General features: G+C 30.6%; 1 protein-coding gene across 1 annotated transcript; it reads right to left on the bottom strand.

Moving 5' to 3' along the window:
* Nucleotides 1–46008: 46008 nt before the first annotated feature.
* Nucleotides 46009–50828, bottom strand: LOC132731376 (uncharacterized). Its single transcript, XM_060717550.1, has 2 exons — nucleotides 50022–50828; nucleotides 46009–46854 (listed from the first exon to the last, which is right to left on the bottom strand). Exons 1-2 carry the CDS (start codon nucleotides 50826–50828, stop codon nucleotides 46009–46011), a joined length of 1653 nt encoding a protein of 550 aa, XP_060573533.1.
* Between the last annotated feature and the right edge of the window lie 21261 nt (nucleotides 50829–72089).

Raw genomic sequence — 72089 nt, 5'->3', positions numbered from 1 at the left:
TTATGATTTTCAAAAAAAAATCGGCGTTATGTCAACAAAAACATGCATTAAAAAGTTCAACACATTTAAATGTAGCAAAGTAGTTTGTCAGCTGGCTGTCTTTAGTCTATGTATCAGTATTTAAATGCTAAATTCTTGAATGCAAGTGTGAGAATATTGTGATGTCAAATTGGTATTATTACGGAACAGCTTTTCTAATTCTTAAGTTAAATTATTGAAAATTTCAATGTTGTAGCTTTTTTTTAAACAGCATGACATTAAACATATATTCGTGATATATACAAAAAATAATACAAAGCAAATAGTTTGTCTCTAAAATACGTTCTTTCTGTTTCAAAGGAATCTCAGAACTTGTTCGTACCAGACAATTTGTTACATTTGGTAACGATTTATCTTGCTTTATTTACTTTATGAAAGAAGCCAGTCTCTATGTGTATCCAAGCCACAAATGGAAGATATATTACTCTGTTACAAATAAATAATCAGCATTAAAGGCCTTGTAAAGAAGTATTTGGAATGGTATAATGGAGAATAGGCTAATTAAAAGGCATTAGGCAAGTGAATCTTCATTGTTTAAATTCACTAACCTGTTACTTTAATTTTGAGATATATATGGTACTTACACTATGTTGTGATGAATACATGATACTGACACTCTGTTGTGATCAATACATGATATCTACACTCTGTTGTGATCAATACATGATACTAACACTCAATTGTGATCAATACATGATACTTGTGATCAATTCCCTTTATACTAGAAAATCAAATTTGGTATGTATTATTGAAACAAATTGCATCACTAATTTGTTTATATTCATAAACATTACTATTAAGTAATAAATGCCCAAATATGCACGCTGTCGATATCATTGCATTTCACACTTGAATTATAAATTGAGAAAAAATATTTAAGAAATATTTGTTAAGAACCTTACCAAAAATTGTCATTTGCTTACCATTGAAAAAACCTACTTTGTTTAGAAAGCAATTTAGAAGCTGTCTTTTAATGGAATTTCAAGTCTTGTTTTTAAAACAACATGTTCGGCTCGATTTGAGACAATGCGTGTCTAAAATACTTATCTTTGCATCTTGGCTGTCTGAGTGTGATAGATGAAATTGTGGTGTAATTTAATTTATTTGACAAGGTTAGTTAGATCAGCTTAGAGCAATCTCAATCTTGACAACATTGTATTAGTTTCCCTATAAGATTTAAGTTTGTTACATTTAAATTGATTTAATCAAGGAAAAAATATATTGCTAAGAAAATGTAGATTTATCTGTATTGATAAACAAGGAAATAAAAGCAATGGATAGCTTTGATGATATTGCTTGGCCAAAGTGGTGAAATGTGTTAGTAATAATGTTATTGCTAACTCGAGCATTGATACGTATACTTTCAACTTTCAAACTTCAAATAAAAAATTATTTCGAGCAATTAATGAAATCTTCTATTAATAATCAAGCATTCAAGCATTTTGATATCTTATTTTTTATGTTTTTAATGTTTAAGTGTGATAAATTGTCGCATACAATTTATTATATTAAAAATGACAAACGGTCTCTATCGTACAATACTCGTATTTTAATACAAAAGGTATAAAAAGAAACCTTCTCGAATATAGATTATACGACAATTTACCACTGTGATCTAATCAATCAATCGCTGTTTGCCCTTTAAATGAAATGATTTCCATTTGCATTCCGAAGACACAACATTAATATTATAACGCCGATAACAGGACGACATAGCTGTCAGTCACAACTTGTCTGTGTAAATAATTTTTTTTAAGCATCAAATAAAAGTCGGGCACTAGGATCAAAGTATATACAAATATATTGGATTCTTTTTGCAGTGTTGTGTTTCTCTACCGATGAAAATTAGAACTAGATATTGTATTTAATTTTGATTTTTTCTACATATGACGTTAATGCTGTAATATCTATATCGCCTCACCAATTTACTGATAAAAGATTGATTTCATTGTTGTCGTTTAATCGTTTTAGCTTCAGTGTTATCGCCTCAATATTTTAAAGGCCTTTGTATATTGCGTTTCAGAAGCATGGGCCATCATTGGTACTGTTCTGGCTGTAGTGTGCCAGGTCCTGCGTTCTGTGACTATTGCCTTTGCCTTGTTGATCAATGTTCTTTTGTTCCTTTCTGCTTTTCCCCTTTAATGTTTGTTACATCAGTACCAAAAGCATGTAGCAATAATTAAAATTAACTAATGATAAATAACTAACATCCTTACACACGTGATATTTGGGATTTATTGAGCTGCTTTTAAATAAAATTATTCTGAAAGTACTTTGATATATATATAAAAAATATTATGTTGATTTTCTGGATATACAATTTATTAAAACATAGGCCCTTAACCTTATTTTAATGTACACGAAATCGACTATTTGTAAACCTGATTATACTATATAAAATATTTTGTATTGTTTATAAAATAGCTCTATATTGAAAAAGACACATTACATATATCAAGAATCATTCTGAAATTGTTTTTAAATGGACTGGTAAGTAAGCAAATAAGACAAGTAAATGACTTCTGCTCTTTAAAGATACGAGACACATTTGTTTCTTGGTAATAGCTGTGAGATTTAATATCAGATTGAAGATTTATTCAATATCTATAACGAAAAGCGTCAAAATCTCCTCGAAAAATTGTTACAAAATTGTAAATTAGGCACCCATAATTATCAGAAAACCTGGGGAAAAAGAAATTTTTAAAGAAATTACCATTCATTTAAATAAGTCCGAAGTTGTTATTCTTTCCGGAGTAGGAAAAGTAAATTCTATTATTTAAAAAAATGTTTGATTAACTGCTTTCAGACATATGCCCCTCTTGTACAAGTTGAAACATGTTGCATAAGGTATGCGCAAGTATGCGTACTTTCATGTTTTCGAGTATTTAAAAAGACCGAGTCTTTGTTGGTGTAAATGTATTTAGTTGTTTATCTTTTTTATTTTCTTGCATTAAAAGTCAGTTCCGGTTGTTCGTCAACTCATAAGTATCATCTGAAAACAGCTATAATAACAAAAGCAACGAAAATATATAATTAAATGTTGGCAGTTTATTTGTTCGGATTTTTTTTATTTTAAAAATAATTAATATTTCTTTCTGTGATTTAAATCTTTAATGCAAGAAATTATTACTTAATCAAAAACTAAACAATCAAGAAATATTTACTTTTCCCCGCAACATTTACAAAGCAGCGTGTCTTAATATCCTTTCAGAGATACTACAGGAAATAAGAAAGGCTGGTACTGCATACAAATATCGCATTATCGTGATACAAAATGCTCCAAAAAGTAGAATTATCACAAAGGAAGATATGCTGACATTTCGTTTATTTTGCAAAAAATCATTATATTTATGTTAGTGGTAAGTGTCTTTTCTGATTGAAAATGTGAAGCCATTTTTACACAACATAAAATTTAAATTGCATTTCGCTATTGTTAAATCATCAGAACCTTAATTTCACCAATCATTAAGTTTTCGCTTCAGCCAAATATACATTATTGTCATGCAATATACTCGAAAGTGTTTAGCACAATGCAATCAACAAATTAATAATTTTTGTATATAAACCATCAAATAAAAATAAACTGATGAAAACTGACTTTTTTCCAAACACTCTGGAAAGATGATCGAAATATGACAAACGTTTTCAGATTGTTAATATGAATTACATCTGAAAATTATTTTATTTGAAAGTTATAAAATTGTAACACCGTTGCACAATAATGGTGCAGACAAATTCAATTATTTCAGAGTCTGATGTGACGCATCGTCAACTTAATATCCTCCCAACGAATTTAACAAGATAAGATAACCTTATAAACGTATTAATTATTTCCTATATATTTCATAATGAACGCAAAAGATTCAAAAAGCAATCAAACATGCGTTACAAAAAAGGAAATAAGCCATGTCTTGCGTCCGACGGTTAAAATGTAGCATAAAATCATGTGTTATGGTGAAATGTTCGGGTTTATAACTATTTAACAGAAATAAATGTCAGCATTTGAATAAATTATACGAATAGTCAAAAACTAAAAGAAAAGTTAAGCAACCCAAAATTAATGTCAACTGGTATATAAATTTATATATTTTATTTTACTAAGATACAAAAATTACGTTTAAGTGTGTTTTTACCAATTTGATATACAAATTGCATATTAAGATCTTAATACAATGTAACTACGTATACATACACTGATTAATTTCAGAAAAATTAAATTGTTTGCTTACTTTACCTTGACTCATTTCTGAATTAGCATATGGCACCTCGGCATAAAGATTTACCTGAAATGTTCAAAATCTTCTCTAAACAGAAACTTAATTGAAATGATAGCACACATTTCACATCAGGCAGTTCATGATTTAATTTAATGATTCAGTGAGCGGATATAGAGTTATTGGTGCCTTCTGGGTGCCCTACTTGAGTGTGTATGGGGGCCGCGTCCTGTGAACGTTGCCTTTGCCTTGTTGATCTTTATTCTTGTTTTTTTTTTATTTCACAATCATATTTTATCCTATAGATGTGTGGTATTCCTTGTTATATATATATTTGCTTAAAATTTGTTTACTCCAGGATATCATCACCGTATCCATTATTTATTTAGAAATATTCATTTTTTTCAGCGAAATTTATTTAACATTCTCTTTCAATATCCTTAAGAAATAACAATAGGAAATGAGAGAGAATGATGCTGCATACAATAGTTGCAATATCGTCATAGGATACCTTCTTAAATGACATTGAATCAATTCTTTGAAATATGAGGGATGATTCAGAAACCCGAGAATTAAGCTATAAATTCAATTAAATTTAATGAAAAATCATGAAATTAAACATTATATATATTCTTTTCGAGGAAACAAGAATTTCAACAGTTATGTTAAACTCATCATGACCATGCGTATGCTTCGTTAAACGAAGAATGATAACAATATGTAAGGATTATATTACATACATTGTAATTAATGTGATAATTATAACTATTCGGTTCCAGCAACTTGTTTCACATATTAGGCAACATAATGGATAACGAAAATGACCACAAAGTTAAAGCAAAACAACTATTTTCGTCAGTCCAATTCTCATCCTGGATCTGTATTACATCAGCTTTGTTGTCGTTCAAACTTTTACAATTTGAAAATGTTGCAAACATAAAATTTTTAAACAATATTTTACATTACATCGACTTTTGACTTAACCAAGTGAAAAATATGTTCTTTTGAAATTAAGAAAATGATTGATAAAAGTAACACTTCTAAAGCTGCCTCGCCGCAAGATTATATATACAATGAATATATTAAAAGTACAGCAGACCTAATGATTCCTATATATTGCGATTATTTTAATAAAATATTTGATTCTGGTGTTTTACCGGACTGCTGGTTAGTTGGTACCATTATCCAGATAAACAAAAAGAAAGGCTCTCCTCGAGACCCAATAAACTACAGAACAATTACATTACTTAGCTGTCTTGGCAAAATTTTTACTGCTGTTCTTAATGAAAGAATTACTGAATACTTAACTATAAACAATATTCTTAATGAAAATCAGGCAGGGTTTAGGTCTAAATATTCAACATCTGACCATATTTTTACACTGAAATTTTTAGTTGATAGAATTAAAGCACAAAAGAAAAAAATATTTTGCTCCTTTGTTGATTTTTCATCGGCATTTGACAAAATTTGGCGTGTAGGTCTTTGGGGTAAACTTCTACAAAATGGTGTTAATGGTAAACTTTTTCAAATTATTTTTAATATGTACCAAGACATTAAATCTTGTGTTTCTGTCAATAACAGTTCTTCCCCGTTTTTTGGCAGTTTCTGTGGGGTCCGTCAAGGGGAAAATTTGTCCCCCATTTTATTTTCTACTTATCTGAATGATTTGGACGACTATTTAGCCATAAATAACCGAGGTATCAATATTGAAAAAATTGATGACAATATTATAACATATTTAAAACTCTTTGTATTACTTTATGCGGATGACACGATTATAATTATAATAAGATGAGTTTCAAAATTTACTCTATGATTTTAATTGTTATTGTGAACAGTGGAAACTGTCCATAAACATGACTAAAACAAAAATAATTATATTTGGAACTAACAGACCCGATAATTATAATTTCCGTATTAACAATGTACAAGTAGAAATAGTAAAGGAATATAAATATCTTGGCATATTATTTTCATCTTCTGGTAGTTTTTTTAATGCTCGAAAATCGATTGCAAGTCAGGAAAATAAAGCCATGCACATACTTTATACAAGAATATTTAACTTAGACTTGCCGTTGGACATTCAATTAAAGCTTTTTGACCAAACCATCTTACCGATCCTTACGTATAATTGCCAAATTTGGGGATTTGAAAACTTAGATATGCTCGAAAAAATACATAATGATTTCTTAAGAAAAATTACAAAAAGCAGAAAAAGCACGCCACTTTATATGTTGTACGGAGAATTAGGTCGATATCCACTGGAAATTATTGTTAAAAACAAGAATGATAAAATTTTTGGTCTAAATTATTATCGGGTAGTACAACAAAAATTTCAAGAATATGTTATGAAAATATGCTTCATTCTACAGTTTGCTATAAATGGTTAGATTGTATTAGAAATATTTTAAACGAAACCGGAAATACACATATTTGGATATATCAAAAGTCAACAAATGTCAAAAAATATTGGTAAAAACATTAAGAGAATATTAATCGACCAATTCATTCAAAAATGGAATGGACAACTAGCTAATTCATCTAAGGGTACAAACTATAGAATATTTAAAAATGATATAATATTTGAACCATATTTTAAACATACTGCCTGACAATTTGCGTTGTTCACTTTTCCATTTTAGAACTGGTAATCACAGGCTTCCCGTTGAAACGGAAGGTGGCGTAATTCATTTCTCCCTTATGAAGATAGGAAGTGTAATTTATGCAGTTTGAATGAAATAGGCGACGAGTTTCACTATTTATTTACATGTCCATTTTTTATTTTGAATAGAAAACGTTATTTATCAAGTTACTTCTACAGACAACCAAATATATTAAAATTTAGGGAATTATTCACAAGTGGTCGCTTGCAAACCCTTAAAAAATTATCGTTATTTGTTCGTGATATTATAAGGCACTTTAAAGTATAAACATGTTAGGAACATTTTACTTTCCACAGTATTGTTATCCTCTAGAATTGCATCGTATTTTTAACATTAACCATTAATAACACACATTCCACTGCCTGTACTGACCGATACATATTTAGCGAATTTCTAACGACCTTGTCCCACATTCCAAACAATTGAAATCGTGCTATATACTACATTTGTAGTTTTCCAGATCTCGCGAGATTTCAATACTCATTCATAATATTTTACTATGACACGGGAAACTCGTGCAGACGGTCGTAGGCAGACAGTAATTGTTCGAGCGCTATCTATGTTTATTTTAACGCTATTTTTTTTATTTTTGTTTTTCTCTTTCTGTCTGTTATACTAAATACCGGTCACCATTGTTTTTTTGTTTTGTTTTTTTGTGTGTGTTTTTTGTTTGTTTTTTCGTGTGTTTTTTACAAAGAATTTTCTACTTATTTAAAAGAGTAGGTTATATCATGTACCTTATTTACATATGATTAAGGAAAAAGTATTATATAATGACCTGTGTTGATATATGCAACAATAAGTTATGTATTCTAGTGGTGAGAGAATAGCTGTCCCCATGTTGTTTAACAATTAAACGCTTGATTTTGATACTTTCAATAAAAAAATAAGAACCCACATTTATACCATTGTATTTAGTCATACTGTTCTATGTAACGTGACTCAAAAATAAAAGTATTTGTTGTTGTTGTTGTTGTTGAAAATGTTGCAAACATAAAATTTTTAAACAATTTTTTACATTACATCGACTTTTGACTTAACCAAGTGAAAAATATGTTCTTTTCATTTGAACAGGTGTTCTATATCTTTTTGTTTGTTCTGAAGATTGGAATTGAGAAATAGATTGAAGAAAACAAACGCAACGACTAAATTGATTGCTTTGATTGAGATTGTTTTCCTTTCGGATAATAAAGAAGCAATATTCTTTGAAACAACTCAAGTAAATCTTAAAATTTGGAAATGATTTATCTTGCTTTATTTATTTTATGAAAGAAGCCAGTCTCTATGTGTATCCAAGCCACAACTTGAAGATATATTACTCTGTTTCAAAAACATAACCATGCTCATCAGCATAACCACTTTAATTTTGAGATATCATTCATACCTACACTATGTTTTGATCAATACATTATACTAACACTCTATTGTGATAAATACATTATACTAACACTCTGTTGTGATCAATACATATTATGTACACTCTGTTGTGACCAATACTCTATACTAGCAAATCAAACTTGATCCGAGGGATCACTTTGTTTCTATATTTTTATACTTCACAGCAGCAGGTGTCAAGTGCTGTGTGGCAGCTGTAAAAAATTGCCCGTACTTCACTTCAGAGTTGTTATATTTTTCTGCTCCTTCGGGATCATTGATGCCAGCACTATAAGTGTTGAGAATTGAGTACCGCTCATGACGGTGCTAGGGGGCGTGAGAAATGTTGCACGTAATCATTATCCCTCATGTACAGACTCAATCAAACCGAGTCTGCAATTCTCTTGTAATTTTGTTGTTATTAATGCTTCCAAGGGATCACTTTGTTTCCAGATTGGTATGTATTATTGAGACAAATTGCATGATTAATTGGTTTATATTCAAAAGCAGTACTATTAACTGATAAATGCTTAACTATGCCACACTGTCGATATCATTGCATTTCACACTTGAATTAAAAATTGTGGATAATATTTATGGTATATTTGTTAAGAACCTTACCAAAAATTGCCATTTGCTTACAATTGTAATAACCTGCCTTTTTATAAAGCAATTAAGAAGCTGTCTTTATGTAATGGAATATCAAATCTTGTTTTTCAAACAATATGTTAAGCTTGATTTGAGACAATGCGTGCCTAAGGTACTTATCTTTGCATCTTGGCTGTCTGTGCTAGATGAAATTCTGTTGTAATTCAATTTATTTGACAAGGTTAGTAAGATCAACTTAAAGCAATCTCAATCTTGACAACAATGTATTAGTTTCCTTAGACGTGGAATAAGATTTAAGTTTGTTACATTTAAATTGATTTAATCAAGGAAAGACTATTTTGCTAAGAAAATGTAGATTTATCTGTATTGATTAACAAGGCAATGGAAGCAATGAATAGCATTGATGATATTGGGTGGTCAAAGTGGTGAAATGTGGTATTAATAATGTTAGTGCTAACTCGAGCATTGATACGTATACTTTCAAACTTCAAATAAGAAATTATTTTCGAGCTATTAATGAAATATTCTATTTATTTTCAAACATTCAGGCAATTCCCCGATTCTGATCTTAATCAATCAGTTGGTATTTGCCCTTTAAATGAAATGATTTCCATTTGCATTCCGAATACACAACAGTAATATTATAACGCCGATAACAGGAACGACATAGCTGTCAGTCAGATCTTGTCTGTGTAAATAATCTATTGGAGCATCAAATAAATGTCGCGGAGTAGGATCACAGTACATAGAAATATATTGGATTCTTTTTGCAGTGTTGTATTTCTCTAACGATAAAATGTTTGTACTAGATATTGTATTTAATTTTCTACATATGACGTCAATGCTGTGATATCTATAGCCCCTCACCCATTGATTCAATATTGTTGTTTTGTCGTTTTAGCTTCAGTGTTATCGCCTCAATAGTTCAGGGCCTTTGTATATTGCGTTTCAGAAGCATGGACCTTAATTGGTTCTGTTCTGTTGTTGCTAGAGTGTGCCAGGGCCTGCGTCCTGTTGATCTATTTATTTCTGCTCCTTTCTGTCTTTTCCCATAAATGTACCAAAAAGTATTTACTTATAATTAAACTTAACTAAGAGTATAAATAACTAACATCCCTACAGCCGTGATATGTAATAGAAAGGGCATCAAACACAAAGCTATCTGATTTGGACGAGTATTAAATCGGTAGAGAGTGAGGGAGAGGGCTATCCTGGAACTTTTGAAATTATATACATAAAAACACCATTGCCTTGAATTTTTTACTATATTTCATACTATTTCTTTCCAGGAAAAGGACTAATTCATTTATCACTACAAAAAAAGTTGTGTTCATTGAACGTCGCCTTTCCTTGTTGATCTTGTTTATCATATTTGACACTTCCAGCATCATTTCTTTGCAAACAAAACAAACTCAAATGAAACTCAAATATTCAAAAAAGAGATACATTCGTTATTTAACAGATAACGTTTTTTAATGACAAACCTTGCATGCAATATATATACAATACAATTAAAACTGTTGGCACGTCATTTTAATTACAATTACAATGAAAACAGTTAATTGTTATTTGAATAATAGCTTAATACAGATGCTAAATGAACTTATAAACAACAAGAAAAAGACAAATGTATATGAGTTCAGAGATATTCTAAGTAATAATGTCTTTAGTTGAAAATAGCAATTATTGCAAAGCCCTTATAATGTATGAGTTGAAAAGTAAAATGAGATTTAAATTTAACAATTTTGTACTGTTTATAAAATATATTAAAAAATACACATTACATTTATCAAGAATCATTCTGAAATTGTTTTTAAATGGACTGATAAGTAAGAATAAGTAAATGACTTCTGCTCTTTAAAGATACGAGACACATTTGTTTCTTGGTAATAGCTGTGAGATTTAATATCAGATTGAAGATTTATCCAATATCTATAACAAAAAGCGTCAGATACTCCTTGAAAAATTGTTACAAAATTGTACATTAGGCTCCCATAACTCATCCACATTATAAGAAACAACTGGGGGAAAAGAGACTCTTAAAGAAATTACTATTCATTTAAATAAGTCAGAACTTATTTTTGACACCGGAGTAGAAAAAGTAAATTCTAGTATTTAAAAATTGTTTAAGTTAACTGCTTTTTAGACATAAAGTTGAAAATGTTGCAAAAGGTTTTGATTTTTATCAATAAAGTTATGTACACTTTCATATTTTCGAGTATCTTAAATAGCCCGAGTGTTTGTTAATGTGTACGTATTTAGTTGTTTAAATTTTTTTATTTTCTTGCATAAAAAGCCAGCTCCGGGTCACTGTCAACTTACAAGTATTATCTGAAAACAGCAATAAAAAAGGCAATGAGAAAAAAAGAAAAAAGAAAGAAAAAGAAACAACACCACAGAAAATATAAAAATTAGCATAATAATTTTTCGGAGTTGACATTTTATATCGAACGATGTTTATATATCTTTATGCGTTTTACATCTTTAATGCAAGAAATCATTACTTAATCATCAACAAAATCATCAAGAAATATTTACTTTTCCCCGCAACATTTACAAAGCAGCGTGTCTTAATATCCTTTCAGAGTTACGACAGGAAATAAGAAAGGCTGGTACTGCATACAAATATCGCATTATCGTGATACAAAATGCTCCAAGAAATTGAATTATCACAAAAGATATGCTGACATTTCGTTTATTTTGCAGGAAAAACATTATAATTATGTAAGTGTCATTTCTTATTGAAAATGTGAAGCCTTTTTTTACACAACTTAAATTTACATTGCATTTTGCTATTGTTAAATCAACAGACCCTTTAATTTCACCAATCATTAAGTTTTCGCTTCAGCCAAATATACATTCTTGTCAAGCAATATACTCGTGTTAAGCACAATGCAATCAACAAATCAATTACATTTTTTGTATATTAGCCCTCAAATAAAGGTAAACTGATGAAAAAAAAAAATTCCAAACATTTTGGAAAGATGATCGAAAACGACAAAAATTTTCAGATTGTTAATAATTATGTATTACATATGAATATCGTGATATTGGAATTAACAAAATTGTAACACCGTTGCATATTATTCGTGCAGACAAATTCAATTATTTGTAAGTCTGATGTGACGCATCGTTAACTTAATTTCTTGCCAACGAATTTCACAAGATAAGATAACCTTATGAACGTATTAACTATATGCTATTAATGATATGATAATGAAAGCAATGAATTTAAATTTAACAAATGTATTCAGACATGAAAGGAAGGAGCTATGTCATGTGTCCGACGGTTAAAATATAGTATAAAATCATGTGTTAAAGTGAAATGTCCGTTCTTATAACTTCTTAACAGAAATAAACGTCAGCATTTGAATACATTATACGATGAGTCAAAAACTAAAAGAAAAGTTAATGAACCCAAAACTAATGCGAACTGGTAATTAAATTGATTTATAATATTCTACTAAAAACATGTTTGCGTATTTTAGTTTTACCAATTTGATTTACAAATTGCATATTTAGATCCTAAAAAAAATATCACTATAAATAATGAATTGAATTGTTCGCTAACTTTATCTTGAACCATTTCTAAAGGATCATATGGCACCTTCGGCAATAACATTTACTTGAAAAGTTCAGAATCGTCTGAATAGAAGCTTAATTAAAATAATTTTACACATGACACATAAGGCACATAAGGCAAATTATAATTTAATTTAGTCATTCAGTGAGCGGGCATAATCATATTTTATTCTAAAGATTTGTTGTATTCCTTGTTATATATATTATCTAATAAGTATCTGTTTCAGCCGGACTGTTCAAGATTCTAAGCATCATCAATCTAGAACCTAAAATCAGGAAGTTGAGGGTATATAAGTAATGTATGCTCTAAGATAGTTTACTAGTCAAAAGTAAATTAAAAGTATAATATCTTAATTGTAGGTCATCAATGCATGTTACAATCTCTAGCGTCGTCTGAACATCGAAATTTGCCGGATAAAAAATCAGGAAATCATCACCTAATCCATAAAATAGAGTTGACTTAGAACTATTCATTTTTTTCAGCAAAACCTATTTTGCAGTCTCTTTGAAAATCCTTTAGCAAAAATAACAACAGTAAATAGGAGATAACGATGCTGTATACAATAGTTACAATGTCGTGATAGAAAACTTTCTTATATGACATTGGACCCATTATTTGAAATTATTAACCTGTCGTATATCAAAATATTTCACTGGTAGTTACACGTTTAAATAATAATAATCATAACTCGGAGTTATAGTTTTACAATAATTTTGATTTATTTCTATAAAAATAGACGATAGAAAAACAAACAGATTCAACATAACTTTCAGGGTAAAATACAACATCAAAATCTGCCACTAACACTTGAAAACAACCCTACAACTGATAAATGAACAAAAGGATTTATTTCAGGTTTAATTAATTCATTTACGTGTCAACAAAGAAAATGATCTGTGGTTTAATTAATTAAAGCAGTTTACAGAAGACATCATTCGTTGTTGTTCGTCTCAAAATCACTAAAAAAACACTTGAGTTTATTAATTTTGTTTTCCTCTATTTGTCATTGTTTTTAAGAGCAAGTACGGATTGAATGAAAACAGAAAATACTGTAAATCCTTAAATACGCAGACATCATACATTTGATTGGGTTAAGGTTTTGACTGAGGAAGTGCCGCTATGAAATTTAACACATGAAATCTTCAACAAGAACTAAACACAAACAAATGGAAAACTACTTATGTATAAATGTAACTATAAAAAGTGAAGGCTGGAAACAAACGTTAAAGAACATATTATATATAGAGACACATGCACATTATCAAGCTCAATATGAAATAATTAATCAATAATAGTACTGCATAAATATTATTGTTTGATATTGAAAAATGATTCAGAATAAATTTACGTAATATATTCCCGACTAAACATGTTCTGCTTGAAAAAGGTTTTAATTGGTTCTATATATATATCTTTTTAGTATACAATTGTTAAAATCGTTTCAGTTTTAACGATAAAGGATATGGTAACATAAAGAGTGATTTTAAATGAAAAATGCTCTTATAAGTAATTTGATATTCAAACGGTATTTTTGAAAAATAATTAACAAGGAAACCGTAAATAAGTTTGATATCATTTGGGAATTAAGTCACTTAGTAACGCAACGCATATGATCCTTCTTTTACATTCCATTTAAAGGTCATATTTGCTTTATGATGTTTTGTTATGATGTTGAATATGCTGTTATATGAAAGGTTCTTTTATTTCGCTTTCATGTATGCTACGTATAATACTTTTATAATTCAAACACGCCCTCGTGATATAATTCCTCTTATCCAAACTCGAAACAGTGATTTTATTCAGCGATAAAATCACTGTTTTGAATATATAATTGCTTAAATATATTACAGTTGCAGCTGATGAATCAGAGATATGTTTGCAATGACATATTGTTGTGCAATGAAGTAATTTAAAAACGACAGAACCTAATATTCTATTAGAAACTGTCATAATTGAATTGGTTTGTTATTTAGAAAATGTCAAAATTTTGAATTAAAATTGGCGCACGCTTGAGAGTTATATTACGTTATTTTAATTTTAGACAGATTTTAAGGATCCAGTTAATAGAATGAAACATGAAAACGTAATTATTGTAATTTCTGATTATCAATATTTGATTAATAATTGTCGAAAATTAATGCAGACTACATGACATACTTTACTGAGACCAATCTATGAAGTTCTTAATTAGCACAATAGCAAGATATTTTAATGTGTATGAAATTGCATCTACAATTTAAATTGCATTTTTGTGGGACACTCTGGTAAACGTGTCTCCTTTGACCGTCTATGCAATATACTTTGGTGAATATATTACGTTTATTGATATCGTTTTAACAATGAATATATTTCGAATTACAAGAGATATTTATATATGTTTATTTATCACATTAACGATACATCTAATTAGTTGCATTATTTTCCTAACTTAGTTGTTTGACATAAATCTTTGATAAATTAACTAATTTAATGTACGTTCAATATGCCTATGTCTATCTTACAATAAATGCTAAAGCAATTTTCCGGCATTTCAAATTAGACTTATATGTTTTGTTTTTGATATCGAATTTCTTTATGATCTGACGTAGAATCTACACACAATTTACAAGAAACAAATGTATTTGGTTTATAATAGCAACAGAAGACATTTACCGTCATGAAATATGTTAAACATAATTTCTGATTTATTATACGTATGTTGCGAATTTGGCAATTTATTAAGAATTGTTATACTGTCTCTATCAGAATTTTAAATAAAGCTCATAAGATTGAAAATATAGCTTGATTCGTAACTATATCATGTGTTTCTTAATGTACAACGGGGATTGTAACATATAGATTAACAAAATTCCTGCTAAAATTGGTTCCATTTGTATTTAAATATCCTCACAAATTATACGATATCAAAATTGATGTTTATCCAGTCAACAAACACTTGATAGGGCTCAATCAAATAGAGAGAACTCCAAAAGATCGCCCAAAGTGGCATTATATGAATTGATGAAGCCTCCGTGAGATTGAGCCTGTTCATAGAGGTAGTGGTAAATGCAAGCTGCCGTTCACGTCCCTTTATTTTAAGACTCTTGAGCTATCTAGATTTTCTTCATTTTGATTAAAAACCATTGTTGGCATCTCTGCTTCATGTAGTATATTTTAGTTGACACACATTTAAGATAAAATTGATGAATTTGGTGCGACAGAGGAAAATTAACACATCCTATGCTTAATACCAAAATTGACTTGTAAATCTTCAATTTAGTCAAAACTATTAATTTTCATGACAGAATTCAAAATATTCTCTGACGGATGTGACGTCTAATTTAAGCCTGCACTGTTGGCATGAGTAGAATTTATTTTTGCCACCAGACTAAGAATTAAACAACTTCAAAAAGAAAACGACAAATTCAGTGTTAGATTAACGGATTTTATTTCAGTATTTTGAAATCAATAACCCATTTTTTAAAACATCATGAACGCGTTTGCAATATCGGTGTCAAATACGATATATTTTGATATTATCCGAACATTTGTCTGCCCGTCAAAGTGTCAAATATTCAACATAGCATTTGACAAGACAATTGTCTCCATGATTAATTTCCTGCAATATCCATTTTATATAACAGACAAAATAATTTATTTTGACTTTGATTAAATGTTTGAAACAGATTCAAATGAAAATATTTCTTTATGTATGTTGTAAAGATAAATGCGCACGTGATTTAACTGCTTTTAAGCATGTGATACACTCTCTAGGAAATATACCGCATATTCATTTTTATAAATCAAAGAGATTGAACATGGTCGCAATTCATTGGCATCTACATAGAATCATTTATCAAAACATATTTATTCCAAAGAACACACAATTTTGTTTTGTAAAGTAGATATTTGTTTACAATCGTTAATAAGTCATTAATATGACAATGATAGATAATATTCATTAACTCAAATAGAGCTCATTTGTGCGATATATTCATAGCAAAATTTTTGACAAAATACTTTTCAATTGTAAAATGAAAAAGGGATTGATGCTGTAAAACTTTTGTATCAGTCTAACTTTATCGGGAAGCATAATTATTGTTATTATGCAATCATAAAAGCATTGTGACGAGAAACCAACCTACGTTCGTGACTGTCATTGGTATTAACAACGAATCATAACGCCTAACCAAAATCTATACTACAACATGTTTATAATAATAAAACATTGTATAAGCGTGTTTCGACGGCTTTTTTGACCCCCCCCCCCCTTTAGAGGCCTCAAACAGTGAAAAAAATGCCCTATTTAGGCCCCAAACACTGGTTTTTGTTTGAGAAATGTTGTTAAAAAAAGTGACCACTTTTTCGGCGCCTTCCCCCATTTAAATGTTACATCATGGGGTTGCCAGAAGGGGGATGTGCCCCCCTCTTTTTGGGGGATGAGAAGGGGGGCGGAGTCCCTCTAATCGCCAAGAAAATTTTGGACATGTGACAGGCTAAAAATGGCCTCAGGTCAATCTTAGAGTAACTAGTAACCAACGCTGAAAAGCCTTTTACTCTAGTATCTCAATTCATTGAGAAGTCGCAGCACTTTGAAATCAGTTTTGATGGAAAAAAAACACTGCAAAATAGTTATTTTTGGCAATTTTGAGACGTCCCCCCGTTGCCATGGTAACAGGAAATTAAAGATTGAGCATGCTGTTACAGAAGCTATGGTGTAATTAACATCTGTGCCAAGTTTCATCAGTATTGAAGCATTTTTCATAGTTTCATAGCAGTTTGAACTTGTTACAGGAGGCTTTTCAATGAAAACGGCCATTTTTCGCAATATGCTCATGGGATAAAAGGTTAAATCGGTAAAGAGTGAGAGACAGAGCTACCCTAGAACATTTGAAAGTATATACATAAAACACCATTGCCTTGAATTTATAACTATAGTTTATACTATTTGTTTCCAGGAAAAAGACTAATTTATTTATCATTTCAAAATAAGTTGTGTTCATTGAACGTCGCCTTTCCTTGTTGATCTTGTTTATTATATTTGACACTTCCAGCATCATTTCTTTGCAAACAATACAAACTTAATGTAAATCATAAAACTCAAACATTAAAAAAGAGATACATTCGCTATTTAAAATTTTTTATTGACAAACCTTGCACGCAATATATATACAATACAATTAAAACTTTTATGGAAATGGTGGCATGTCATTTTAATAACAATGAAAACATTTAATAGTTATTTGAATGACAGTTTAATACAAGCGCTTAAATGAACTAATAAACAACACAAACAAGAGATATTCTAAGTAATAATGTCTCTTGTTGAAGAAAGCAATGTTTGCGACGCCCTTATAATGTGTGCGTTGAAAAGTAAAATGTGATTTGAATTAAACTACTTTGTACTGTTTATACAATATATTGAAAAAGACACATAACATATATCATTCTGAAATTGTTTTTAAACGGACTGGTAAGTAAGCAAATAAGACAAGTAAATGACTTATGCTCTTTAAAGATACGAGACACATTTGTTTCTTGGTAATAGCTGTGAGATTTAATATCAGATTGAAGATTTATCCAATATCTATAACCAAGAGCGTCAGATACTACTGGAAAAATTGTTACAAAATTGTACATAAGGCTCCCATAACTCACCAGATTATCATGAACAACTGGAGAAAAAAGCGACTCTTAAAGAAATTACCTTTCATAAAAACAAGTCAGACCTTATTTTTCACTCCTGAGCAGAAAAAGTAAATTCTCCACTTCTTTTGCATAATTTAAAAATTCTTTTGATTAACAGCTTATCAGACATATAGTCCAAGAGATGACGGGGTTTTATTGCAACTTACAGTATCACCAAAACAAACATTGTCGTTGTAAAACATATTGTTTGTAGTTTCTAAAAAACGATTTCTTAAGTTACCCAGCCCGGGCAAAAGTACAAAAATTCAAGATTCTTAATCAGGCAACATATCCTTGGGGGTGATATTTAGTATTCACGAAGGAATACTAGAATCACCCTAAAGTAATAAAGTCAAATTTCATAATTTCAAGATGTATGTATTTCTGTGACGAGTTTTCTTTAGGTTAATTGATAGTTTAAACAATTGATAGTTTAAACATGTTTTCACTATTTGGATGTTTTGTGTGCAGTACTATTCACTACTTTTACTAAACTTATTCATTAATGATTGCTTATTTTATAAATGACAACACCTCTTCGTGTTTATATCAAATTTCTCAACTACACTCTCACAAAATGCATTACACATACATTATGGTTCTTGATTGATATATTAGTGTGTCTTTTGTTTGTTTAGTTCAGATAGTTTTGATAGTTCAGGTGATTGGCCAATGACTAACGTTTTGGATACTATAAAACTACACCAAAATTTAAAAGTAAAAGCATATTCCATTAGCATTTTTATTTTGAAAGTGTTATGTCGGTCATTTAACCGTACCCATTTTTTAAACTTTCTTTCTGGGATATATTCTCTTGTAATGATTTCTATGCAAAACTAATACAGTTTATAATCAGCTAAAACAACTGTAGCATTTGTGTCAAAAAGATATACCAAAAGGCTACAAAATGTCAAAACTGTGGGTTTTTTTTACCTTCTTAATTTTTGGTGAATTGTGATAATCTTAAAGTTGCTATGACATGATGTTTCTTTTCTTCTTAAATGTAATACATATTTATAAATTTCAACACAGAATTTAAATAATATATGGTTAGTGCACTAAAATCATAAAATAAGGGCAAGTTTTAGGAGCTTCTTAATTTTGAACGTTTTTTGGGGGATTATTTTACCCCACCCACTTTTTAAACTCTACTATTCTGTGATAAATGCTCTGGTAAAAAAAAATCATGCTTTTGTTATCAAGAAAGGTTCAAATGATAAAGAACACACAGTTAAAATACAATTTTCTTTACATTAAACTGAAATTATAGAGTAAAGACATGTTTTGGGAACATTGTAATTTTTTTTTTAAAAATTGGTAATTTTACCCCACCCACTTTTGAAACTCTACTCTTACAGCATAAATGCACAGATAATAATTTTTTATGCTTAACTTGTCTAGCTATGTTAAATTGATAAAGTACACACAATTTAAATGCATTTTCATTTATATTGTGTTAATACAGAAAAACGAAAGTCATCAAATTGTCAAAAAGTGTTATTTTTCACCACTTTTTTGGTAAATTGATAGTGATAATTTTAAAATTTGCCATATAATTGTCATTTTTCCTTGATTGAATCATAAATTTACCATATTTTATCTGATATTGTGCAATTAAAACTATTTTGTTCAAAATCTTAAAGTAAAAATTCAAGAAACAAAAATTATATGGTATTTTGTAATTTATGGCGGCCATATTGGCGGCCATCTTGAATTTTTGTACTTTTGCCCGGGCTGGGTAACTTAAGAAATCGTTTTTTAGAAACTACAAACAATATGCTTTACAATGGCAATGTTTGTTTTGGTGATACAGTAAGTTGCAATAAAACCCCGCCATCTCTTGGACTACTCTTCTACAAGGTGCAAAATATTTCATAAGTTTTAGATTTTTATCAATAAAATTATGCACTGTATCATTTATTCGAGTATCTAAAATCCACAGATTTTATTTAATATTTGAAGAACAAAATGCGTTTTTATCAAGCAAGGGAGTTTTTGTGTTAATATATTTTGTTGTTTATCTTTTTGATTGTCTTGCATACAAAATCAGCTCCGGATGACAGTCAACACATTAGTATCATCTGAAAACAGCAAAAACAACAAAAGGAAAAAACAAGCAAACAAAAAAAGAAAGAAATAAACAGCAAGAAAGAAACAACAACACAACAGAAAAATATATAATAAATGTAAGCAGATTATTTTATCGGAGTCGACCTCTGGCATCTTATTTCAAACGTTGTTTATATTTCTTTATGCGTTTTAAATCTTGAATGCAAGAAATCATTACTTAATCGAAAACAAAATCATCTACAAATATTTACTTTTCCCGCAACATTTACAAAGCAGCGTGTCTTAATATCCTTTCAGAGTTACGACAGGAAATAAGAAAGGCTGGTACTGCATACAAATATCGCATTATCGTGATACAAAATGTTTAAAGAAATTTAATTATCACAAGAAAATGCTGACATTTCGTTTATTTTGCAGAAAAACATTTTAGTTATGTAAGTGGTAAGTGTCATTTCTGATTGAAAATGTGAAGCCCTTTTTTCTACACAACTTAAATCTAAATTGCATTGTGCTATTGTTAAATCAACAGAACCTTAAATTTCACCAATCATTAAGTTTTCGCTTCAGCCAAAAATACATTCTTGCCATGCAATATACTCGTAAGTGTTTAGCACAATGCAATCAACAAATTTATAACATTTTTTGCATATAAACCCTCAAATAAAGGTAAACTGGTGAAAAGATTTTTTCCAAACATTTTGGAAAGATGATCGAATACGACAACAGTTTTCAGATTGTTGATATGTATTACACATGAAAATCGTGATATTAATATTTACAAAATTGTAACACCGTTGCACAATATTTGTGCGGGCAAAGTCAAGCTATGTCATGTGTCCGACGGTTAAAATATAGTATAAAATCATGTGTTATGCTGAAATGTCAGTTCTTATAACTACTTAACAGAAATAAACGTCAGCATTTGAATACATTATACGATGAGTCAAAAGCTAAAAGAAAAGTTGAGGAACCCAAACTTTACATCAACTGGTATATAAACTTATTTATATTATTCCACTAAAAAAATTACGTATTTTAGTTTTACCAATTTGATATACAAATTGCATATTTATATCCTAATAAAATATCACTTTAAATAATGATTAATTTCAGAAGAGTTGAATTGTTTGCTAACTTTACCTTGAACCATTTCTGAATGACCATGGCACCTTCGGCAATAACATTTACGTGAAAAGCTCAGAATAATCTTAATAGAAGCTTAATTAATTAATTTTACACATCAGACATATGGCAAATTATGAAATTTGCTAAGAATTTATGATAGGAAACCATGACATAATTTAGAAAAATGGAGTTTATTTTGAAATATTCATTTTTCCAGCAAAACCTATTTTGCAGTCTCTTTGAAAAAAAATCCTTTAGCAAAGAAACAAAACAAAAAAAACAACAACAGCAAATTTGAGACAATGATGATGTATACCAGTACAATAGTTGCAATATCGTGATAGGAAACTTTCTTATATGACATTGGATCCATTATTTGAAAACATTTACCTGTTGTATATCAAAATATTTCACTGGTAGATACACGTTTAAATTTAAAAAAATAATCATAACTCGGAGTTATAGTTTTACAATAATTTTGATTTATTTCTATAAAAATATACGATAGAAAAACGGCCTGTTTCAACATAATCTTCAGGTATAAAAACACGACATCAAAATCTGCCACTAACACTTGAAAACTACCCTACAACTGATGATTGAACAATAGGATTTATTTCAGATTTATTTAATTACACAGAAAGTTAAATGGACGATAGAAAAACAGCCTGATTCAATATAACTTTCAGGTTAAAACACTACATCAAATTCTGCCACTAACACTTGAAAAAACAACCTTACAGCTGATGATTGAACAATAGGATTTATTTCAGATTTAATTAATTCATTTACGCGTCAACAAAGAAAATGATCTGTGGTTTAATTAATTTAGGCAGTTTGCAGAAGACATCATTCGCTGTTTTTCGTCTAAAAATCACTAAACAAAACACTTGAGTTAATTAATTTTGTTTTCTTCCTAATTCAGAGTCTATTTGTCATTGTTTTTAAGAGCAAGTAAGGATTGAATGAATGCTATGTGAATCTTTAAATTCGCAGACATCAAACATTTGATTAATTCAAATAATTGACGAAGTGTCGCTCTCACATTTATCATAATGGATCTTTAGCATGAACTTAACACATAGAGGTGGATATTTATGTAGAAAAGTATGTATTAAAAGTGAAGGCTGAAGAACGTTAAAGAACATATGACATGCATAGAAACATGCACTATCAATCTCAATATGAAAAAAAAATATGTATAAATATTATCGTTTTATATTAGAATATTGTTTTTATTAGTTTGTTAAAATAGCCTCAAAATCGTTTAACGATTGGGGATATTGTAACCTTAGAGGGATTTTAAATGAAATGTAATTTGATATTCAATAGGTTCCTTAGAAAATAATTTACAAGGTAACCGTAATTAAGTTTGTAATCATTTTGGAATTAACTTACTTAAAACACAACGTATATGATCCTTCTATGACATGTCATTTTCAAGGTCATATCTGTCATTTATTGACTGTTACGATGTTGCAAATGTTGTTATATGAAACGTTAGTTTCAGCTTTTATCTTTCTTTTACTTTCATGTATGCTATGTAATAAGATTAGTTATACATATGTAAATGACGACGAGTTCAGATAACTTCTGTTTTCATATTATAAAAAACAACACTTTAGAATTTATATTATGAGATCTTTGAAATTCATTCTTGATCGTAAGTCACTTGAAACTATATATCTCTCTTTCATTCGACCCTTTCTGGAATACTCAGATGTTGTTTGGGACAACATAACTCAACAAGATGAATCTGCACTTGAAAAAATCCAACTTGAAGCCTGCAGAATAACAACCAGTACAACAAAACTAGTTCTATCGCTAATAATCCAAATGAAGATACTTGCGTCCAACCCCTTAAAGTAAGACGCTACAAACACAAACAAATTCTTCTTTATAAAATGTTCAATAATCTTTCTTCTCATTACCTCTCTTCATTAGTTACAAACACAAACAAATTCTTCTTTATAAAATGTTCAATAATCTTTCTTCTCATTACCTCTCTTCATTAGTTCCCGATACAGTAGGAGAATCTTCAGATTATAATTTACAAAATGCAGACAACACTAGAAATATATTTTGTCACACAAAACTTTATTCTCATTCATTTTTGCCATCATCAATTAAAGACTGGAACAATATTCCTGTTAATTACAGAAATTCACCATCCATTTCATTTTTCATAAGAAGACTTAATAAAGTTGTCCAAAGTGTGCCTTCTTATTATTATGTAGGTGAGAGAAAATACCAGATTATACAACAAGACTTAGAACACATTGTAGTTCTCTCAAAGAACATTTGTTTTCAAAAAACATTACAGAAAGTCCCCTATGTGAATGTGGCGACATAGAAAACACATCTCATTATTTTTTCTCGACCCGAAGGTACCAAGATGATCGAAATGTCCTCCTTAACAATTTAAGCGAAATAACAACTGTCACATTTACCGTTTTACTCTATGGTGATAATTCAATTGCTGACGATTTAAATGAAGCAATAGTCCTTCATATACACTCAAATTTACTCAGATCAAAACGATTTGAATTGTAATAGAATGTTATTATCTAGACTTATATGAAATAGATATTAAGATGCATAATATCTTCTCAAAAGTATATTATAAACTCGTTCCATCAATTCCATAGTATTATAGTGACCGTTTTCTGTTGTTTGTCTTCTTCTTTCTCTCAAAGCTTTCTCTTACTTCTTACCTTCTATTACCCAACAATTTCAAGAATTAACTTACGTTTCGGATCCATATCTTTTTTTTCCCTTTAATTTTTTCAAACATTTTTAAAAGTTCTATAAGAATTAATTAAATATCAATTAAACAATAGCTTTCAAAGACTTTTCATGATCATAAAGCAAGAAAAGTCACGAAATATAACCATATTCTTCGATTGCAAGACTGAAATGAATTTTTAAGATACTTTCAGGAATTTAATAATAACTTTATAATTCAAATTATAAATTGTTAAATTATATCATTAAGAAAAAAACATTTAGTTTCAAGATATCTTTAAAATATCCTCCATATGCTGATAAAAACTTCTATCAGATATGTCCTTGTATAATCTTTTATGTACCATTTCGCTTCTTTGTTTTTTGTAATAGCTTACTTATTCATATTCATTCATTTTCAATTCTTTTTACTGTTTGCTTCGGCTTTAATGCGAGAAATACGTAATGTAAACACATTTATTATTTTCTTTTTAAATCCGCCATGACCAAGGCCTGTAATAAATCTTTCAAACCTCTTCCAACTTTATAAACAACTTCCTTCAAATTTTCGCTTTTCGTTCATTTTTTCTTCTTGATGTCTCTGTATCAAACAAAAAGACAGTTTATGTTCTTTAAAGATTGTTATTGAACTATTCATCAAATATTCACTATCCATAAAGATACAAAAGTAGACGTGTTTTTATTTTGAATATTCAATGAATTCTTTTATTTTGTATCTCATACCACATCTAATTTTTATTAAGGTCAAATGTCATTCCTTCCTTTGATATGGATATTCATAAATATTGCTGGTGATGTTCAGCCCAACCCCTGGACCTGCTTTATACTCGGACATCTCCTCAGATTACAGTACATCATCTGATAATGATGTTTCAATTACCAAAACTTGGCCAAAGTCACTTCTCTTGTTGTTCACTATAATGTTTCCAAAGTATAATTTACATAAAACACGGCCTTACTTTCTTAAGAGCTTTAATCATTTGAATGTTTATGCCTTCAACTTGAAACATTGGCTGTCTGTCCTCGCACCATTTCTGATGACTTAAATTTTACCGTTGCTTTCAAACCCAATAGTCAGAAGAGATAGGGAAATGGCCAATCATTGGTGGGGTAGCAATGTAATATCAAAGAATTCGTACCATTCATTAGGGACGATAATGAACTTTAGAACCATAGTGATATAGAATGTCCTTTGGGGGTTGAGTTAAAAAAACTGAAAACATAATCAATTCTATTCTTAAATTGGTACTTTCCTATAGACCACCAAACCTCAAGTGTTGACTATTTTACCGTATAGAAGATCGCCTATTGGTCTTGCTGTTAAGATTCCGGGAATTTCGGATATTATTGTAACTTGGGACTTTAATCTAAATATCCTTAAACATTCAACATCACAAAAAAAATTTACAAATCTTTGTCAAACAATTTAGCATTACTCAGCTTATTGACGAGCCTACACATTTTACTGAAACGTCATCATCTGTTATTGATCTTCTTTTTTACAAACAGAAATGAGGCAATTGTTCTTTCTGGTGTTGCGATTCATTTCTGTCAACACAGGAGCTTCGCTTCCATTGCCCAATATTTTGCAATTTTCAAATTTCATAAACCCTTGCCAAAGAAGTATCAAACGCCATATATGGAGATACAAATGACGGTGACTATGATGGTTTCCGTCAAAGTTATCGGTGTTTGATTGGAACTCGATAAAAAAATGAAAATGTTGATGAATTTTACTTCTAATTTGACAAAAATGTTATATTGAATTTCGGGAAAAAGTATATTCCTAACAAATGTGTTACTATAAACGATTCATGATAAACCCGGATAACAAATGATATCCAAACATAAAAATTCGTCAAAGAAGAAGAGCCTAAAGAAAAAGCAAAACTTACTAACACTACTGTTCATTGGAAATGAATTCCGTAGGTTAAGAAACCAAGTTGTTTCTTCTATAAAACAGGCAAAAGATCAATTTATAGATTCTCTTTCAAACAAATTAAAAAATTTGCTCTTTCATTCTAAAGATTGGTGGAAAATATTACGAGGTTTTATTTCTGATAAAAAGTCTGTTGAATTCCCCCTTTAGTGATGATGTTTTAAATGAACTTGTCTATGATGACAGAAAAAAAATCAAATATTAATTATATACTTATTTACAAGACAATCATTAATTACTGCTCTGACAAAGAAGTCCCTATCTTATCATCTACTTCAGCTAATCCTCAATCATTGGAGTCAATTACAATTTCCACCCTGAATTGAAGGTGCAATTAAATGTCTAAAAATTGGGAAAAGCTTCAGGACCTGATGGTGTTGATAACAGACTTCTAAAGGAGTCCGTTGAAACACGTAAAATTACCTCTTGTGAATTATTTAATTCGAGTTTACAAAATTGTTATGTTCCAATCATCTTGGAAAATTGCTAATGTATGTGCAGTTTATAAAAAAGGAGATCGTTCACTTGTGTCAAATTACAGGCATGTATCCCTTGTTATCAACAATAAAAGGTTTTTGAACGAATCGTATTTAAGCAATGTATTTAATTTCCTTAATCGTTCAAAGTTTTTTACTCCATTTCAATCGGGTTTTATTCCAGGCGATTCTACAGTAAATCAGCTTGTCTTTTTGTATGATACTTTTACTAAAAGCTTTAGATGAAGCCTTGAAGTAAGAGTTGTATTTTTGATATAAGTAAAGCTTTTTGATAAGGTGTGGCATAAGGGGCTTCTTTCTAAAACTTCATCCTGCAGGAATAAAGAGGAAATCTTTTTAATTTGGTTTTTCTAGTTTTACCTCACTGATAGACAGCAGCGTGTGGTTTTACCTGGAAGTACTTCAGATCTTACCAATATAGAGGCTGGAGTCCTCAGGGATCTATCTTAGGACCACTCTTGTTCCTTATCTTTATAAATGATATTGTTACAGATATAAACTCAAAAATTAATCTTTTTGCAGATGATACAAGTTTGTATATGATTGTTAAGTCTCCAGTAGAAAACAGCAACTCAAATGCAATTAGATTATTGAAAAAAATATCAAACTGGGCTAACAATTGGCTCGTGCAATTCAATCCTAATAAATCATCTGAGTCAATGGTAATTTCTAAAAAGATGAATAAACCACACCATCCTCCATTGTCTATGTCTAATGTAAGCATCCCTGTGGTTGAATCTCACAAACATCTGGGCTGTTTTCTTTCAGAAGATGCTTCCTGGGCATGAACATATTTCTTACATCCAAAACAAGGCTTGGTCACGAAATAAATGTTTATGAGACGTCTTAAGTATTTGCTTGATCGTAGATCATTGGAGGTTATATATTTTGCTTTTATTCGACCAGTTTTAGAATATTCTGATGTAGTTTGGGACAACTGTTCAAACTATGAAAAGGAAAAGAACTCGAAAAGATACAGCATGATGCTGCAAGAAATTGTAAGTGGATGCACTAAACTTGTTTCCATATCGGAGCTCTATCACGAAATATGCTGGGGAAAGTCTTGCTGAGCGCCGTCGTAAACATAAATTAATTTTTATTCTTTAAGATGGTAAATGGGATTTCTCCCTGAATTTCTGTGTAATCTTGTTCCTAATACAGTAAGGTGAAACAAGTCAGTATAATCTTTGTTACTCAACAAATCTCCAAATTATACCTACAATGAACTTTCTCTATACGCTAATTCTTTTGTTCCTTCAACATTAAAAGAATGGAATGAGTTACCACTCAATGTAAGAAATGCAAACTCATTAAACAAACTTTAAGTCTCTCCTAAATCAAGGAAGTAGCAAAAAGCAATTCTTTATTCTTATTACGGTGACAGGAAATATCAAATACTTCACACGCGACTCCGGAGAAATTGCAGCTCTCTCAATCAACATTTATTTTTAAAGAATATTGTTCAATCGCCCCTTTGTCAGTGTTGGTGAAATTGAGTCAAACCTAACACTATTTTTATGAATGTCAAAGATTTGATAACATATGACGTATTCTGTTTAATACAGTATCAAATATTATAGCTCCTTCATTAGAGATCATCTTGTTCGGAAATGGAATCCAAATCAATTGAAGCAAAATGAGATTATATTTTCTGCAGTTTCATAAATATATATCAAACTAAGTAAAGAAGGTTCGAAACATGATTTAGTGAAACATCTTGTACTCATTATCACAGTCGTTTTTTTTTACCATTAAAATTTGTATTCTCCAGAAACAGCCAAAGCAAGTCAGTTCTTAATGTGCTAGGAAAAACGTTATAATTACAACTAATTCCCCCAATTTATTAATATATGTCTGAATATGTATGTATCCTTAAGGTTTTTTTTTCTCTAACATATGTATATCTAATATATGTATATGAATTCATACACATTGTCTCAGTAGATTGATGCCATCACTTTGTTGTTAATTCAAAATAGAGTCGGAGAAGAACTATATAAGATTTTATATCTTTCGTTCTAATCCATTTCATCATTGTATATATTGAATGATTATACAGTATGTACTGTGTATGATTATGAATAAAATATGTTTAAACTAAAAGTTCTATAATTTTTCTTGATAAGTTTAAACGTGCTTATCTGTGCATTTATCACTTACATGTATTTATGCTATAGAGCTATAGGATTTTCCTTCACTTTTTTATGTATATACTTTATTATTCAGGTCGTTTCGATTAGGAAAACCAGATTGCAAATTGCTAACTTTCTTGTACATGTAAAGAAGCAAGTGTATGGTGAAACTGTTATGTACATTTAACACAAAAATGCATACATAATTGTTACCATTTTACAGTGATTACGGAAAGAGTTTCTAAAAAAGCTTTTTAAGCTTCCTACTCAATTCGTACTATTTATTATTTGTCAATTATCATGTAAATGTAATGTTTATAAATAAAAAATTGTTTAAACTAAAAAAAGATCACTATTGAAGATCTAGTGTTTGTAGATAGCTTTCGTTGCTGAATTTTCTCATTTAGAGCACGCAGTTTCAATTATCATTTCCATTAATTAATTATTTAATTAATTAACTTCAAAAACGTCAAGAGTATTGCTATAAAAACAAAAAACGACAGTATTACCTTTTCAAATCCCAAAACACAATGCCAAAGCCCGTTTAAACAAGATTATAAAATTTTAATAAGTAAATAAAATTACAGAAAAGCTAATGACAGTCTTTTTTGTTTTCATCCGGGGAAAAAATGATAGGGTTTCAATAAAAAAATTATTTTTCAAAAAATTTTTAAATTTTAAAAAAAACAACAAAAACCCCTTTTTTTCTAAAAGAAAAATGTCAAAAAATGAATTGGAATTTTAATTAAAAAAATGTCAAAATTTTTAATTAAATTGGGGCATGCTTTAAAAGATAAAAATACGTTATTTTTATTTAAGACACATTTGGTTAATAAATTAAGTGTTTTTATATCTGTTGTAAGTCGAAATATATTCATTGTAAAAGTTTTAATATATATGTTTTTCTAATAACAACAAAAATAACATCTATTCAGCATAAAGCAATATCTAACATCACTTCTAGCCTACATTTTAACATTTGTAGTAGTTACAAATAAAATAACAAACACGCCAGTTTCTTAAACCAAAAGAAAAAGTCACCATATTAAAAACAAAAAGTCAGTAATTTAAGAAGAGACCCAGCCGTTAAATTTGGAATTACTGATAATATATAACTTACAAAATGTATAAAATAAAGAGAAGTAAAATGATTGAAGTAAAACATAATTTCAAGACAAGCTAGGGGAAAGCTGATAATTAATTAATCAAGTTCTTCTCTAACTTTAATTGCAAAGTATATATCTTTAGTGTAAGTAGAATTAAGTTTTGGATATTCATCTGATATTGACTTTAAATTCTAAAATGTCGTGATGTGTAGTATAAATAATGTATCAGTATTTAAATGCTAAATTCTTGAATGCAAGTATGAGAATATTATGATGTAAAATTGATATTATTACGGAACAGCTTTTTTTAAATCTCAAAGTAAATTATATAGAATTGTAATGTTCCAATTGTTTTAAACTGCATGGCACCAAAACATATATTCGTGATATGAACGAAAAATAAAACATTTAGCAAATTTCTTCTCTCTCAAATACTTGCTAGCTATTTCCGAGGAATCTCAGAACTTGTTCGTACCAGACAATTTTTTACATTTGGAAATTATTTATTTTGCTTTATTTACTTTATGAAAGAAGCCAGTCTCTATGTGTATCCAAGCCACAACTGGAAGATATATTTCTCTGTCAAAAATAAATAACCATGCTGTTCATCAGCATTTATGTCTTTGTTAAGAAGTATTTGTAATGAAATGACAGAGAATAGGCTAATTAAAAACATTTTATATCATGTAAATTTACTAACCAGTTACTCTTATTTTGAGATATCATTGATACTATGTTGTGATCAAAATATGATACTTACACTATGTTGTGATAAATATATTATACTAATACTCTGTTGTGATCAATAATGACACTTACACTCTGCTCTGATCAATACATGATATTTACACTATGTTGTGATCAATGCATGATGTTTACACTCTGTTGTGATCAATACATGATATTTACACGCTGTTGTGATCAATACATAATATTGGCACTCTGTTATGATCAATACATGATACTTACATTCTGTTGTGATCAATATATCAAATTTACACTTTGTTGTGATCAATATATGATACTTACACTCTTTTGTGATCAATGAATAATATTTACATTCTGTTGTGATCAATATATGATTCTTACATTCTGTTGTGATCAAAACATGATACTAACACTCTGTTGTGATCAATACATCAAATTTACACTTTGTTGTGATCAATATATGATACTTACACTCTTTTGTGATCAATGCATAATATTTACATTCTGTTGTGATCAATATATGATACTTACATTCTGTTGTAATCAAAACATAGTATTTACCCTCTGTTTTGATCAATAAATGATTCTAACACTCTTTTGTGACCAATACACGATACTTACACTCTGTTGTGATCAATACATGATACTAACACTATATTGTGATCAATACTCTTTATACTAGCAAATCAAACTTGGTATGTATTATTGAGATAAATTACATGACTAATTGGTTTATATTCAAAAGCATTACTATTAAGTTATAAATGTCCAACTATGCCACGCTGTCGATATAATTTCATTTCACACTTGAATTATAAATTGAGGAAAATATTTAAGTATATTGTTAAAAACCTTACCATAAATAGTCATTTGCTAACAATTGAAATAACGTGCTTTGTTTAGAAAGCAATAAAGAAGCTGTCTTTATGTAATGGAATTTCAAATCTTGTTTTTTAAACAATATGTTAGGCTTAAGTTGAGACAATGCGTGCCTAAGATACTTATCTTTGCGTCTTGGCTGTATGTGATAGATGAAATTCTGGTGTAATTTAATTTATTTGACAAGGTTAGTTAGATCAACTTAAACCAGTCTCAATCTTGACAACAATGTATTAGTTTCCCTAGACGTGAAATAAGATTTAAGTTTGTTTCATTTAAATTGATTTAATCAAGGAAAAGAATTTTGCTAAGAAAATGTAGATTTATCTGTATTGATTAACAAGGCAATGAAAGCAATGAATAGCTTTGATGATATTGGGTGGTCAAAGTGGTAAAATGTGGTATTAATAATGTTAGTGCTAACTCGAGCATTGATACACATACTTTCAAACTTCAAATAAGAAATTATTTTCGAGCAATTAATGAAGTCTTCTTTTTATTTTCAAACATTCAGGCATTTCAATTTTCTAATTTATATGTTTTTAATGATTTAGTGGGATTAATTATATTTAAAATGACCAAACAGTCTCTATTTGCAAAGCTTAAACATACTTCGTTACAATTTTAAAATACAACAGGTATGAAAAGAAACCTTCTCGAATATGAATTATACGACAATTTCCCGATTCCGATCTTAATCAATCAGTTGGTATTTGCCCTTTAAATGAAATGATTTCCATTTGCATTCCGAATACACAACAGTAATATTATAACGCCGATAACAGGAACGACATAGCTGTCAGTCAGATCTTGTCTGTATAAAATTATCTATTAAAGCATCAAATAAATGTCGGGGAGTAGGATCACAGTACATAGAAATATATTGGATTCTTTTTGCAGTGTTGTATTTCTCTAACGATAAAATGTTTGTACTAGATATTGTATTTAATTTTCTACATATGACGTCAATGCTGTGATATCCCCCTCACCGATTTACTGTTAAAAGATTGATTCAATATTGTTGTTTTATCGTTTTAGCTTCAGTGTTATCGCCTCAATAGTTTAGGGCCTTTGTATATTGCGTTTCAGAAGCATGGACCTTAATTGGTTTCTGTTCTGTTGTGGCTGGAGTGTGCCAGGGCCTGCGTCCTGTTGATCTATTTATTTTTGTTCCTTTCTGCCTTTTCCCATAAATGTTTGTTACATCAGTACCAAAAAGTATTTACCTATAATTTAACTAGAATTATAAATAACTTACATCCCTACATCCGTGATATGTAATAGAAAGGGCATCCAAAAAGGTTTTTTAGGTTTAAATCGGGTAAGAGTGAGGGGAGAGAGCTATCCGGAACATTTGAAATTATAACATAAAAACACCTTTGCCTTAAATTTTTTTATAATTTCATACTATTTTTTTCCCAGGAAAAGGACTAATTTTATTTATCATTAAATAAAATTTTGCTTTTTTTTTTAACGTCGCCTTTTCCTTTTTATTTTTTTATAAATTTTTTGACACCGCACATTTTTTTTGCAAACAATACAAACTGAATGTAAATCATGAAACTCAAATATTAAAAAAAGAAACATTCGTTATTTTAAAAAATAATGCTCTTTTAATGACCAACCCTGCATGCAATATATATACAATACAATTAAAACTTTTATGGAAATGGTGGAATGTCATTTTAATAATAATGAAAACATTTAATAGTTATTGACAGTTTGATTGACAGTATAATACAAGCGCTTAAATGAACTAATAAACAACACAAAAAAGACAAATGTATATGATATGATAAACAAGATCAACAAGGAAAGGCGGCGTTCAATGAACGCAACCCCCATATGACCCAGCAACAAGAACCAATATTCAGAGATATTCTAAGTAATAATGTCTTTTCTTGAAGATAGCAATGTTTGCGACGCCCTGATAATGTGTGCGTTGAAAAGTAAAATGTGATTTGAATTAAACTATTTTGTACTGTTTATACAATATATTGAAAAAGACACATAACATATATAATTCTGAAATTTTTTTTAAATGGACTGGTAAGTAAGCTAATAAGACAAGTAAATGACTTCTGCTCTTTAAAGATACGAGACACATTTGTTTCTTGGTAATAGCTGTGAGATTTAATATCAGATTGAAGATTTATCCAATATCCATAACGAAAAGCGTCAGATACTCCTTGAAAAAGTGTTACAAAATTGTACATTAGGCTCCAATAACTCACCCAGATTATCAGAAACAACTGGGGAAAAGAGACTCTTAAGAAATTACCATTCATTTTAATAAGTTAGACCTTATTTTTCACTGCGGAGCAGAAAAAGTAAAAATCTCTACTTTCTTTGCATAATTTAAAATTTGTCTTGATAAACTGCTTATCAGACATAAGCCTTTCTTTTACAAGTTGCAAAATGTAACATAAGTTTAAGAGTTATATCAATAAAGTTATGCACAGTATCATTTATTCGATTATCTAAATTCGTCAGATTTATTTAATATTGGAAGAACAAAATGCATTCTTATCAAGCCAGGAAGTTTTTATATAATATATTTTTTGATGTTCTTGCATAGAGCTCTGGATGAGAGTCAACACATAAGTATTATCTGAAAACAGCAAAAAAAATAATAAAGCAAGCAAACAAAAAAGAAAAAGAGAACAGAAAAAAAACACAACAGAAAAATATTTAATAAATGTAAGCAGTTTATTTTATCGGAGTCGACCTCTGGCATTTTATTTTGAACGTTGTTTATATTTCTATACGCGTTTTAAATCTTAAATGCAAGAAATCTTTACTTAATCGAAAACAAAATCATCAAGTAATATTTACTTTTCCCCGGCAGCGTGTCTTAATATCCTTTCAGAGTAACAACAGGAAATAAGAAAGGCTGCTACTGCATACAAATATTGCAGTCTCGTGATACAAAATGCTTCAAGAAATTGAATTATCACAAAAAAACTGACATTTCGTTAATTTCGCAGAAAAAAACATTATAGTTATGTAAGTGGTAAGTGTCATTTCTGATTGAAAATTTGAAGCTGTATTACACAACTTAAATTTAAATTGCATTTGCTATTGTTAAATCAACAGAACCTTTAATTTCACCAGTCATTAAGTTTTCGCTTCAGCCAAATAAACATTTTTGTCATGCAATATACTCGTAATTACGAATTACAAATTAATTACAGTTTTTGGTCGATAAACCCTCAAATAAAGGTAAACTGATGAAAACATTGTTTTTTTCAAACATTTTGATAAAAGATCGAATATGACAAAGTTTTCAGATTGTTAATATGTATAACATCTGAAAATCATGATATTGAAATTAACAAACATTGTAAAACGGTTGCACAATATTCGTGCAGACAAATCCAATTATTTGTAAGTCTAACTTAATTGTCTTGCCATTGAATTTAACATAACCTTATGAACGTATTAATTATTTGCTATAAATTTGATAATGAACGCAATGGATTGAAATTTAACAAATATATTCAGACATGTGCTACTAAAACGCCAAAAAGCCGTGTCATGTGTCCGACGGTTAAAATATAGTTTAAAATCATGTGTTATGGTGAAATGTCCGTTCTTATAACTACTTAACAGAAATAAACGTCAGCATTTGAATACGTCATAAACTTAAAGAAAAGTTGAGGGACCCAAAATTAATGGCAACTGGTAAAAAAATTCATTTATAATATATCTACTAAAAGAATTTGTACGTAATTTAGTTTTACCAATTTAATACACAAATTGTATATTTAGATCGTAATAGAATATCACTAAAATAATGATTAATTTCAGAGGAGCTGAATCGTTTGATAACTTTACCTTGAACCATTTCTGAATGGTCATATGGCACATTCGGCAATAACATTTGCCTGAAACGTTCAGAATCTTCTTAACCCTTTCCCTCATTAGTATATTGTGAAAAATGGCCGTTTTCATTGATAAGCCTCCTGTAACAAGTTCAAACTGCTATGAAACTATGAAAAATGCTTCATTACTAATTAAACTTAGCACAAATGTTGACTGGACCATTGCCTTTATAACGACATGCTCAGTCTTAAATTTCCTGTTACCATTGCAACGAGAGGACATCTCAAAATTGCCAAAAATCACTATTTTGAGTTGATTTTTTCCATCAAAATTGATTTCCAAGTGCTGCAAATTCTCAATGGATTGAGATAGAGTCAAAGGCTGTTCAGCGTTGGTTACACATTACATTATGATCAACCTGGGGTCATTTTTGGCCTCTCACAAGTTCAAACTTTTCTTGGCGATGAGGGGGACTGTCGCCCCTCTTCACATCCCCCAAACAGAAGGGGACACATCCCCCTTCTGACAACCCCCTGATGTACCTTTATGATAGGGGCGGCGCCGAAAAAGTAATCATTTCTTTTAAAAACTTCACACTTTCTATGGAGATTGATCATGACCAGTTAAAGTTTTTGGGGTCTTTTTGGTCACTAGATTAAAGGTCAAGGTCACAATGACCCTGATTGTCTTTGAAATACTTGGCTTTAAATTTGAAAATGGTTGGTGCCCGGGAAAAAAAGTCAATGTTTTTCCATGGATTTCCATGGAGAACAAGAGGCTGGAGAATTTTAACAAAATTATTTTCCAGCCTTTTCCAGGCTGAGGCTGGAAAAAAAATAGCCTGGAAAAAAGCAGGGAAAAAATGGATTGTTTTTCATGCTACTTGGATTATTTTCCATGTTTACCATGGAAAAGCATGGACTTTATTTTACGTTTCCCATGCACATGGAGTATTGGAACAAAAGTATGGACTTTTTTCAGGGTATTCAATGTGTCTGCCAACCCTTGAAATTGGACTTTTCTCTACGGTAAATAGTCCAGCTTTTTCTTTAGTTGAATAGTAGTTATTTGGTTTGGTAGTAAGAAAAAGATCCCATCTACTCATAAAGTCATTTTTAACAGAATACCTTTCAGGGCTGTAACAAAGAAATAAAAAAAAATAAAAATTAGCAGAAACAAAACACATAAAAACATCCATGTGGACACTGACAACCTGCCTATGACAATACTTAATTTTTCCCCTAAAGAATTCAAGCTATAAACGATAAATATATCGTTTATATAAAATAAATAGTGAATACTGATCAGTGCCATGAATCTCAAAACACAAAATTAACACAAGGCCTTTAACAACAGAAATAAGGTTACTGACGGCGCCTGTATTTTGTTTACGGCGATAATTTATTGGGCAGATTTCGGTTCATTTTCTATATGCATTAAATGTGTGCATACTTGCAACGGACAAGAGACGATTGAAGCAATTTGTGCCTAGTCGTTATTTGTTTTTGCCGTGGAAGAACACCGTTTTCAATGCTGCATTAACAGCCATGGTATGTGGGGCTTCCAGTTACTAATCACTGTGACACTAAACTTCTTTTTTGCATGCCCTGGTTCTTCTAGAAAATCAATTTCTTTTGCCTGTAGTACAAATATAAATTATAAATATTTCAGCTCACATCCCCTTCTCTTCACACTTTATAAAATAACTCAGAAATAAAAACAACAATAACTCAGGTCAAATTGAGGATAAAATAAACATGTCTGTTTACATAGTTGAAAATGAATGTTAAATATTAATAAAATTACAACTAAATTATACCAAATGCACTACTTTCATCAACAGTAAAACTATATGAAGTATTACACAAATGTTTGTAAACAATTTTGATTTTCATGACTAATATACTTAACTTACCTTTTGCTAGTGATGGAATATTGTTTTCATTTGCATGATATCCTCTAATGATATTTACCATGTATGAAAATTGAATACAGACAATACATTTTATGAAAAGAAAAAAAATATAATAGTATATAATCATTTTCTTAACTTATATGTTCTTATGTTTATAAAAGATTTTTTCTTTCTAAATTGCTTAAAACAATTTAACAAGTCTAAAAGAAAGTTCATTGCACCTAAAACTGGATATCTTAGAACAAGTAATAAGAAAGTTATAAGAAAGAAAACAAACAAATAAAATGTTGTTCGTAAGAACTGTTCACGTCTTTACATAAATATACAATAAAATAACAATTGTTTAATTTAAAAAGTACAGGTAACAAATTGAGAAATTTCAAAGCAAGCAACAGGCATCTCAAACCTTAATCAGTAAGCCCATCGAAGTGCAAATCGTCTTTGGAACAAATCGTTATATTTCCGAGATTATTATGAACTTGATATTATACTGTTGAATGATAATAATTTTTGCAAACACGGAAATGAATTAATAAAGATACATAAAATTTACCGAATACCAATAATCATCCAGCGTTTCTGCATTTGTAAGTACATTTTAATTTAAGTTTTTCTCATTAGGTTGTTTGGCATTTTACTCCAGAAAGGGCAAAAACTGGCGGGGGAAGTCGGGGGCACAGGTCAAAAAAAGGTCCCTAATTGGGGACAATTTGGTTTTATTTTCAAAACGCGAATTTCAAAATAATTAAAAAGAGAAAAAAATTTAAAGTATGCAATCAATATGTAAAAATTAAAAAAGATATTATTATTTTACGTTTTTTTTAAGTAAAAGGGAAAATTTTAGAAAGTATTATGCGCCTTGGGGGCTTTAAAAGGGATATTTATCGGGATATGTTTAAATTTACAGCTTTAAAACCTTAAACAAATTATCTTTTGAAATGAAGATGATTAATTTGTTTATTTAAAGGGGCGGGGTAAGAGCCAGAAAAAACGTGGGAAAATTTTTTGACAACATCCATAATTTTCCGCTTTAAATTTTTTTTCACGGGGGGGAAAGGGCCAAAAATCCAACCAAATGTTTTACAAAATATGTGATACTGAAGAGAATAGTTTTAAAATAGTCTCACCCCGGTACGAAATTAGATCCAATCCGCTAGAAAATAGTTCTCTGAAATTTTGAAGTGCCCTATTTCAAGTCATTTTTGATGTGACTGGTTACATTTTAAGTGTATTTATTGTAACAGTGTACATTAAGTGTCATTTCTGATAACTTCAACAGTTGTATTTTGTGTATTCCGCAGGATCTCATTTCTTGGTGGAATGATTCGAGAAGTACTACACGCCAGCATACATGACATTTGATAATTTGACAGTGACTTAACAAATTAAGAAATATTGTGAAATCTAGATGACAAACATAGGACATTTTGGGCTTCGACTGACTTGTCTAGTGTTGATGTTTAAAGCTATGAGATACATAATTCTGTTCAGTTTAATGCAATTCCAGAATTAAGCCTAAAATGTGACAGATTTACTATAGAATAAATAAGGCGAAATTAAATGGATAGTGTTTCATTGTACATAACTTCATGTAGATTTATTAAAATAATAATAATGTATTCAACCATCAATTAATTTACTTTTTTTAGCATAGCATTTTTTTCTGAGATACCTTTTTATAACTACAATGACACGTTAAGAGTGTCAAAACTCAAATTATTTACAGTAACTAGCATTAAAATAAATGGTGATTTTATATTATATTTGTAATGTACAATATTGAGCTGAATATATAAAGCCAGATTTCTTATTGTTATTTTAAAGTGGTTTTTTTCCAGCATACTTTAACACGTTTCCGACATTTCTAGTCTTCTACCACAACAGTCCAGCCAATTTATAGCCTATTCCTGCCATTAGTGTTGACATTGGTTAATACTTTTGTTAAGGTCCATTTTCTCAGAAAATATATATGCTATTTCATTTCAAACTTGGTATTACTGTTTATTATCTTAAAAAGGATACCATTTCAAAAGAGCAGATAGTCCTAATATTATGTTATAACTAAAAAAGTTTTCACTTCAAACTTGTAGACAATCAAAGACAATCAACGGCAGGTAAGTTTGCTTAGCATATTTGCGAAATGATATTCCTTTTCTATCTTGATTTAATTGAACCATATTATACAGCAATGAGAAAAGTGAAACCTTCTGTCCTCTGACAAGTCTTATTACAAATATAAACATAATTTAAAAGCATGCAAAATAACCTAGTCCATATGTTTTTCAAAACCATGACTTTGTGTATCAAGATATATGTAGATCTTACTTTTTTTATTCTTGAAATCATAAACCTTTAATACAGAAATAATGTCGTTGCCTTTATAAAAGAGTTTTTGTAGACATTAAATATTTAATAATATAGTGTACCTTGAAATCGTAATCCTCAAATTGTCTCACAGGTTACAAATGTAAATATTTTGCTGTTGATATTGTTTACGTGGAATTTGATCTGTTTTAACTTCCTGATAACATTGTAAAGTTACAATTTTTAATCTAATAAAGTGGCTTATTTGTGAGAAACTATTAGATTTTAGTGTTGTATTTTTCAATCGGTATTTTTACTTTTCAGAATATAGATAAAGTCCTGATTTTTTGAAATTTAAAGCTTATCTTTCCAATCCTGCTAAAAATTTAAGTTATCTCCCCTATTTTATCGGTGTGTAAATGTTTAAACTTTATTTTGACTTAGTTGTAGGACGATCATAAACTGTATTGATATAGAGGATATTGTTTGTTTGTGTGTAAGATGAAATTTTATTTCATTGAGTGAGCTTTAAACATAGTATTCTCACGAGTGGCGTAGTAAACGAATACTGTTTTTAAAGTTCACGAGATGAAATAAAATTTCATCTTACACACAAATAAACAAATATCCTCTATAACAAATTTTCTTTTTATCTTATGCTTAAAACAAGTTAAAACGAAATTTCCTTGATTTTAACTTTAATACTAAAATCTTTTTTCCCAACTGGTAGCCTCTATTATGTACATGTATTGGTCGAATTTCTCATAAAATACAAGAAGTCTTGGGCTGAAAAATAAGTTCGATAATCAACGTTAAATGGTAGTGATATTCATTTTATTAAACAATAAGAATGATTGCTTGTTTTAATAGTAAAAATCAAACAACTTTAGTAGGAGAAAAAGTCCAGCCATTCATTCATATTTCTGTTACTTACTGCCAATTTATATTACACCTGGCTCTGTTAAATGTAAACGGCCGCCATTTTTTTAAAGTTGTGTATGTCACGGGAGGAAAATAATTGTGTTTGATTCAGAGGGATATCATTTGGATTCGATAGTCATACACCTATTTAAAAAAAAGAAAAACCTATTTCAGGATTGTAACAGACAATAAATAAGTGTTGACAGATGTGTAAACACTCAAATAGGAAACAGGAAACTTGTATTTGTTGAAAGGCTGTCTTAAGAATGCTGGGTTGTTTACTTATTCTTCGGGCTGATGGCTGTCATTGCTTTTCAAGTTTTCATAAAAAATACGACAGTTATTGCTCGTAGGATACTTAAATATGCCCAAATGTCATCAAAAACAATTTTGCATGTGGAAGGAATGTATTTTTCAGATTGTAAAAATGAAACAAAAAAATTAAGAGATGATATTTGGTGATTGGTAATTTGGATGAATAGAAGTAAGTTTTCTTCTTTTTATTACTTTTGACATTTAAGTTATTCATCAATTTCAGCTTTGCTTTTCTCAGCCTGACATTGTCAAAATTGTCAGCAAAACTAAAATTGAGGTAAACTGTACCACATGGGGAAAATCCTAAAAAAGTAGTTTCGTCATTGAAAAGTGTGAAATTATATTTTGATAATTTTCTCTGTGAAATTATTATATATACATTTAATTTTCACGGATAAATCAATAATCCACTGAAAAGCATAAAATAAAACATGATTTTAAAGTGGTTTTAAATCAGTCAATTACAATATTGATAATGGAATGATTAAGACTTCTCAACTTGTATTTAAATCATTGTTTTCACTTCACATTGTTGTGGTTTTATAATGGATTTTGGTGGAATAATGGGGAAACCTAATGATACTAACATTTGGAAAATGAAGTTTGAGTAATATGTTATCAACTACAATCACTTTTTAGATCACACATAGAGAGACGAAGCTGGCTTATCAGTAATACTTGGTCAGTCTTTAAAGTCATCACTAGAGCTTGTAAAAATCTATGACATGATCTAGAGATGAAAATGCATGAATGGCCAAAGAGTTCACTATATTAAATCACTTGCCACTCACTGCTGTGGGTTCAAATCCTGATATGGACTTTGGAACCTTTCATGTGAGGAAGCTATCCAGCTAACTTACTGAATATCAGTGGTTCTATTCATTTGCTTGTTTGTGTCTGAGAAAATGCAAGGTGGGGCATGTTGGGTTCATTAGTAAACAGGTTGAATGTTAAAGTTATTTTACAGTTGTGAAAAAAAACATTGTTTTATAGCATCAATATGACGAAGCTTAAAATCAGCTATTATTCAGATGATATAATTGAGAGAAATGTTATGCTCCACGACGGGTGAGCATATAGTCGCCGCTTTGTCCGTCTGTCCGTCCGTACAAACCGAGAGGTACTTGTGTGACTTGAAGAACGATAGGTATTGGTGCATTTCCTTTGATCCTATTCCTTCCGTTTCAACTTGTGTGTTTTATAGTCCTTGTGTGACTTAAATGACTGAAAAGGTCAAGGAAAAGGTCACATAAGTACCATTTCGTTAGCCTGTCCGTACGTTCGTCCGTCCGTCCGTCCGTCCCCTTTTCTTGCCTACGACAAGTCTGAAACATGACACTTTGTAGGTAGATAGATCTGATTGAGTAGAAGTGCAAGGAAAATGACTGATGGATCTTTGACTTGCCTAATTTTAGAGTCATTGCCCTTTGTTTATTTTTACACTTTGAACTCTGTCCAGGATATAACTCTGAAACAACAACTGGCAAGTAAATAACAAATCCCTATTGATTTTTGGTCAAAAGGTCAATGTCATATTGACCTTGTAGGTAAAAACTGTTTCCGATTAGTAACTTGACAACCCATCGGCCCTTGGCCCGCAAACTGCATTGGTCTTGGCCAGTAGAAGTACCCTATTAATTTTAGGGTCAGGGGGTCAAATATCAAGGTCGCATTGACATTGTATGTCAAAACATTTTCCTATCAATAAGTTGACAACCTATGGACCCTTGACCTTCAAACCTCACACATACATTGCTCTATGTTAGGACATGATCTCAATGGATTTTTAGGGTCAAGCGGGTCTGAGGTTAAGATCACATTGTCCTTATATGTAAAAACTATTTCTTATCAATATCTCAACAACTCATGGGACCTTCACCTTCAAACTTCACAGATGAATTGGTCTTGGCCAGTACATAAACCCTGTTGATTTAAGGGTCAAAGTCACATGAACCTTGTACGTATAAACGGTTAACGACCAATACCTCAACAACCCAGTGCCGTTGTTAATATTTTTATTAAACTTAAAATCTTTTTGGTATATACAAGGTTAAATATAATATAACAAATTGACTGTCATCAAGCAGGCCTACATGATTCATAATTTTATGCACATATTATTTAGTATAAAATTGATGCACACAACCTTTATGGTCACAATGACCTAGTGACTAGTCATAACAAGTAGAAAACCCCTATTGATTTTTGGTCACTAGGTCAAAGGCCTGTTACAATAACCTGGCCACATGACTAATTGGCTGCCGATAGATGTTTTACAAACATATACTGTTAAACAAAATTTTTATTTACACTTAAATTAGTTACTAAAAGCTAAAACTGTTTACAGTAAGCTACAAGTTCTTTAATATAAACTGTTCTTATTTTAACCAAAAGTATGAAAATCAAAATAAACTAATGAATTAAAGATTTAAACGTGTTGAAAGTTGTTAAAAATGTAATAGCTAAAATATAAAACAAAAACATAAATGATTCTGTGCTGTTAAACTTACAACTGGTACTTTCCATTACCGTCCATGAACAGGCTCAAACAAACCGAGTCTGCAACATTTACAATTTTGTTGTGTTGGACTTTCTTTAGGGATTCTGTTTTTCTCTCTTTTATAGTCACATCCGTGTTCTTTGTGCCGTGTGGCGGCTGTAAAAAGTCTCCCCGTATATTTAATCAATGATGTTATATTTTCAATCATTGAAGATCGTTCAGCACGACATAACTGTTGTGTATACATGTTATGTGGTACTTTAAGTTTCTTTTTTTTTGCCATTTTCAACTTAGATGGTTCTAGTATTCCTACTTGAATACTGTATAATCACCCTTAGGATATGTTGCCTGCTTTTTAAATTTGTCTTTTGACGTCTTATCTGTGATATGCAGGCTTCATAACCTCAGATCCCCTTTCAAAATTCCATTTTATTTAGTTCCGCCCATTGTTTTCTCGTTTAGGGCAAAAACATTCTTTTACTTGACCATACCCCGCTTTTCATGGAATGGCACTACTGTGTCACATTGAAGGTTCCGTGATTACCGCCGTATGAACACATCCGCGGATGTTTCAAAATTCAAAATTTCACCATTTTCGTGTTAAATGTTGAATTCTGCTAAAGCTGGTGCTAGGGGGCGTGGACGGTAAATTGCACTTTCCAGTACCGTCCATGAACAGGCTCAATCAAACCGAGTCTGCAATATTTTCAGTTTTGTTGTGTTGGACTTTCTTTAGGAAATTCTGTTTTTCTCTCTTTTATAACTCTAAACAGTAAAGGTAAACAAAAACAAATGAAAATCTAATAATTTTAAATGAATTTGTTATCTTTAGTCCATTTATCGAATTCATTTAATGATAATTGCATCATTTTGATCGCCATTTCTTTTTATCCCGATATTATCCAGGCGGCAGAATGATCAACAAATTGTGAAATGAGTGCATTTATTGTTTTATTTTGTTATTTAATTTTTCTTTTGTTTCGCTAAAGGTGTTCATTTTCAAACTAAACATTATAATATAATATAATTATTGGACTTAAGTCTCTTCCTCGTGGTCATCAATTTACTGTGTCTACAACTTTTGAACATGAGCCATTGGGTTTAACTTTAATAGATCGTGTAGTAAAATTTCTTTTTGTCCAAGGAATCATACATCCTCTGACACTTTTTTGCCATAGCTGAGCTCCTATCCATTGTTTATCAAATGAGCTGCTGAATACCAGAGGAAGCTCACATCTACATACAGGTGGCACTGTATGTAACAACATTTTTGATTGGTTTGGAAACAGCAAATCAGAAATAACTTAACCAATGCTGTAGCCTATCATTTCTTTACACATCTATTCTAAAATAATATTATGATTTATTGAATAGTTTAACATAAAACAATATTAACATTTTCTGCAAAAGATAATTATAATGACTGTGTATTACAAAATAATTAAAAGAATCAAAATACTACAAAGAAGCTAAACATATTTCTAAACATAATTGTGTAAATGCTAAATCTACAACTATACTTTACTAAGTTTAAAGTCTTGAGTGTGAGTGAAAGAAGAACAATTCTCTATATAATTATTGTATATAGTCAACTTTAAACTAGTGAATGAGATAAAAATGAAATGTCTACAAAACAAAGCATATTAAATATCATTAACATTTAAATAAATTTAAGTTAAGTTCAACCCCTTAATATTTCTTGAATAATATTTATATATATGTTATTCTTCTTGAGTAATATAATGTAATATTATGTATTGATTATATAAGCTGATGTAAATAGAATCAAACTTTACAACATATTCACTTCACTACCACAACAAGAGTCTGATATCATATTACCTTTCATTGAAATATATTAAGGTTGTCCACCTGGGCTCCTTGCCATTGGTTCTTGTTGCTGGGTCATATGGGGGTTGCGTTCATTGAACGCCGCCTTTCCTTGTTGATCTTGTTTTTCATATTTTATAAATGTTGGATGGTACCAAATCTTTCATTAAAATATTTTATTAAAATATTGAGTGTAGATATTGAAATCAGTTTTGTTGTTATATTTTTCTGGTCCTTCGGGATCATTGATGACAGCACTATTAAGTGTTGAGAATTGAGTACCGCTTTGAGAATTGACTTCCGCTCAAGTCGGTGCTAGGGGGCGTGAGGGATGTTGCACTTTACATTATCCCTCATGTACAGACTCAATCAAACCGAGTCTGCAGTTCTCTTGTAATTTTGTTGTGATTAATGCTTCCGAAGGATCACTTTGTTTCCAGATTTTTGTAATGATAAAGTCCTTGTGTGAAATCAAATGAAAGATATAATTTTTGCTTATAAGTATTGAATGTGATAATTGTTTAATTCTATTACACACATAAATGAGAGCAAATTGTTCAGAGTGGGTTTTATTACATGTTTTTATAACATCCCTGTGTCATTTTGTTTTTGTTTTTTCTAGTTTTTCAGCAAACTATTTATCATTATAGAGCACAATGATGTCTCATATCATTCATCCTAACACCATAAGACATTTTATCCTACGCCGACAAAGACAGCGGGGAATATGGCGATAGTCTCCATTAGTCATTCCATCTTTCTGGTGTCCCATATTTTGTTTGGAGCATATTTTGAACATCTTAAAAAGCATTTAAGATATCAACATGAAACTTCACCGGTTCATCAAGAAACATGCAAAACTTAAAACAGATAACTGTGACCTTCATTACTTTTTAGTTTTTTACACTTTGTTATTGGTATTTTACATGCTACTTTTTTCTCCGGACCATAGGTCAAAAAGAACATGTACAAGTTTTGTAGATTATTTAATGAAAATGTTTGGATGATCGTTAAGAACTGTATAAATAATGTTGTATATTCTTTTAGTTTAAGACATTGCCAGTTTATAGATCTGAAGAAAATTTTCATATTCGAAATCACAGCTGTAATAGAGCTTCTTTGTTTTTCCACACCAGCATACAGCCCTTGCTTTCTCCAGATCTTGCAGCACCACCTGTCCTGTAGAACAGTCTCCTGATATTTCTTCTATAACATTTCTCTTCTTTTCACACACAAAAACAGTACCATCATCAGACAGGGACATTCCCGAAGGCCAACTTATACCACTATAACTACCAATCACATCGCCCTGCCAGTTTAAACTTGTCACTGTCTTCATGTCACAGTCAGATATGTAGATAGAACTTCTGTTACATATAACATAATCTGGAGAACTGAAAAAATCTCTTTCATCAATTGTTGTTCGTATTGTGCCATTCATATCAAAGATCTGAAATTGTGTAGGATTAAGAAATGACACAACAAAGTTGTTTTGATAACAGCTTATACCATAACACTTCCCATCAACCTTCATAGTGTGCTTTGTTATGAGTTTGTTTGATGAGATTGATATAAACTGTATTGTCTGTGTGAAAGGAAGTGTGACAGCAAGTTCAGTACTGGCTAATCTTGTGATATCCCATGGTCCAGCATCTAGCTGTAGTTGATCAGACACATATTGACTGCTGATATCCACCATCTTTACAGCATTGTTATTGTAGTCAGTGATGATAAGAAGGTCAGGAGTCAGCAGAGTCATTCCTGTTATACAGCATCTTAATTCATCTTGTGATGTCTTTACACGGATTTCTCCCTTATGTGAAGATTGTCTACACTTTATTTGACATTCTGTATCAAACGATTTCTGTGTCAATGTACCCAGTGACCTCTCTGTCTTAAAGAAATTTAATATTACATCATTTGATTGAAAGTTGTGCTCTTTGATATCAAATGATGACAGTTTTAGTAGTTTTTCCTGCATATTTTTTATTGTTTTCTCTGCAAATAGATAAATATAGAATCCCTAAAGAAAGCCCAACACGGCAAAATTGAAAATGTTGCAGGCTCGGTTTGATTGAGCCTGTTCATGGACGGTACTGTAAAGTGCAAACTACCGTCCACGCCCCCTAGCACCGGCTTAAGCAGAATTCAACATTTAGACGTGAAATAGTAAAATTTTGAATTTAGAAACATCCGCAGATGTATTCATACGGCGGTTATCATAGAACCTTCAATGTGACACTTTCTGGCCATTCCATGAAAAGCGGCGTATGGTCCCCAAGTAATAAAAAGCGTGTGCCCTAAACGAGAAAACAATGGGCGGAACTAAAAAAATGGAATTTTGAAAGGGGATCAGAGGTTATGAAGCCTGCGTATCACAGATAAGACGTCAAAAGACAAATTTAAAAAGCAGGCAACATATCCTAAGGGTGATTCAACATTATTCAAGAAGGAATATTGGAACCACCCAACTAGAAAATGCCGAAAAGTTGAAACTAAAAATACCACAAGCACAACAATAATGTCGTGCTGAACGATCTTCAAGGATCGAAAATATAACATCATTGATTAAATGTACGGGGAGACTTTTTACAGCCGCCACACGGCACAAATAACACGGATGTGATCATAAAATAGATAAATATAGAATCCCTAAAGAAAGCCCAACACGGCAAAATTGAAAATGTTGCAGGCTCGGTTTGATTGAGCCTGTTCATGGACGGTACTGTAAAGTGCAAACTACCGTCCACGCCCCCTAGCACCGGCTTAAGCAGAATTCAACATTTAGAAGTGAAAATGTTTTTTTAATTTTAATTGAGAAACATTCGCAATTGTTTTCATACGGCGGTTATCATAGAACCTTCAATGCGACACTTCCGTGCCATTCCAAGAAAAGCGCGTATGGTCCCCAAGTAATAAAAAGCGTGTGCCCTAAACGAGAAAACAATGGGCGGAACTAAATAAAATGGAATTTTGAAAGGGGATCAGAGGTTATGAAGCCTGCGTATCACAGATAAGACGTCAAAAGACAAATTTAAAAAGCAGGCAACATATCCTAAGGGTGATTCAACATTATTCAAGAAGGAATATTGGAACCACCCAACTAGAAAATGCCGAAAAGTTGAAACTAAAAATACCACAAGCACAACAATAATGTCGTGCTGAACGATCTTCAAGGATCGAAAATATAACATCATTGATTAAATGTACGGGGAGACTTTTTACAGCCGCCACACGGCACAAATAACACGGATGTGATCATAAAATAGATAAATATAGAATCCCTAAAGAAAGCCCAACACGGCAAAATTGAAAATGTTGCAGGCTCGGTTTGATTGAGCCTGTTCATGGACGGTACTGGAAAGTGCAAGTTACCGTCCACGCCCTAGTAACGGCTTAAGCAGAATTCAACATTTAACCATGAACTGGTAAAATTATGAATTCAAAAACATCCGCAGATTTATTCATACGGCGGTTATCATGGAACCTTCAATGTGACACATACGTAAGTTTTTTTTCCCAAGTAATAGAAATCGTGTGCCCTAAACGAGAAAACAATGGGCGGAACTAAAAAAATGGAATTCTGAAAGGGGATCAGAGGTTATGAACCTGCATGTCACAGATAAGACGTCAAAAGACAAAGTTTAAAAGCAGGCAACATATCCCAATTGTGATTCAACATTATTCAAGAAGGAATATTGGAACCACCCAACTAGAAAATGCCGAAAAGTTGAAACTAAAAATACCACAAGCACAACAATAATGTCGTGCTGAACGATCTTCAAGGATCGAAAATATAACATCATTGATTAAATGTACGGGGAGACTTTTTACAGCCGCCACACGGCACAAATAACACGGATGTGATCATAAAATAGATAAATATAGAATCCCTAAAGAAAGCCCAACACGGCAAAATTGAAAATGTTGCAGGCTCGGTTTGATTGAGCCTGTTCATGGACGGTACTGTAAAGTGCAAACTACCGTCCACGCCCCCTAGCACCGGCTTAAGCAGAATTCAACATTTAGAAGTGAAATAGTAAAATTTTGAATTTAGAAACATCCGCAGATGTATTCATACGGCGGTTATCATAGAACCTTCAATGTGACACTTTCGTGCCATTCCATGAAAAGCGGTGTATGGTCCCCAAGTAAAAGAAAGCGTGTGCCCTAAACGAGAAAATATTTGGCGGAACTTAACTAAATAGAACTTTGAAAGGGGATAAGAGGTTATGAAGCCTGCGTATCACAGATAAGACGTCAAAAGACAAATTTAAAAAGCAGGCAACATATCCTAAGGGTGATTCAACATTATTCAAGTAGGAATATTGGAACCACCCAACTAGAAAATGCCGAAAAGTTGAAACTAAAAAATACCACAAGCACAACAATAATGTCGTGCTGAACGATCTTCAAGGATCGAAAATATAACATCATTGATTAAATGTACGGGGAGACTTTTTACAGCCGCCACACGGCACAAATAACACGGATGTGATCATAAAATAGATAAATATAGAATCCCTAAAGAAAGCCCAACACGGCAAAATTGAAAATGTTGCAGGCTCGGTTTGATTGAGCCTGTTCATGGACGGTACTGTAAAGTGCAAACTACCGTCCACGCCCCCTAGCACCGGCTTAAGCAGAATTCAACATTTAGACGTGAAATAGTAAAATTTTGAATTTAGAAACATCCGCAGATGTATTCATACGGCGGTTATCATAGAACCTTCAATGTGACACTTTCTGGCCATTCCATGAAAAGCGGCGTATGGTCCCCAAGTAATAAAAAGCGTGTGCCCTAAACGAGAAAACAATGGGCGGAACTAAAAAAATGGAATTTTGAAAGGGGATCAGAGGTTATGAAGCCTGCGTATCACAGATAAGACGTCAAAAGACAAATTTAAAAAGCAGGCAACATATCCTAAGGGTGATTCAACATTATTCAAGAAGGAATATTGGAACCACCCAACTAGAAAATGCCGAAAAGTTGAAACTAAAAATACCACAAGCACAACAATAATGTCGTGCTGAACGATCTTCAAGGATCGAAAATATAACATCATTGATTAAATTAATTGCAAGTTTTAAATCAATGAAGAGTTTGTCAGCTTGTTTTGTTGTGTTGAGTTGTTTGATTGTGTCTGATGATGTCTTCAGAGATTTGGTAACTTCTTCACATGTTGTTTGTATTGCTTTTATATGTTTGTTGTTATCTTGTTCTATGACTTTAGCTGCATCTTCAGCCTGTCTTTCAAGTTCATCTAGTTTTTGGTTTATTTCTTGCCTGAATTGTTTAATGTTAACTAATGCATTTTTAAGAGAGCTGTTTGATTTGTATACCATGTTCTTGACATCTTTAAATAGCTGTTGAAATTGATCATAAGTGGTATTTACGGTATTCAAGATTACGTGATATTCTTTGCTGTCTATTTTATCACCAGAAATGTCAGGTATATAGTTGACATTGCAGGAAGTAGGTTGATGTTTAAGGGTAACACAAACACTGCAAAGAAATTCTGTATGATCATTGCAGTAGTACTTGATCATTTCTTTTGGATGGCTACCACATAGCAAGGACAAGTCATCCGACAGGCCTGTTTGAATGAATGTTGAGGGTTGCTGCAAAACTTTAGGCATACTTGTTGCATCGAGAAGTGCATGATGTTTAGAAAGCTTATTTATTCTGTGGGCTGATAAGCATGTCTTACAAAGGTGCTCCTTGCAGTCAGTACAGTAACCGTAGGCATGGAGTCTAGTTCCCTCCTCGTCACAAGGCTGGCAGTATATTTGAAGATCTTCATCTGATGCCATTGACGTTGTTAATGACGAAAATTGTTCTGATGCTTTCATTCCTGAGACTGCCATTTTTTACCTAAAATGTAATAGACTAACTCCTGAATTATTCCCCCAGGTAACCCGTAGGTACAAGCAAATTATTACAGTTACAGCTTCGAAAATAAACGCAACATGTACATTGAATAATCTATTGTGACGGGTAATGTACTATGAAGCTATAAAGGTAAAAATTTGTTTGTAACAACGGATTACCTTAGAAACACCCGCATGTGCTGAGTACTGGATAATATCTATACATTTCTATGTATTGCATGTTTTCAAATGCCCTTTAGTGTATAAAAAACTCGATATTCATTGACGATTATCATAATTTATTTGAAACAAAGGTAAAATATGATAAAGAAGATCAACAAGGTAAGGCGGCGTTCAATGAACGCAACCCCCACAAGACCCGGCAACAAGAACCAACGGCAAGGAACCCATGAGGACCCAAAACAAAAACAGGACAGGACACAAGGCAGAAAACGGAAGGCTAATCACTAGAATGATACATAAGAAGAAATACTTTGTAACTGATAAGGAATTCAAAGAAAACAAATTGATGATTGAATAACAGGCCCACAAAGCAAAAGGACACAGGGGCAGGGGACAGGAACTTCGGGGAAGGTGGGGGAGTAACTTAAAGAAATAAAACCAGGGGAAAAGGAAAGTCTAGTTACTTCCTTTTATGATTTACCGCCATTTTCTTTGTGGAGAATTATTTGCTTTCATCAATTTCAATGCAATTTAATTGATTGCTATTTGAGAAATTGCTCCCAAGAATGATTTTTTGAATAATGCATAATTAAGTTTCCGATTCTTATGTGTCTTAAATTTTCTTACAATCTTAGTACAATTTCTCAAGTTTAATTTTCTTTAAATGTTTGGCTCATCTGGAGGAATGTTGCTTTAAGGTTATTGTAACCTAGTGACAATTCATGACCAGGAAATAAACCCAATTGATATTGTGGTCACTAGGTCGTCAACAGTCAAAGGTTAGTCACAATAACCTGGTCACATGACTAATTGACTGGCGTGGGGGAAGGGGGCGAGGTTGACATACATGTTTTACATATCTTGTCATCTTGATAGCACTTGTATTGATAATGGACAGTTCAATAAATGGAAGGTGAACTGGAAGTTCAGTAGGTTATGGACCAATAAAAATCTAGTGCAAACATTACTTTATTAAGGTTAAACTTAAGGTCAGATCCCCTTTCAAAATTCATTTTTATTCAGTTCCCCCAATTGTGTTCTCGTTTAGGGCACACGCATTCTTTTACTTTGGGACCATACGCCGCTTTTCATGGAATGACAATACTGTGTCACATTGAAGGTTCCATGATGACCGCCGTATGAACACATCCGCGGATGTTTCTAAATTCAAAATTCACCATTTTTGTGTTTAAATGTTGAATTCTGCTTAAGCCGGTGCTAGGGTCGTGGACGGTAACTTGCACTTTCCATGTCCATGAACAGGCTAAATCAAACCGAGCCTGCAACATTTTACAATTTTGCCGTGTTGGGCTTTCTTTAGGGATTCTGTTTTTCACTATTTATAACTTTGCACATGATGCTTTAAAGAGTATTTCATACACAATTATAATATTTAGATATGAAGAATGAACAATACTTTATTTTATAATTAAGAATCTACCAATACAAACGTAAGCACAGAATAACAAAATAGTGAAAGGCAGAATCCCTAAATATACAAATATAAAGGGCATGCAAAAAAACCAAGTCAATAAGTGTTTCAATACCATGACATTGTGTATCAAAATATATTTAATTTCCTTAAAAAAAGCATAATAAAGTCATAATGTTGTTGCCTTTGTAAGAAAGTCCTTTTTGTAGGCATTAAGATATTAAATAAGAATATTTTACCTTGAAATATTAGTCCTCAAATTTTCACATCGGTTACAAATGCAAATGGATTGATGGACTTTGATATTGATACTTACGTTCCTGATAACAACACTGATTACATTGTAAATTAACAAGATTAAACCGGAAAGATATCAGTTGTTTATCTACTTGTTTATATATATATAAAATCACTGTTTTAGATATAATATTGCTCAAATATATTACAGTTGCATCGGGTGAAAGAGAGACAGATTTGTTACAACATATTATTGTGCATAATGGTATATAAAAAAGACAAACAAAACCTAATTTTCTATTAGAAACTGTCATAATTGAATTGGTTTGTAATTAAGAAAATGTCAAATTTTGAATTAAAATTGGCGCATGCTTGAGAGATAAGATTCCGTTTTTCTTTTATTTTAGACAGAACTTAAGGCTACTATCAATATAATGTAACATAAAAACGTTGTATTTGTCATGCTGATTCATGTTTTAAAATTGTTCAAGTAATTAAGATAGAAACGAATGTAATTTCTTATTATCAATATTTGATTTACAATTGTCGAAAATTAATAAAGTGCAGACTACGTGACATACTTTACTGAGCCCCATCAATGAAGTTATTTAATATGGCAATAGCAAGATATTTGTATGTGTTTGAAACGGCCGAGGGGTAGAGTCGATGACTTCTAATCCAGTTACCTCTCTGGTGTGGGTTCGATCCCCGGGAGATGCTTTGGTAGTTGGTAGTCTAGTACTGGTGTAACTCTCCAGGAACGATGGTTAGGAAACTACCCGCCTATATGACTGAAATACTGTTTGGGAAAAGGCGTAAAACGAAACAAACAAACAATAAAAATGACATTTTTGTGGGACACCCTTGTAACCGTTTTCGTTTCCTTGCAATTTACTTTATGAATATATCACGTTTTTAATATCTTTTGTAAGTCGAAATGTGTTCATCGTGATATTTGTTTAGTTAGCACATGAACAAAACATTTAATTATTTGCATTATTTTCCTAGCTTAGTTGTTTGACAATAAAGCTTTGATAAATTGAAAAAAAAAATGTACTTTCAATATAACTTGTTTATCGTACAAAAATGACAAAGCAATATTCTGGCATTTCAATATTAGAATTATATGTTTTGTTATAGATATCGAACTTCTTTATGATCTGACGTCGAACGCAATTTATTAGAAACAAATGTATTTGGTATATATACGAAACAGAAAACATTTACCTTTATGAAATATTTAATACATATTTTCTGATTTATTATACGTATGTAAATATGGCAATTCATCTTATCATGTGTTATTGAATGTACAACGGGGATGATGACATAGAGGTAAACAAAACTCCTGCTAAAATTGATATGCATTTAAATATCCTGACAAAATAATTATATATCAAAATTGATGTACCTTGTTTTTATCCGGTCAACAAAAACTTGAACAGGCTCTATTAAATAGAAAGAAATAGAACTCTTAAAGATCGCCAAATATGGCAAAATCTGGGTTTGATTGAGCCTGTTTATGGAGGTAGTAGCAAATGCAAGCTACCGTTCACGTCCCTGTATTTTAGGGCTCTTGAGTTATCTAGATTTTCTACATTTTAATCTAACACCATTTTTTGCATCTCTGCTTCATGTAGTATATTTTATTTGACATAAATATAAGGATAAATTGATTAATTGGTGCACCATTCATGGACAGAAGAAAATTAACACTTTCTAAGCTAAATACTTTAAATCGACTTGTCAATCTTCAATCTGGTCAAAACCAATTATTTTAAGAAAGAATTTAAAATATGCAATGACTTAAGCCAACACAAATGTGTGGTCTAAATTTAGTCTCCACTGATGGCATGGTTAGAATTTATTTTCGCCAAAAATACTAAGAATGAAAAAATTGTAAGAAGAACTCGACACAATTAGTTTTAGATTAACGGATTTTTTTAGTATTTTAAAATCAATAACCAATCTTTTACAACAAGCATTAACAATTTAGCAATATCGGTATGAAATATTATAAATTTTAATATTACCTGAACATTTGTCTAGCCGTCAAAGTGTCAAATATTTAATATAGTATTTGACAAGACAATTGTCTACATGATTAATGTCCTGTAATATCCATTTTATATAACATTCTAAACAATTTACTTTGACTTTGATTAAATGTATGAAACAGATTCAAAAATGAACATATCTCTTTATGAAATAAAGATAAATGCGCACGTGATTTAACTGTAATTATTTTGCATGAACATTCATTTGTAAAAATCACGAATAAGGTTGTACATTCATGTATTACGTAGGCATCTACATAGACTCATTTATCGAAACATATATATTTTAATAAACATATAATATTTACACTCTGTTGTGATCAATGTATGAGACTAACATTAAGTTGTGATCTAAAAGTATGCTGGTAGGTAGTAGACAAAAGCTAAAGATTGTTAAAGCATTAAATTTGAAAATTAACGACTCAACTCTTGACAATGTAGAATCACAAAAACTGCTTGGTAATTATGTTGAAAATACACTCAATTGGCACTGTCAGGTAAATGATGTGTGTAAAAAATTGAACTCTAAAGTGAATTTATTTAGGCGTATAAAGTACTTTTTAAATAAGGAATCTCGCATGCTTTTTTTATAATGCATACCTTCTTCCTATTTTTGATTATTGTTGTAATATATGGGGAAAAGAAAAAAAATATTTATGCCAAATATACAAAATACAAACACGACTTTGCAAAATTATTCTAGACCTTCCAATGAGAAACCAATCAGAAAATTTATACAAAAGATTTAAAATATTGCCTTTCAAGAAAAGATGTATTTTTCACACCGGTGTCCAAGTATATAAAGCACTGAATAATATGTCCCCTCAATATATCCGAGACTTACTTACCATATCTAATAATCAAAAGTATAATCTAAGATCGATATCTCACGGAAATTTAATTTCGTCTTACAAACCACGTACTAATTATTTTTATGACACATTCCAATTTAATGCCATGGTTATTTGGAATTCCATACCACTGACTATAAGAAGAAAAACAAAATTGTCAATATTTAAGAATAGTTTCAAGAAATACTTATTTAATCAACTTTAGCACGGTCCGTATGTATTATATATACAAGATACGCTCTTTATATTCATACATGTATTTTTTATTATTATGTTTTCTAATAATGGGTGTCTGTCTTAGTTTCACGTTTTTTGACTGTGTTAATTTTGTTAATTTTGTAAGTTAATTTTACTTTTTAAATTGCAGATTAAAATGATGCACTGATGAAAGTATTATGATTAATGATAAATAAAATGAATTGTATGAATGTTCAGTATATGTGTTAATATATGTTAAAATTGGGATAACCATTTAATCATTTCTTTTACAAGTTATATTTTATTTGATTGATATGTGTTCTTTTGTGTGTGTGTTTTTATTTTTATTTTGTATTTTAGAAGGCCGCATTTTAAATACGATGTTGCAATCTGTATATGTCTTAGTGTGTTACCTTCGGTAAATAAAGTTATTATTATTATCAAAATATGATATTTTCACTCTGTTGTGAGCAATACATAAAACTTACACTCTGTTGTGATTAAAATATAATATTTACACTTTGTTTTGATCAATACATGATATTTACACTCTGTTGTGATCAAAATATGATATTTACATTCTGTTGTGGTCAATACATGATATTTACACTCTCTTGTGATCCAAACTGGATGCTTACATTCTGTTGTGATCAATACTCTTTATACTAGCAAATCAAACTTGTTCTGTATTATTTAAACAAATTGCATGACTAATTGGTTCATATTCAAAAGCATTACTATTAAGTTATAAATGTCCAACTATGCCACGCTGTCGATATCATTGCATTTCACACTTGAATTATAAATTGAGGAAAATAATTAAATATATCGTTAAAATTACATTTATAAGCGTTACTTTCAAGCGTAAATATGTTTATATATGTTGAACGAAATTAAGCCGCCGACAAAATCATCGGGTAGTTTTGAAACTAGTCATGTGACTTGAACAAACCCTGGAAGTTACAATAACAGATATTGCGGATATTGTATGATTGAAACAAACCTAAATCATTCACCCGACGTGTTCTTTAACGTTCAATGTGACAACTAATGTCATATCTTAATGCATGTGGGTCAAGTTAGGGAACCACCATTTTATTCTTCATAGGGGGTAAAGTTGTGTTCCTGTTACTGCTTACTGTATATGTTTTGAGGACATTGACAGATAAATGAAAGAAAAATACAAAACGAGAAAATGACAAATTTGCCTGTGTCTCCCAAAAAGTTACCAAAAATTGTCATTTCCTTACAATTGAAATAACCTGTTTTGTTTAGAAAGCAATTAAGAAGCTGTCTTTATGTAATGGAGTATCAAATCTTGTTTTTTAAACAATATGTTAGGCTTGATTTGAGACAATGCGTGCCTAATATACTTATCTTTGCATCTTGCTGTCTGTGATAGATGAAATTGTGGTGTTATTTAATTTATTTGACAAGGTTAGTTAGATCAGCTTAAAGCAATCCCAATCTTGACAACAATGTATTAGTTTCCCTAGACGTGGAATAATATTTAAGTTTGTTACATTTTAATTGAATTAATCAAGGAAAGATATATTGCTAAGAAATTGTAGATTTATCTGTATTGATTAACAAAGAAATGAAAACAATGAATAGCTTTGATGATATTACCTGGTCAAAATCGTGAAATGTGTTAGTAATAATGTAAATGCTAACTCGAGCATTAAAATACTTTCAAATTTCAGATAAAGAATGCTTTTCGAGCAATTTAGGAAACTTCTATTTATGAAGCATATCTATATCTATTTTCTATATTTTAGTGGGATAAATTTTCGCATGCAATTTATTAAATTTAAAATGACAAAACAGTTTCTATTTGCAAATCTTAAACATACTTCGTTACAACATTTAAATACAAGAGGTACAAAAGAAACATTCTCGGATATGAATTATACGACAATTTCCCGACTGTGATTTTAATCAATCAATCGGTGTTTGCCCTTTAAATGAAATGATTTCCATTTGCAGTCTGAATACACAACAGTAATATTATAACGCCGATAACAGGAACGACACAGCTCTCAGTCAGAACTTGTCTGTGTAAATAATCCATTGGAGCATCAAATAAAAGTCGGGGAGTTAGATCACAGTACATGAAAATATATTGGATTCTTTTTGCAGTGTTGTGTTTCTCTAACGATAAAAATTTGTGATATTGTATTTATTTTTCTACATATGACGTCAATGCTATGATATCTATACCCCCTAACCCATAAAACTGATAAAAGATTGATAAACGTTGACGTTTTATCGTTTTAGTTTCAGTGTTATCGCCTCAGTACTTTGATGGCCTTTGTATATTGCGTTTCAGAAGGATGGGCCATCATTGTTGGCTAAGGTTTGCCAGTGCCTGCGTCCTCTGACTATTGCCTTTGCCTTGATCTATTTTCTTTTGTTCCTTTCTGCCTTTCCCCATAAATGTTTGTTACATCAGTACCAAAAAGCATTTACCAATAATTAAACTGAACTAAAATTATAAATAACAAACATCCGTACATCCGTGATATTTGAGGTTTATTGGGCTGCTTTTTGACTAAAAACTTTCTCAAAGTAGTTCAATATATATGTATAGATTTTTTATATGTTGATGTTCTGAAAGTCGCGAGGAGTGTACAGTTGAATGAAACATAGGCTCTTTACATTATTTTAATGCCAACAAATTGACGACTATTTGAAAACTTGATTATACTATACAAAATATGTTTACTACGTCCTAAGCTGTCGTTTATGTACCTTATTTTGTCACGAATAAAGTAAAATATCCATATTAAATCGGTAGAGAGTGAGGAAGAGAGCTAACCTGGAACATTTGAAATTATATACCGTAACATAAAAACACCATTGCCTTGAATTTATTACTAAAGTTCATACTATTTGTTTCCAGGAAAAAGACTTATTTATTTATCATTGCAAAAAAGTTGTTTTCATTGAACGTCGCCTGTCCTTGTTGATCTTGTTTATCATATTTGACACTTCCAGCATCATTTATTTGCAAACAAAACAAACTCAAATATGCAAAAAACAGATACATTCCTTATTATAAAAACAATATTGACAAACCTTGCACGCAATATATAAATACAATGCAATTAAAACTTTTATGGAAATGTTTGCACGTCATTTTAATTACAATGGTAAATAGTTATTTGAATAACAGCTTAATGGAAGCGCTAAAATGAACTAATAAACAACAAGGAAAAGACAAATGTATATAAGTTCAGATATATTCTAAGTAATAATGTCTTTTGTTGACAATATCAATGTTTGCGAAGCCCTTTTGGTGTACGCGTTGAAAAGTAAAATGAGATTTGAATTGAACTATTTAGTACTGTTTACACAATATATTGAAAAAGATACATTACATATATCAAGAATCATTCTGAAATTATTTTTAAATGGACTGGTAAGTAAGCAAATAAGACAAGTAAATGACTTCTGCTCCTTAAAGATACGAGACACATTTGTTTCTTGGTAATAGCTGTGAGATTTAATATCAGATTGAAGATTTATCCAATATCTATAACGAAAAGCGTCAGATACTCCTTGAAAAATTGTTACAAAATTGTACATTAGGCTCCCATAACTCACCCAGATTATCAGAAACAACTGGGGGGAAAAGAGACTCTTAAAGAAATTACCATTCATTTAAATAAGTCAGAACTTATTTTTCACACCGGAGTAGAAAAAATAAATTCTAGTATTTAAAAATTGTTTTAGTTAACTGCTGTTTGGAGATAAAGTTAAAAAATGTTGCAAAAGGTTTTGATTTTTATCAATAAAGTTATGTACACTTTCATATTATCGAGTTTCTAAAATAGCCCGGGTGTTTGTTAAAGTGTATGTATTTAGTTATCTTTTTGATTTTCTTGCATAAAAAGCCAGCTCCGGATGACAGACAACTTACAAGTATCATCTGAAAACAGGCAAAGAGAAAAAAAAAGAAAAAAAAAAGAAAAAGAAATAACACCACAGAAAATATAAAATTAAAAATTAGCATAATAATTTTTCGGAGTTGACATTTTATATCGAACGATGTTTATATTTCTTTATGCGTTTTACATCTTTAATGCAAGGAATCATTACTTAATCGAAAATAAAATCATCAAGAAATATTTACTTTTCCCCGCAACATTTACAAAGCAGCGTGTCTTAATATCCTTTCAGAGTTACGACAGGAAATAAAAAAAAAGGCTGGTACTGCATACAAATATCGCATTATCGTGATACAAAAAGCTTCAAGAAATTGAATTATTACCAAAAAAATATGCTGACATTTCGTTTATTTTGCAGAAAACATTATAGTTATGTAAGTGGTAAGTGTCATTTCTGATTGAAAATGTGAAGCCTTTTTTATACAACTTAAATTTAAATTGCATTTTGCTATTGTTCAATCAACTTTAATTTCACCAATCATAAAGTTTTCGCTTCAGCCAAATATACATTTTTGTCATGCAATATAGTCGTAAGTGTTTAGCACAATGCAATCAACAAATTAATTTCAATTTTTGTATATCAACCGTCAAATAAAGGTAAACTGATAAAAAAGATTTTTTCCAAACATTTTGGAAAGCTGATCGAAAACGACAAAAGTTTTCAGATTGTTAATATGTATTACATATAAAATCGTGATATTGGAATCACCAAAATTGTAACACTGTTGCACAATATTCGTGCGGGCAAAGTCAAGCTATGTCATGTGTCCGACTGTTAAAATATAGTATAAAATCATATGTTATGCTAAAATGTCGGAATCGTTGGCTAACTTTCCCTTGAACCGTGTCCGCCATATGGCACCATCATCAATAAAATATACGTGAAAAGTTCAGAATCTTGTTAATAGAAACTTAATTAAAATGATTTTACACATGAGACATAAGGCAAATTATGAAATTTGCTAAGGATTTTTTACATGAAACCAAGACATAATCCAGAAAAATGGATTTTATTTGGAAATACAGTAAAGACTGTTTACAGTGACCTTCGATGGGAGAAAAGAAAAAAGGTCATTATAGACAGGGAGTCACTGTGGACAGTCTCTACATAATTCGGATATATGAACATATCATACCAATATTTTGTTGAAAAGCAGGATAGTACCATACTAAGGGTTTAATTATATTTTTATTGATATTAAACATATCAAATATCATTTATAAAAAAAACAAGAGAGTATTAAATTGCATGTATAATTGGTTAAGATTATAAACTACATCATAACATTAGTATTTAAAAGTTACATATTCATTAAAATGTAATTTATATTGATAAATCTGTTTGTAAAAAAAATGTTTTATTTCAATTTTACTAATGAGATGTTACTGTAGAGACATTTAATTTTGTATAATCAGCCTGTTTACTTTACGGAGTTCAATGTATTCTTAAATCATTAGATACAAATCTCCACATAATTTCTGCAGATAAGTGCTCCGAAAAAAATTAACAATCGAGGTTTCAAACATAACCACACCTTTAAGACGTTTGGCATTGTTTATCTTTACTCGCCAAAACACCGCAGCAATTATGTATATGCAGGTGTCTTTAATCATTTTATCGGCGAAAATTGATTGAATCTGTCGCCATTTTGTGTAATTGTCAACAAACAGCCACTATGTATTAGCGTGTCGCCGATTGGTCAATGCAAACTGCCGTAGATACAACATGTACAACGCGCGTTCTGATTCGTCAATCGCTTGAATACGTAATGAGAAAGATATACATAGTGAACTCTTGCCTTGCGGCGTGTATTGAAGTTTGTTGATGTTGACACGCGTTCTTTAATTAGCGGATTAACGGTAATTGGTTGTAATTGAGAGATAAACAAATTATTAACAGACCTAGCGGCGTAAATAAGTATGACGGGAAATTGTAAAAATCGGGCGACTTCAAAATCTCTTTGAAGCAAAGTCGCTGATCCGAAGGCGACTTTTTCGCCAAAGTCGTCACCTAGTTCAAGCCTTGCTCCCCTTGCAAAAGTCGCTGTTCACGGCTCAAATACCGTAACGGGTAACTAAATCATGGTCGTTGTACGGACTAGACAGGGAGTCGCTACATACAGACCATTTATATAGTAAATACTGTTCGGCGCACCTAACTATGGTCACTAAAGACAGAACGTCTCTATATACAGGGGGTCGCTAAGACAGTCTTTACTGTATTCATTTATTTAGCAAAACCTATTTTGCAGTCTCTTTGAAAATCCTTTAGCAAAAAAAATCAACATCTAATAGGAGGCAATGATGTTGTATACAATAGTTGCAATGTCGTGATAGGAAACTTTCTTTTATGACATTCATGGACATTGGATCCATTATTTGAAATAATTAACATGTCGTATATCAACATATTTCACTGGCAGTTACACGTTTAAATAAAACATTTAATCATACCTCGGAGTTATAGTTTGAAAATATTTTTTTTTATTTATAAAAATAGACAATAGAAAAACAGGCTGATTCAATATATCTTTCAGGATAAAACACAACATCAAAATATGCCACTAAAACGTGAAAACAACCCTACAACTGATGATTGAGCAATAGGATTTATTTCAGATTTAATTAATTCATTTACGCGTCAACACAGAAAGTAAAATATACGATAGAAAAACAGCTTGTTTTAACTTAACTTCAGGGTAAAGCACAACATCAAAATCTGCCACTAACACTTGAAAAAAAACAACCCTACAACTGCTGATTGAACAAAAGGATGTATTTCAGATTAAATTCATTCATTTACGCGTCAACAAAGAAAATGATCTGTGGTTTAATTAATTTAGTCAGTTTACACAAGACATCATTCCCTGCTTTTCGTCTGAAAATCACTTAAAACACTTGAGTTAATTAATTTTGTTTTCCTCCTTACTCAGAGTCTATTCGTCATTGTTTTAAGAGCAAGTGCGGATTGAATGAAAACGTTGTAAATCCTTCAATACGCAGACATCAAACATTTGATCAGTTAAAAGTTTTGACTGAGCAAGTGCCACTATGAAATTTATCACATCAATTCTTCAGCAAGAACTTATCACAACCAAATGGAAATCTTCTATTGTATGAAAGTACAACAAAGTGAAGGCTGGAAACAAACGTTAAAGAACATATAATATGTATAGAAACATGCATTATCAAGCTCAATATGAAAAAAATAATAAAAGAACTGAATAAATATTATTGTTTGATATTAGAATATGGCATTCTACATACGATGCATTAACAGCTTTCAAAATTTCTGCTATTTGATTCAGAATAAATCTACGTAATATATTCCTGAGTAAACGTGTTTTCCTTTATAAACGTTTTTATTAGTTTCAAATATATTTTAGTATAGGATTGTTAAAAAAAGCTTCAAAATCGTTTTTAAGATTGAGGATATTGTAGCCTAAAGAGTGATTTTAAATGAAAAGTAACACGATAACCGTAATTAAGATTGATATCATTTTAGAATTTACTCACCTAAAAACGCAACGCACATGATCCTTCTTTACATGTCATATTCAAGGTCATATCTGTCATTTATTGATTGTTATGATGGTGGAAATGGTGTTATATGAAACGTTAGTTTCAGCTTTTATCTTTATTTTGCTTTCATGTATGCTACATATACATATATTTCCTTGTCAGAGTCTAGATTACTTCTGTTCTCATATTATTAATGCCTCACTTTTCATTGTCTAATGCTTGAAGATAGCCATCGTTGCTGAATAGTCTCACAATAGAACACACAGTTTCAATAATATTTTCCATTAATTAATTATTTAATTAAATAACTTCGAAAACCTGAAGGGTATTGCAATACAACAACGGCAACATTACCTTTATTAAACTCAATTAAACACAATAACAACGACAATGATACAAAATTATAAAATATAATAAGTAAATATATTACAGATGCATAATAGACAGTCTGTTTTCGTTTTCATCTGGTGAATAAAAGATAGGATTGCAATAAAACATTATTGTACAATGAGCTAATTTGAAAAAGACAAACAAAACCTTATTTTCTATTTGAAACTGTCAGAACTGAATTGGATTGTAATTTAGAAAATGTCAAAATTTGAATTAAATTTGGCGCATGATTGAGTGATAAGATTACAATATTATCATTTTTATGTTAGACACATTTTAAGGTATCAATCAATGGAATGAAACATTAAACCGTAATATTTGTCATGCAGATTCATATCTTATAATTGCTAAAGTAATTGAGGTAGACACAAATGTAATGTCTTATTATCAATATTTGATTTATAATTGTTGAAAATTAATGCAGACTACATGACATACTTTACTGAGGCCAATCCATAAAGTTCATAAGTAGCACAATATCAAGAAATTGTATGTTCATGAAATGGCATTTATAATAAAAAAATGCATTTTTGTGGAACACCCATGTAAACGATTTTCTTTTTACCGTCTATAAAATAAACTTTGGTGAATATATTACGTTTTTTAATATCTTTTTTAAGTCGACATATATTCATTGTAAAAATTGTGATATACATGTATGCTTATTTATCACATTTACAAGACATCTCATGATATGCATTATTTTCCTAGCTAATTTATTTGACATAAAACTTTGATAAATTGACAAAATTTGATGTACGTTCACTATGCCTTATGTATACCTTACAATAAACATAAAAGCAATTTTTCGGCATCTCAATATTAGAATTATGTGTTTTGTTATCGATATCGAACTTCTTTATGATCTGATGTCGAATGTAAACGCAATTTATATGAAACAAATGTATTGTGTATATAGCAGAAACAGAAGACATTTACATTAATGAAATATTGAATACATATTTTCTGATTTATTATACGTATGTTAAAAAGGCAATTCATTTAGAATTGTTATACTGTCTCTGTCAGAATATTATATTAAGCTCCTAAGATGAAAAACATAGCTTAATTCTTAACTGTTATTGAATGTACAACTGGGATGATAACATACAAATAAAATTCATGCCAAAAATAATTCCATTTGCATTTAAATATCAAAAAATTAATAAAAACTATATGAAAATTGATGTACCTTGTATTATCAACAAAAACTTGAACAGGCTCAATCAAACAGAGTGAAAAAGGACCCCTTCAGATCGCAAAAAAATGACAAAATTCGAAATATTGAAGCCTCGGTTTGATTGAGTCTATTCATGGAGGTAGTGGTAAATGCAAGCGGTCGTACACGTCCCTGTATTTTAACATTCTTGAGTTATCTAGATTCAAAAACCATTTTTTGCATCTCTGCTTCGTGTAGTATATGTTAGTAGATAAATTTGATTAATTGGAGCACCATTTATGGACAGAAGAAAATTTACACTTCGTGCGTTAAATATCTTAAATCGACTTGTCAATCTATAATCTTGTAAAAACCATTTATTTTTAAGAAGAATGTAAAATAGTCACTGACTTAAGCCAGCGCGGATATGCTGTCCGATTTTAGCCTGTACTGATGGCATAGGTATATTTTATCTAAGAATTAAAGAACTGCAAGAAGAACTCGACATATACAGTTTTTGATTTACGGATATCATTTCAAAATTTTGAAATCAATAACCCATTTTACAACTAGCATGAACAAGTTTGCAATAACGGTATCAGTTATCATATATTTTGATATTATCCGAAGATTTGTCTAGACGTCAAAGTGTCAAATATTCAACATAGCATTTGACAAGACAATTGTCTACATGATTAATTTCCTGCAATATCCATTTTATATAGCAGACGTAACTATTTATTTTGACATATATTAGATGTATGAAACAGATTTAAATGAACATATCTCTTTATGTTTTAAAGCTAAATGCGCACGTGATTTTACTGCTTTAAAGCATATGACACACTTTCTACAAAAAATACTGCATATTTATTTGTATAACTCAGATAAGATTTACATAGTCGCAATTCATTGGCATCTACATAGAATCATTTATCAAAACATATTTATTCCAAAGAACACACACATTTGTTTGTAAAGTAGATATTTGTTAACAATCGTTAATAAGATAGTAAGATGACAATGATAGATAATGATCATTAACTCAAAAAAGCACATTTGTGTTATATAATTATTCAAAGTTAAAGTTTTGACAAAATACAATTCAATTGTAAAATAAACACAGGGATTGATGCTGTACATTTTTTGTATCAATCTCTAACTCTGTCGGAAAGAATAGTCATTGTTTGTATGAAACCATAAAAGCATTGTGCCGAGAAACCAACCTACGTGCGTGACTGTTCATTGGTATTGACAACGAATCATATCGTCTAACCACAATTTATACTACAACATATTGTGTAAGTTATCTTTTTCATGAAACAACACACAAAAGCAGCAATATCCTGATTCTGAAGTTCGTGACAGACAAATTAGCCCGAACAACTACTTGATGGTTGTACTCTATGAACTACTACAGGTTAACAGTAATAAAAAAATTAAATTGACCTTCCTCGGATAAAAAAATAGGAATACTTCTTCTTAGTGTGCAAAATCACGACATGCAGTAATCAAAACAAATATGAAAAGCAAGATCAACAACAAGGAAGGATGGCATTCAATGAACGCATCCCCAACTCGACCCCAGGTCTGCTCAGTAAGTTGACAAATATTATAAAGACATTTTCGATTGAATAGTCCTTAAAATAAAATGAAATTGTATGCTTGGTTTCTGGTTCTAGCAATTTTATCATTATACTTATCTAGCAATAGGACTATGGACAGTTGTCACATATGTGAATAAATAAAATGTACTTCTCTCAGATTTTGTTATAAGTTGTAACATTTAATATACACGTGCAAGTCGAAAGTTGAAATCTGCATATTTTGTCATTAGATAAAGACTACCTTTTTTAATGATAGAAATAATATATTTATGTCACATTTACCTTGAACAATATGTGAAGGCAACCTGTCATCGGATCCGTGCTTATACTGCGTGAGGATTAAGGGGACTATTTTAAATAGATTTAAGATAACAACGCCACCAAAAAGCATTAACAATCAAAATACAATAACGAAACTATCGCCCGTACTTTGTTAGTGAAAACTGAGTAAAGATGTCAAATGCTAGATATATCACTAGTGATGCAGTTAGAAGGTTATTTATACTTTTAAAACACTTAATGTACTTTTCTAAAGATAGAATGAATAACATTTCCTAATCAAAATCAATTACCAAAACATTAAAGATTCGTGTGTATTCAGCATCATACATTCTTGTTAATCTTATTAATTTGTTTTGCCAAAACCAAATTCAACAACAAATTCACGGTGCGTGCAACTGTTGGAGACACCATTTTCTCATGCATCCGCTTTAGCTCAAGCCACATTCTGAAATATAGTGGATAATGAACAAATATGATTATAAAGATGAAGTGTATGGTTTAATAGAAAATTCCAAAACTTTAATTTGATATGCAACATGCATATCTTTCCGCATGATACTTGCAATTGCCGGTCTACTGGATTCTGTTAAGTAAATGTCTTCATTTTGTCATACTTTCTGCACCAGATATAACTTCATTTACAAATTCACTGAGTAGAAATGTTACAGTTCTGATTTTAATATCAAATCTGAAAACAATCAAACAAATATCGAATCGATTTATACGAACTTTTCATTACTCAACAACACAACCTGTTTCGTATTTATAAAGGAAGCATTGTTAATAAAATTCCTATGTTATTTGTCTTCTATGTGCGCGCTTTTATCTTTACTTGAAATGCATGTAAAAGAGAGAAGCAAAGTGTACAGTTCCTGAATACTGAATTGTAAATCTTATATAATTGCTATGAGGCTTATATTGTAATGTTTTGGGTCTGATTTCACTGAGATATTGTAAAATCTCATTAGATATTGTAAAGAAATCTTAAGTCAGTTCTCTCTACTTTCAATAAGAAACAGTATTTTTACCAAATGTGAATGCAAATGTATGAGAACTTATATCCCTGCTTATAATAAATTGAAAAATAATTCACTCAAATTATGTGGCCAATTTCAAAATTTATAACAGTATTTTTCTATTGCGCTTTTTCAAAGTCAAACATTTTAAATGTTCTTCATCAGATAAAATGTATTAAATAAAGTACAACTAACAATTACTGTTGTTTCCTTTTTAAAGGGGAGCGGTGGCCTAGTGGTGAAGGTGTCTGCATCTCAAATCAGGGACCATGGGTTCGAGCACTAATCCGGTCAAGACCATGTTTATCCATATGACACCTGTACTGGTTGGTTCAAGGAAGCGGACTCGAAGTGATTAACATAAGTTGCATGAACTTGTTTTGCAATCGAGCCTAGATAAATATGTTTAAACCAACGGGTATTGATTTGGCTTGCTTTCCATTACGGTGTGTATCTGGCTGTACATTTTTTGTCATTATTCTTTCCGACTGAATTATAGAAATGACTTATTTTATGTGTAGCATAACTTGCTTTTTAACTATTTAAGGACATGACAAATTGTATTCTGGTATGTATATGCAGCTGAGTCTGTTGTTTACGGTTTCACGTTTCATCAAATTATTTAAATCAGTACTATTTTACAGACTACGTGGGCAACGATTTTTATTTGGACCGTGGTAATTACATATACAGCGCGATGAAAAGTACTGTATTTTCGGACCACCTTCCGTGGTTGACAGAGAATACTTTTAAATTGTTTCCTGTTTTCGGTTGATTCCATTAACATTTATAATGATATTGCCCAACATGTTATCAAAACAATAAGTTATTAAGAAGGTATATTGGTATTAACAACCCTAATAAAATATAACGTTAGCAAATAAATCAGGCGGGAAATGTTTACAATAAGAACATGAGCATAAGAAAAGTGGCCAACTAAAAATAAAATGTTCTGTTACATGTATAGTGAACACGAATTACATATAAATGTATATCCTTCTGGGAAATTGAACATGCTATTCATGTCACTGTTAAACGAATGATGAGGAACTGTAGTGAAGGTTTCTCCCACTGCATATTGTCGTGAGTTGATGCATGCATAATTAACTTCGCATTTTGTCTGTGTTTCAACAGCTTACAAAATGTTTTTGAATATTCATGAGACTATGTGCTATCGTTTTGGGGAAACAATATTGTTATCGTGACGTGTGTCGTACTCGTGTACTGTAATCATAGTTTCTGATTAAATTATTAAGTTTGCTATTAAGATTGATGATATTTAGAAATCTAAATACTTATAATATTATAATGAATATGTTTTATTGGTCATTAAAAATCATACGTTTTGTATTAATTAAGCGCTTTAAGTTGTGTATCAAGCAAATTTCGAGCAATTTGTTGCAGAATTTGAATTATATGTCACCGTTACCTTGTTGCCCAAGAAAATGAGTCGCAAATTAATTTGTGTGTTTTTACTTGTTATTTATTTACTTGCATAAAGATATGATAATAAAACATGTTAAATGCTTCATCTTTGTATACTGAGATATTTGAAGTTTTTCGTCAGACAATTTGTAGAAATTTAAAAAATGTTATTTGTTTGGAAAGTAAAATTGTTCGTGCTTTATGATTGCAAACAAAAAGACATTTACAGACAGATACCTATGTCAGATTTAGTTTACAAAAAGGTGTATCAATACTGCATGTATTCAAAGTTTATTCATGAAAAATATGTTCTTCCTTTGATATATCTAAGACGTTATACATCATTGTCCAAATATATCATTTTTGCTAAATATATTGCATTACGTTAAATTTGAAATTCTAGTCAAAGAGAAGTTTTCATATTATTATTCCTGAACTAACATTTCTTTGGACATGGTGATGATGATGATAATGGGGTTAATCGAATAAAACGTTAAGGTTATCATTCAAATTTAACAAGTTTATTTTAAGTTATTCAATTACAAAACGAACAATTGATTATATTCAATTCTAGAAAAGAACTTAAAAAGTAAAAAGAATAGCAAAACGTATTTCAAATTCATTGTCATAAACTTGCTTACAACACTCGACTGATTGCTGAAACCGTAAGAGTTATCTACTGATATAAGTCGAAAAGAAGTGTAAATCATTTTTTATCATGTCAAGCACACATGCTAAAAATAATTAAGATTGTAGATTTATGAATATTATTTTGTTTATACAAGTAAGTTGTTTAACTATTTATTCAAAGAACTGCCCTATGTTATACCAAAGACAGCCATACATTTTGTAAACACAGCATAAACAGCATTCTCTTATAAGTGAAGTGTTTACTATTTTACCATTCATCTTTTTAAAGTGTTTTCTCAAATGCCAATTCTCAATTGAATTTTGTTTCTCCGTTGTATCAAATACTGTCCTGTAAGCGTCAGAACATTTTATCGAAAACGGTGCTGCCTACGTCAGAACATTTGCCGTAAATGAAGCTTTTAGTGCGTCATAAAAATAACTTCTAGGCAACTGATTTTACTGATTTTATACTTAATAAGATAAACTGATGGCTTGAATTTCATTATGTAGATAATTTCCAAATGGATATCTTACATAAAATCTGTCTACTTGGCCGTATAATTGAAGTGTTTGATTGTATAGAAAAAATACGTGCCCATTGTCTATATCTTTTATTACATTTGTAAGGGATATCCTTCATCGATTGCATTCAATTTATTTAGGCAAACTAATATTCATCGATGATTGTCGGACATCATCACATATAAGTTTCATCATCATAAGAAATAAACTATACTTTATTTGCCAAATTATTCATGCTTTATCTTGAAGTAAATTTGAATATATTTATTTTCCAATATAAAAATATGTTGCTAAGGAAGGGTGGTGTATGTTCTCTGTGACAATATTTTAATTTAAACATTACATCAATTGCAGCTCAGCCTCTTTCGTGAACTCAGATAAATAGTGCGGCCGTATATAAGTAAACATGCTATGGCGTCACATTTTAAGACCAAAGAACAAAACAATCATTTCTATCTATATGTGTTTCCAAAATGAAAAGAGTAGAGCTCTAGTTAAAGGAATACCCGTTGTAAAAAGTACAGCAGAAACTATATTTTCTGTATGACGGAACAAATGAATAACTTGTAATATATTTCCAGTATAAGCCTAATATTTCAAACGACAGACATTATATTATTGATGAGCCATTGCACTTTAAAATATTTTTAGCATTATATATGTATATGGGTTGTCTGAAGTTTTAAAGGGAATGACAGTGAAATATTATTTAAAAGGAATAAGTGTTGTTGACAGCTATAGCCTGTATCATGTTCATCTACACAAGTGGAATTGTTGTGATAATTATTGAGATCTAACTTTTGCTTTCTTAAAGTGACATGATGCTCATCCAAGTGTAAATCGTGAGTGTACTAGGAAAGAGTCAAAATAACTTTACATTTTACCATTGATGTGTTCATTTTTATATTTACTATACTCACAATAGTGAGACGTTCACGTTGCCCACGACAATGTTTATACTATAAATATAGTTCAGAATCATCAGAATGTATTGGTAACGTTTATTTGTCTTATAGAGTGGTGCAATCATTTTATAATTTAGGTAGTTTTTGTATTTTTACATTTTTCAGTAATTTTTGGTCAATAACCTATATAATAGTGACATCTCTTGAAATATAATACTGATTCGTCTCAAATTGACAACAAAAATGAGCATAATGTAATTTTAATTCGGTCCTTGCAAATAACAACTAGTAAATAAAATACTAACATCAATCAGTAGAAAAATAAAACGTCTCATTGATTGCTACATAAGCAGAGATTTGACGTAAATTGTAATCTTGGTTACGGGTAGACAACAACTGAATAGACTTCTTGCAGACAACAATCCCGCTGAGAATTGGAACATGTTTTCCATTATCGAAATGTCTGTTTGATTGACTCTCGGTGCGACTTACCAAAAAGTTGTAATTTTGTTATGCATTCAAGATAAACAACATATTGTCTATGATAATATTGGTTACTTTTTGCTCCTTGCTTTAATATTCAGAGTTCTTGATACTGTTGGCACTCAATACATACACATATCAATGTTTAATACTTTATCCAGATAAATGTATAGATAAAAAGTAATGAAACATTTTCGGATACCTATCGTACACCCCATTCTGATGCTGATTGTTCGGTAATAGGAATTAATTACAATGTTTTAAACTTCATTTAACTTTGTTATTGAATAGCTATTTTGGTTGTTTCCATTTCTGTTTGTAATAGACTAAGGCCTCTGTTTAAAATTCAATTACTTCACCTTTATTACAATCTTAAATTCTTCTATGTTAATTGAATCCTTATTTTCTG

The sequence above is a fragment of the Ruditapes philippinarum genome, unplaced genomic scaffold, assembly GCF_026571515.1.
Source record: "Ruditapes philippinarum isolate M1 unplaced genomic scaffold, ASM2657151v2 ctg1072_1_1_1_1, whole genome shotgun sequence".
NCBI classification, from domain to species: Eukaryota; Metazoa; Mollusca; class Bivalvia; order Venerida; family Veneridae; genus Ruditapes; species Ruditapes philippinarum.
Note: the sequence above shows the minus strand (reverse complement) of the source record. Positions and strands in the feature narration are given on the sequence as shown.

Bases quoted from the DNA above. Each gene is read 5' to 3' on its own strand.
- LOC132731376 (XM_060717550.1), bottom strand. From the start codon at position 50,828: ATGGCAGTCTCAGGAATGAAAGCATCAGAACAATTTTCGTCATTAACA. The intron at 46,855-50,021 runs GTTATATTTTCG...AATTTCTTTAAG, and splicing joins CAATTAATTTAATCAATGAT to ACAGAGAGGTCACTGGGTAC.